The sequence below is a fragment of the Chiloscyllium punctatum genome, chromosome 3 (genome assembly GCF_047496795.1).
Source record: "Chiloscyllium punctatum isolate Juve2018m chromosome 3, sChiPun1.3, whole genome shotgun sequence".
Taxonomy (NCBI): domain Eukaryota; kingdom Metazoa; phylum Chordata; class Chondrichthyes; order Orectolobiformes; family Hemiscylliidae; genus Chiloscyllium; species Chiloscyllium punctatum.
Window position 1 is genome coordinate 34,629,752 of NC_092741.1, and position 72,089 is coordinate 34,701,840.

At 43.2% G+C, this 72,089-nt stretch overlaps 1 long non-coding RNA gene across 1 annotated transcript; it reads right to left on the reverse strand.

Annotated features, from left to right (window-relative positions):
- Positions 1-18,644: 18,644 nt before the first annotated feature.
- On the reverse strand, positions 18,645-23,603 carry LOC140457491 (uncharacterized). The gene is made up of 3 exons (XR_011953357.1): positions 23,517-23,603; positions 22,420-22,588; positions 18,645-18,794 (listed from the first exon to the last, which is right to left on the reverse strand). It is a non-coding gene; the product is annotated as an uncharacterized lncRNA (long non-coding RNA).
- Positions 23,604-72,089: the final 48,486 nt, after the last annotated feature.

A 72,089-nucleotide genomic window follows, 5' to 3' on the forward strand; every position in this document is an offset into this window, starting at 1 on the left:
AGTTTGAAATCATTCCTGTGGCATGAAGAAACAATATTAGAGTCTGCGAGTCAAGCAGCAATGAATTAGGCCTTTTGGCCTGCCTTGTCTGTGCCAACAAACAAACACCAAACTATATTCCCATTCACTTCCACTTGTCCAAAGCCTATTATGCCAGCGCATTTTAAGTGCTCGTCCAGATATTGTGAAAGTACTTGCCTCTATCATATTCTCAGGCAGCACTTTCTATACTTAAACAATCCTGTTTGAAAGAATTTCTTTCTCAAATCTCTGTGTTATAGTCAAGGGCAAATATGGAGAAAAACAAATGTTGTGAGCCAAATTGGTTTGTGTAAAACGTAATTGCTATGAAATTCTTGCATGCTTAATATGAAAATTTTAAAGTAGAAACAGCAATAAAAGGAAGTCTTGGTAGAAAATGAAAATACCTCTTCAAGATACCTTCCCATTTTTATTGGCAGCAAGGTGTGGAGAAAGTTTATATTATTATTTGAGTACTTGTGCTCTACAATACAGGTAAATGAGCTCATGGATTTCAGAAACACAGAATTGTTATGGTGCGAAGGAAGCCATTCAGCCCATCATGTCTGCACTGAGCATTTGAACTGAGTGCCAATCCTCTGGCTTTTCCCCCAAACCTTGCATATTTCATATTTAAATAATCATCCAATGCTGTCTTGAATGCATCCAATAAACCTACTGCACCTTTAAGTATGGCATTCCAGATCCTAACTACTCACTGTGTGAATATGGTTTTTGCTTCTTCTGAATTATTTTTTTGAAATCTGTCCTGATCAATTTAGAGCAGGAACAGTTTCAACCTACCTATCCTGTCCATACCACTCATGATTTTGAAAACTTCTATGAAATCTCTACTTAGCCTTGACCTCACCAAGAAAAGCAGTCCAGACTTCTCCAATCTTTCTGCATCATCACTGCAACCAATGGAGTTAGGCCACAGATTAACCATGATCCCATTGAATGATGGAACAGTCTCAATGAGCTGAACAGCCTACTCCTGGTTCTATTTTCCTATGCTCCTCAACGTCAACTGCACTCTCTCAAATGCCTTCAAATCCTTCCTATAATGTAGCACCCAGAAGTGTACACAATTCTCCAGCTGAGATCTAACCAATATCTTATATAAAAGTTCATTATAACTTCCCTGATCTTGTAGGCAGAAGTGGGTACTGCAGATGCTGGAGATGAGAGTCAAGCTTAGAGTGGTGCTGGAAAAAACACAGCAGGTCAGGCAGCATCTGAGGAGCAGGAAAATCAATGTTTCGGGCAAAAGCCCTTCAACAGGAATCATCTCATTCCTGATGAAGGACTTTTGCCCAAAACATCAATTTTCCTGATCCTTGGATGCTGCCTGACCTGCTGTGCTTTCCCAGCACCACTCTAATCTTGACTTTTCCCTGCTCTTGTACTCTATGCCCTTATTTATGAAACCTAGATTATTGCATGTTTTATTAACAGCTCTATCAGCTTGTCCTTTTATCTTTAATGACTTAAATGCAGGGACACCCAGATCTTTCTGCTCTTGCACACCCTATAGAATATCAGGAGAACAAGATGGTGGCACTGGCATAGTAGGGAGCATTAGGGGTCCAGAACCCACATGCTGCACACTAGCCATGTTCTTCTCTCTCTCTCTCTCTCTCTCCTTTTCCTTTATCTTTTTCTTTGTCTTTTCTTTCATCTTCTGATGCAATGGGAAGCCGGAGCTGTGTTGGAGAATCAAAGTCAGCAGCAGTGGCAGTGCCCAAATCAAGGACTCTTGGCTTTGGTAGGCCCAAAGCCTGGACTCAGGGACTCAGTGAGCCACTGGCTATGGCAAAGCATGGTGCCTGAAGCAAGGTACAGTGGGCCCACAGCGGTAGTATTTAACGCCCAGCACATTGTCTGTGATGGAGTCTGGTGCCCGGATTAGGGCTGAATCCTTTGTGCAGTATAAGGTTGAGTTTAGCATGAACTGGAGGTGAGGTCCCACCACAGACTGGAGGTGAGGCCTGGCGTGGTCTGCTTGAAGGACTGTGACGCTTAGCTTTTTATTTCTTTTATTTTTCTAAGTTATTTCTAAGACTTTGCACCTAGATACCTTACACCTAAGATGACCCGAAGGACTGCAATACAGACATTTTTATTTCTTTATTTCTGTAATTTACTCCGAAGAAACTATACCTAGGTACCTTTCTACCCGATGGCACTGTAAATGGTGATTTTCTAAACTTTTCACTACATTCAAGTGAGTACATGTGACAATAAATCTAATTAATTCTAATTCCGATTCTAAAAGCAAGAAACCAATGCAATACTGGGGTGCACCACTTTAAACTTTCTTCCACTGTGAAAAATACTATCCCACAACCAATTTTGTACCCATGTTGCTACTGTCCCTTTTATTCCACAATTTATAACTTTGATCGAATCTGCTGTATGGCACTGTATCTAATGCCTTTAGGATATCCATGCAAACCGTATCAACAGTCTTCCTCTCTTTCCCCATTACCTCTTCAAAATCTCCAGCAAGTTAAGTAGATGCAATTTTCCCTTTTTGCCTCTTCCTAATCAATCCACATTTTTCCAGCTTCTCATTAATTATATCCTGAATAATTTGAGTATTCTTGTGGCGAAATGGCCATGTCCCTAACCATGGACCAAGAGACCCAGGTTCAAGGCTCACCAACTCCAGAGCTGTGCAAATAACATCTCTGAACAGGTTGATTAGATAAATAGGTTAAAGCTGAGAAAACATGAGGAGTTGTATCTCATATAAGAACTGAAAAGGTTCTCTTGTGGTGTAGTGGTAGTGTCTTTACCACTGGACCAAGGAGACACAGATTCATGTCCCACCTCTTCCAAATATATAAATGATATCCCTGATCACATTGATTAGAGGGGAAAAATTCTGAATAATTTCTTCTTGTTGCTTCCCCATCACCAAAGTTAATCTGTCTAGTTTCTAATTGTTGGGACAATACTCACAACCTTTTCTGAGCAAGGGTGTAATGTTTGATGCTCTCCAATCATTTGACACTGTTAGGGCTGCCCATATTTGAAAGATAATGGCTGACAAGGGGGTAAACCAAATTAAAAACCTGCTCCAGCATTTAAACACAAATGGTGGGGAAGGGGAGAGGGGGATGGGGAAGGGGAGAGGGGGGATGGGGATGGGGATGGGGATGGGGGTGGGGGTGGGGAAGGGGGGAGAGAGAGGGGGTGGGGTCGGGAGAAAAGGGGGGAGGGGGAGAGAGGGGGGTGGGGTGGGGAGAAAAGGGGGGAGGGGGCGTGTGGAGGGGGAGAGGGGGAGAGGGGGAGAGGGGGCGTGGGGAGGATGGTGAGGGGGGGACAGGGAGTGGGGAGGGTTGGAGTGGGGAGGGGGGAGGGTTGGAGTGGGGAGGGGGGAGAGTTGGGGTGGGGAGGAGTGAGGGTTGGGGTGGGGAGGGGGGAGGGTTGGGGTGGGGAGGGGGGAGGGTTGGGGTGGGGAGGGGGAGTGGGGAGGGTTGGGGAGAGGGGGAGAGGGGGGTGGGGCGAAGGGGAGAGGGGGGTGGGGAGAGGGAGAGAGGGGGGAGAGGGAGAGGGGAGAGAGGGGGGTGGGGAGAGGGGGGAGGGGAGAGGGGGGACATGGGGGGAGGGGGGGAGAGGGGGTGGGGAGAGGGGGGAAGGGGGGTGGGGGAGGGGGGAGAGAGGGGGGTGGGAGATGGAGAGGGAGAGGAGGGGGTGGGGAGGGAGGAGAGGGGGGGTGGGGGAGGGGGGAGAGAGGGGGTGGGGGAGAGAAGGGGGTGGGGAAGGGGAAGAAGGGTTGGGGAGGGGGGAGAGAGGGGGTATGGGAGGGGAGAGAAGGGGGTGGGGGAAGAGAGGTGGGAGAGGGGTGGTGGCAAGGTGTGAGGGGGGGCAGAGAGGGGAGGGGGGTGAGAGAGGGGATGGGGGGGAGAGAGGGGGGTGGGGGAGGGGGAGAAGGGGGGTGGGGGTGGGGGTGGGGGTGGGGGGAGGAGGGAGAGAGGGGGTGGGGGTGGGGGGAGAGAGGGGGGCTGGGGGAGGAGGGAGAGGGGGTGGGGAGAGGGGGGAGAGGGGGTTGGGAAGAGGGGGGAGGGAAGAGGTGGGGGATTGGAGAGGAGGGAGAGAGGGGGGTGGGGGAGGGGGGAGGAGGGAGAGAGGGGGTGGGGGAGGAGGGAGAGAGGGAGTGGGGGAGAGAGGGGGTGGGGGAGAGAAGGGGGTGGGGAAGGGGAAGAAGGGGGGTTGGGGAGGGGGGAGAGAGGGGGTATGGGAGGGGAGAGAAGGGGGTGGGGGGAGAGAGGTGGGAGAGGGGTGGTGGCAAGGTGTGAGGGGGGGAAGAGAGGGGAGGGGAGGGGAGGGGGGTGAGAGGGGGTGGGGGGAGAGAGGGGGTGGGGGAGGTGTGGGGGTGTGGGAGAGAGGGGGGTGGTGGAGGGGAAGAAGGGGGGTGGGGGAAAGGGGAGGAGGGAGAGAGGGGGTGGGGGAGGAGGGAGAGAGGGGGTGGGGGAGGGGGGAGAGAGGGGGGTGCGGGAGAGGGGAGAGAGGGGATGGGAGAGGGTGGAGAGAAGGGGGTGGGGAAGGGGAAGAAGTGGGGTGGGGGAGGGGAGAGAAGGGGGGTGGGGGGGAGAGAGGGGGTTGGGAGAGGAGGGAGAGAGGGGGTAGGGGGTGGGGGGGTGGTGGGGAGGTGTGAGGGAGGGGGTAGAGGTGGAGAGAGGGGGTGGGGGAGGGGGAGAGAGAGGAGGGTGGGGGAGGGGAAGAGAGAGGGGGGTGGGGGAGGGGGGAGAAGGGGGTGGGGTAGGGTGGTGAAGGGAGTTTGGGGAGGGGGGAGAGAGGGGGGTGGGGGAGGGGAGAGAAGGGGGGTGGAGGTGGGGCTGTTGGGAGAGAGGTGGGAGGGGGTGGTGGCAAGGTGTGAGAGAGGGGAGAGGGGAGGGGGGAGAGAGAGGGTGGGGGGAGAGGGGGGTGGGGGAGGGGGAGAGAGAGGGGGGTGTGGGAGGGGGGAGAAGGGGGGTGGGGGAGGGCAGTGAAGGGGGTTTGGGGAGGGGGGAGAGGGGGTGGGGAGGGGTGAGAGAGCGGGAGGGGGATGAGGGGTGGGGAGTGGGGAGAGCGGGGGTGGGGGTGGGGGAGGGGGAGGGGTTGAGGAACGGGGAGAGAGGAGGGAGGGGGGAGTGGGGGTGGGGAGGTGTGAGAGAGGGGGAGAGGGGTGGGGAGGGGTGGGGAGGTGTGAGAGTGGAGAGAGGGGGAGAGAGGGGGTGGGGGAGAGGGGGGAGGGGGAGAGTGGGTGGGGGAGGGGGGAGAGGGGGAGTGGGGATGGGTGAGAGAGGCGAGAGGGGAGAGGGGGGAGTGGGGGGGAGGGGCGGTGGGGAGAGTGGAGGGGTGGGGTGGGGTGGGGAGGGATGGGGGAGTGGGGGGGCAAGTGGGGGGAGTGGGTGGGTTGGGGGAGAGTGGGGGGAATTGGGGGTGTGGAGGGGAGAGTGGGGGGAATGGGGGGAGAGTGGGGAGAGTGGGGGGTGGGGGGAGAGTGGGGTGGGGGTGAGGGGGGAAGAGTGGGGGGAGAGTGGGGGGAGTGGGGGGAGTGGGGGGGAGGTTGGGGTGGAGTGGGAGGGAGTGGGGGCGTGGGGGGCGAGAGTGGGGGGGTAGAGTTGGGGTGGGGTAGGGGGAGAGTGGGGGGTGGAGGGGAGGTGTGAGAGAGGGGGATGGGGGGAGAGAGGGGAGTAGGGGAGGGGGAGAGAGGGGGGTGGAGGGAGAGTGGGTTTTGGGGGGTGTGGGGGGAGTGGCGGGTGTGGGGGACGTGGGGGTGGGGGTGGGAGGGTGTGGGGTGGGAGGGGTTTTTGGGGGGTGGGGGGTGGTGTGGGGTGTGGGGTGGGGGGTGTGAGGTGTGGGGGTGTGTGGGGTGGGGGGTGTGGTGTGGGGGGTGTGGGGGGCTGTGATGTGTGGAGGGAGTGGTGGGGTGGGGGAGTGGGGTTAGGGGAGTGGAGGGTGTGGGTGTGGGGGGTTGGGGGGAGTGGGGATAGGAGGGAGTGGGGGGTGTGGGGGGTTTGACGGTGTGGGAGGTATGGGGTGGGGGGTGTAGGGGTCGGGGGGAGTAGGGAAGGATGGGGGGAGTAGGGGTATGGGGAGTGGGGGGTGGGGGGATGGGTGGTGGGAGGGTGGGGGAGTGGGGGTTGGGGGAGGTGGGGGGTGTGGGGGTGGAGAGGGTGGGGGGAATGTGGGGTGGAGAGGGTGGGCGGAAGGTGGGGGGGAGTGGGGTGTTGTGGGGGGGTATGGGGGGTAGGGGGTTGTGGCGGTGGTGGGGGTGTGGGGGGGTGGGGGCTGGGCTGTTGACGTGTGGAGGGAGTTCGGGTGTTTGGGGGTGGGTGCGTGGGGGTTGGGGTTGGGGGATGTGGGGTTGTGTGTGGGGGGAGTGGGGGGTGTGGGGTGTGGGGGGAGTGGGGGTTGGGGTTTTCGGGATGTGTGGGGGGTGGGGGGAGTGGGGTGGGTGGAATGGGGTGGGGGGAAATGGGGTTGTGGAGTGGTGGGGTGAGTGGGGTGGGGGGTAGTGGGGGTGAGGGGAGGGGGTTGGGGGGTTAAGGGAGAGGAATGGGGGGTGGTGGGGCTGGGGGGAGGAGATGGTGGGGGTGTGGGCAGTGGGGTGGGGGGTGGTGGGGAGAGCGGGGGGAGTGGGGGGTGGGGAGAGCGGGGGGAGTAGGGGGTGGGGAGAGCGGGGGAAGTGGAGAGTCGGGTTGGGGGGGGGGGGGGGTCTTTGGCCCTCTCCCTGAATGCTCCAGTGACTGCTTGAATAAGAACAAAGACTTCCACGTTCCTGAATTTTGCCTGCTCCTGAGTCTTTGTCCCCGGTAATGGGCATTTACTCCTACAAACACCAATCCTCCAAATCCAAGGAGAATTGAAAGATTTTCAGTACTATGAAGGTGACTTGTTCCCTTAATTTAAATATAGTGGTTTTAAAAGCAAGTCAGATCCTGGGAACTCTGTATTAATCAATTCCCCTCTGGATCCTCCTAAACCTGCGCCCCATCTCCAAACCATAAGGCAGCAGTCTAATTGTTTACTCTCTGTTGGTCCAGATGGAAGCAACTCCAACACTCAAAAAGCCTGATATCATTCAGAACAAAGTAGCTCACTTGACCAACAACCCATCCGTAACATAAGCATCCACTACCTCCAAAATCAGTGTATAATGACAACATTGTACATTATCTATAATATACACTGCAGTAACCTGCCCCATGGTCCCTTCAAAACAACCGTCCAAATTTATAACCTCTACCAACTAGAAGAACGAGGGCAACAGATACGTAGGAATGTCACATTTATAAGTTTCCCTCAGAACTACACATCATTTTGAATTGAAACTCTATCACCATTCCACATTGACATTGGGAATCATGGAACACCCTGCCTAATGGTATCATGTTTGACACTGACACTATATGGAGTACAGCCGAAGAACAAATTATAATAAAAATAAACAACTCTAAGCCCTTAATCTGACTACTACCTGAGGCTGACAATACTGGTTGCAAACTTGGTGTTGCGTTTGGCCCCAAGATATGCTTCTAACCATATAGGTTCATTCACCATCCCTGCACACACTTCATCCAAAGTCCTGTTAATCGATAAGTTAAATAAAAACTGCTAATGCTGAAGAAACTCAGCAGGTGTAACAGCATCTTTGAAGAACAGAAACAGGGTTAACATTTCAAAAATGATTCGGATGTGAGCGTAAGAAGTGTAGTTAGTAAGTTTGCAGATGACACCAAAATTGGAGGCGTAGTGGACAGCGAAGAAGGTTACCTCAGATTACAACGAGATCTTGACTAAATGGGCCAATGGTCTGAGAAATGACAGATGGAGTTTAATTTAGATAAATGTGAGGTGCTGCATTTTGGGAAAGCAAATCTTAGCAGGACTTATACACATAATGGTAAGGTCCTAGGGAGTGTTGCTGAACAAAGAGACCTTGGAGTGCAGGTTCAAGGGAAAGTGGTGTCATAGGTAGATAGGATAATGAAGAAGGCATTTGGTATGCTTTCCTTTACTGGTCAGAGTATTGACTACAGGAGTTGGGAGGTAAAAACAATGACTGCAGATGCTGGAAACCAGATTCTGGATTAGTGGTGCTGGAAGAGCACAGCAGTTCAGGCAGCATCCAAGTAGCTTCGAAATCGACGTTTCGGGCAAAAGCCCTTCATCAGGAAGAAAGGCAGTGAGCCTGAAGCGTGGAGAGATAAGCTAGAGGAGGGTGGGGGTGGGGAGAAAGTAGCATAGAGTACAATGGGTGAGTGGGGGAGGGGATGAAGGTGATAGGTCAAGGAGGAGAGGGTGGAGTGGATAGGTGGAAAAGGAGATAGGCAGGTAGGACAAGTTTGGACAAGTCATGGGGACAGTTACTGAGCTGGAAGTTTAGAACTAGGGTGAGGTGGGGGAAGGGGGAAATGAGGAAACTGTTGAAGTCCACATTGATGCCCTGGGGTTGAAGTGTTCCGAGGCGGAAGATGAGGCGTTCTTCCTCCAGGCGTCGGGTGGTGAGAGAGCGGCTGTGAAGGAGGCCCAGGACCTCCATGTCCTCGGCAGAGTGGGAGGGGGAGTTGAAATGTTGAGCCACGGGGCGGTGTGGTTGATTGGTACGGGTGTCCCGGAGATGTTCCCTAAAGCGCTCTGCTAGGAGGCGCCCAGTCTCCCCAATGTAGAGGAGACCGCATCGGGAGCAACGGATAAAATAAATTATATTAGTGGATGTGCAAGTAAAACTTTGGTGGATGTGGAAGGCTCCTTTAGGGCCTTGGATAGAGGTGAGGGAGGAGGTGTAGGCGCAGGTTTTACAGTTCCTGCGGTGGCAGGGGAAAGTGCCAGGATGGGAGGGTGGGTTGTTTGGGGGCGTGGACCTGACCAGGTAGTCGCGGAGGGAACGGTCTTTGCGGAAGGCGGAAAGGGGTGGGGAGGGAAATATATCCCTGGTAGTGGGGTCTGTTTGGAGGTGGCGGAAATGTCGGCAGATGATTTGGTTTATGCAAAGGTTGGTAGGGTGGAAGGTGAGCACCAGGGGCGTTCTGTCCTTGTTACGGTTGGAGGGGTGGGGTCTGAGGGCGGAGGTGCGGGATGTAGACGAGATGCATTGGAGGGCATCTTTAACCACGTGGGAAGGGAAATTGCGGTCTCTAAAGAAGGAGGCCATCTGGTGTGTTCTGTGGTGGAACTGGTCCTCCTGGGAGCAGATCCGGCGGAGGCGGAGGAATTGGGAATACGGGATGGCATTTTTTGCAAGAGGTAGGGTGGGAAGAGGTGTAATCCAGGTAGCTGTGGGAGTCGGTGGGTTTGTAAAAAATGTCAGTGTCAAGTCGGTCGTCATTAATGGAGATGGAGAGGTCCAGGAAGGGGAGGGAGGTGTCAGAGATGGTCCAGGTAAATTTAAGGTCAGGGTGGAATGTGTTGGTGAAGTTGATGAATTGCTCAACCTCCTCACGGGAGCACGAGGTGGCACCAATGCAGTCATCAATGTAGCGGAGGAAGAGGTGGGGAGTGGTGCCGGTGTAATTATGGAAGATCAACTGCTCTACGTAGCCAACAAAGAGACAGGCATAGCTGGGGCCCATACGTGTGCCCATGGCTACCCCTTTGGTCTGGAGGAAGTGGGAGGATTCAAAGGAGAAATTGTTAAGGATGAGGACCAGTTCGGCCAAACGAATGAGAGTGTTGGTGGAAGGGTACTGTTGGGGACGTCTGGAGAGGAAAAAATGTTGTGGCTGTACAGAACATTCATTAGGCCAGTGTTGGAATACTGCCTGCAGTTCTGGTCTCCTTCCTATTGGGACGATGTTGTGAAACTTGAAAGGGTTCAAAAAAGATTTACAAGGATGTTGCCAGGGTTAGAGGATTTGAGTTATCGGGAGAGGTTGAATAGGCTGGGGCTGTTTTCCCTGGTGCATCGGAGGCTGAGGGGTGACCTCATAGAGGTTTATAAAATCATGAGGGGCATGGATAGGGTAAATAGACAGAGTCTATTCCCTGGGGTGTGGGAGTCCAGAACTAGAGGGCATAGGTTTAGGGAAAGGGGAAAGATATAAAAGAGACCTAAGGGACAACTTTTTCAAACAGAGGGTGGTACATGTATGGAATGAGCTGCCAGAGGAAGTGGTGGAGGCTAATATAATTGCAACATTTAAAAAGTATCTGGATGGGTACATGAATAAGTAGGGTTTGGAGGGATATGGGCCGGGTACTGGCAGGTGGGACTAGATTGGGTTGGGATATCTGGTCGGCATGGACAAGTTGGACCGAAGGGTCTGTTTCTGTGTTGTACATCTCTATGACCAGTATGTCTCAGCTTTGAAAGCAATTACTTAATTTTAAATTCCCTTCCTTGCTTCTGAATGTTTCCATGACCTCACCCCCTTTCAATCCCTATGGCCTTCCCTAATCCGTAAATGGCTGATATATCTGTCCTCCTCCAATTCTGGTATCTTGCAAATCCTTGACTTTAATTTCCAACTTTGACAACTGAAAACCTAAGATCTAAAATTCATTCTCTTACCATTTCCAACTCTCCAACCCACCTTCCTCCTTTAAGACAGACAATAAAGCATAACTTTTTTACCCAGCTATGTATTATCTGTCATGTTATATCCTTATATCCTCAGAGTCAAATTTTATTTGATAATATTTCTGTGATGTGCCAAGGGATATTTCACTGCACTAATGGAGGTGAATGCAACTGGTAAATCTATTTCATCTGGATAGGGGAGTGAGTCTGCTTAAAGATGGTGAAGGATGGGTAAATTGGAATTAAATTAGGTAATTTGATGTGGCAAAACTTGAATAATCTGGAGGGCAGAGAGCAGATAAAAAAGGATATGTAGAAGTGATGTGTATAGATGATGGAAACATTGGTAAATATCAGAAGCAATGAGTTGGTAGACATAGAGAAGAAAGATTTTGATGACAAAAGTATCTTTTCGTTGTGATTGATAATAAATGGGTTTGAAGTTCAGCTCAGAATTGAACCAAATGTGGAGAATAATGTAGAGCTTCATTCAATCTGAATCAGGGAGAGGAATGGAGAGTGCCAAGTTAAAGACCACAGTTTTCATCTTCTCAATGCTTAATTTCAGGAAGCTTCGGTATTTCCATGACTACTACTAGACCAGAAGTCTGATAACATGAACCATCACTGGATTGAGGGAAATCGTAGCAAGGTGAGTTAGGTGACCTCTGTGTATTTATGGATGTTAATGCCATGCCTGCAGACAATGCCTCTGAGGGGAACATGTAAATGAGGAGAGGTGTGGGTGTTGCAGAAGAGAAATGGCAGGATATACTTGGGAGCATGAAAGATACAAGTGAAAGACCTATCCTCGTGGCTGCATTGGGACTTTTAGGAATTTCAGCTTTGAAAGCCACTTCCAGAGATTGATCACGAAGAAGATGCAGTTGGAGAGAATGATGTGACTGGACATATTGAAAGTTGCAGATAGGTTTAGGACATGGCAGTATATTGGTAATGTCATTCACCTCAAAACCCCAAGGTCCAGACTAATGCTCTGAGAACACAAATTCAAATCCCACTGTGGTGGCTGGTGGAATTTAGATGAATAATTCTGGATGTGAAAACAGCTGTCATCAATGAAGTCATCATTGATTCTTATAAAAATCTATCTGGTTCCTTAGTGCCGTTTGGAGAAGGATATTTACAAGCCTTAATCTGATCTGGTCCACGTGAGACTTCAGATCCACAATAATTTGGTTAACTCTTTGACTGCCCCATCATGCAATTCAAGGGCAATTAGGGGTGGGTAACAAATGATGGTAATGTTGAGATCCCATGGAAGAACACAATCAAAGGGAACTCGATGGTCCCAAGCATAAAGAATGTCATTGGTTTTGGTAGGCCACAAACTGGACTGATGGAAGAAGAAATGAGAAAACTGAATGAAAAATCTAAACTTGTTCCTTCTGTTGTGTTTACTAATCCCTATAGACCCCTCAATAACTCAGCTGCTGATCACCTCCTGTATCAATTTGCTGATTTTTGTTTTCTCTCTAGGCTGTAAAATTATGGTTCTTGAATAAGATTTGATTTTATGATCAAGATACGCATCTCGGCGCAGGGTGAATGAGTGCTTCAATGTTGGAGCTTTCATTTTTTGGAGGAAACAATGAGTGGAGACCTGGAACCCATTCCAGATGGACTTGACACGAGTCAAGAAAGTAGGGGTGCTCCCCCAGTCTCCTGTCAACATTTCTCACTCAATCAAGAACACTATTAAGGCGACAAGTAGTTATAAGTTATTGCATTATTTCACTGTTGTTGTGGGAAGCTGTCACATTTGCTTATATAAAAATGCTCTAGAAAGGAACTATTGTGCAAAATGCTTCAAAACATTTTAATGACCTGACAAAGTATTCTGAGTTTTAGTACAGGAATGGTATAAATTGCTGCAAATGCAGTCAAGAGAACAACTTCCTTAACAATATCCATAAGTACCACAAAATAATACAGTTCTCACATGTGTCAGTTATAAAACAGAAGGAAAAATAAAGTCAAATTGCAGTGATTTATGAATGTTCGGCAGGAAGGAACATTGCTTTAAGCAATAGCATATCTAAGCAATCTGTTCCTCAGAAGCAGGAAATGGTCCTTAATATGCAATTACCTGGATTACTTCATAAACTTGTCCAGTCTGCGTGCTGTGAAGGGCAAAGCAAACTAGTATATGTGGAAACAAAGTCCCAGCCTCAACCCAAGTGGCTAACACATTATTAAGTGATCAGCTTTGTAGCTCCTAGTTCATTACAAGAAAAGGAGATACTCAGGTTTCAGCATATTAATTTTCTGTACCACCAGCTTATTATGTCTCTATTCACTGTGTTGTTGTGAAATGTAAACACTATCAGGGTGATTTACATAGTGGCTTCAAACGAGGGGAGGTAAATTTGTTTCTTGCAAAGATTTCTAAAATGGTTTCTGAAAGACTTTAGCCATATTACTCAGGAGATTTTATAAACTTCTTACTCTTCCTATGTGACTAACCATAGCAGGAGCAAGTCAATCAGTTGGAATTTATAAATCAGTTTAATCCCTCTAATAAAAGTAAAGTACAGCAGATGCTGGGAATCTGAAATAAAAACAGAGAAGGCTGGAGAAACTAACAGGTCTGGCAGCAAATGGGAAACAGAGTCCAGTACAACCCTTCTGGGTTTTGAAATCAAGTTCAATCCCTGGTCTGTGTTGAGCTGGCTAATCTTAGGCAAGGTGGTGGGCGATGTGGAAAGATTTGTTTCAACATAGAATGACATAGCACAAACAGATTTCATTCAGCCCCTGCCAAGCCTTTACTAAATTAGTGAAGGTTTCAGCTCCAAAGAACTATCTAGTGCATTCTGCTTAAACTTGCATGAAATCTGAATTTCCTTCAAGTCATTGCTAAGTGATTATGAAAAAAGTAGAAATCCTGCTCAGAGGTGAAAGTAATATTATTGTCTGTCACTTTAAGACTCAGGTCCGAAAAGTCAAGCACAGTGACAATGGGAATGAAATTTTAAAGGAGTAATGGTTTCTTGGGGGCCTTTCTCAGGAAGCAGAGGAGCTGGAGACCTGAAGGGTCATTGCTGGGGTCTTTTGACATTCAAGCAGCTAGTGCCATCTTTAAATCCCAGCTTTAAAACCAAATTTAAAGAATCAGAGCAAATGAACTTGAGTGTCTCTCTGATATGATGCTTAAAAAGTGAGCCCTTATCTGCCTACAAAGGCAGATGCAAAAAATCCGGTGACACTATTTGAAGAAGAGGAGGATATTATCGATGGTCCTAGCCAACTTTTATCCTTCAGTCAACATTTCAAATATCTGCCACTATTACATTGTTATGAGAATTTGCTGAGTTTTCTACATTACATTGAGTAATGACACTCAGTGTTTCCCTCTAAGCTATGTAGGTACACAGCCACCCAGTGGGGTTCTCATATGGGGATCAGCATGCTGACACATTCACTTCCAGTTCAAAAAGCTCTTACCGTACACCTCAGAAGTCCACACAACTGGAGAAATTAGAGGGAACTTGGATGACATGTACCTTATTGGCCATTAAGTGCTTTGAGATATCAGATGGTCATGAGAAGCAACGTATAAATGCAATCCTTCCTCCATTTATCTTCATTTTTCTAGAACACTCAACACTGCTGAATTTCACATAACGCTTTACTGGGCCTCCATTTATTCTGCTCAGAGGATAGAAGAACATCTGATGAGGGCAAGAGCTTGTCAATCTGCACTTTCATTGCTAAACACATTTTTTGCCTATAAGAATTACAGTGATGCAATGGGATTAATCATGCATCAACGCAGTGAAGAGAAAAGAAGGTTAGGGAGAATGGACACAGAATTTCATAGGGCGTTGGATGGAGAGCTTCCAACAGTCACAAATGATATCCTGTGTGACTTTCACAGTGAGACTATCCCTCCTCATTCTTCATGTCTGCAACTTTTGACATGTGCAACCACACTATCTGCCTTGGTCACTTCTTCACTGTCAGTCAGTAAGCTGTGACTGTTCTCACCTTGGTCCATTCTGATCTATCCAATCAGAGCCCATGTATCTCTTGCCACAGGGTTTCTTTCCCTCTTCCCACTCCCAGACCAGCACCTCGGAATACTTCCCAAGATCTATTCTCGCCCTCTTTTTTTAAATTCTTAGTTACATGGTGCCACTCAGCAACTTCATCCAAAAGCAAATCATTCATTTTCAAAGATATGCTGATGACTCCCAGCTCTACCTCAGCATCACTTCTCTCAATTCCCACGTAGCTGCAAAACTATTCGACTGTTCAAGTGGTATCCAATGTTACATGAGCAAAATATTCTTCATTTACACATTGGGAGAACTGAAGTTATTGTTTCCAGTTCCTGCTCCCAACCCCATTCCCTAACCCTCAACAAGCTCCTACCGTCTACAGGCTCCAGATTCTCCAAAACTCATCTATCTGTGTGCTAACTCTCACCTGGATCTTTTCATCCATCAGCTTTGCACTTAGAGTCATAGAGATGTACAGCATGGAAACAGATCCTTCTGTCCAACCTGTCTATGCCGATCAGATATCCCAACCCAATCTAGTCCCACCTGCCAGCACCCGGCCCATACCCCTCCAAACCCTTCCTATTCAGATACCCATCCAAATGCCTTCGTAGATATTTTCCAAACAAACCTGTTGAGAGATGTTATAACACACTTTTGGAGCAGGTAGGATTTTGAATCCAGGAGTCCTGGTGCAGAAATGGGGCCATCACCATGGGACCACCCTTAGCTTTGTATCTGTATACTTGCATTGGCTTCCTGTCAAGCAAAGTCTTGACTTTCATATTCTCACTTTTCATTCCTCCAAACCCTTCCAGGGTATTATGCCTCTAATTCTGCGAGATTTCCTCCAACCCCACAATCCTCTGAGTTTTCACACTCTCGGCTTATTTCTCGTCTCTTGTGCATCTATAATTCGAACCATTTTACTGAAATTGCAAGTGCATAAACTCTGGAACATTCTCCCCATGTCGGTCCATGGAATTTTGACCGAATACCTTATGTGGGTCAGTGTCATTTCACAACTGCTCCTATGGACTAATGTAACTTTTAGGTGTCGTGTCGAGGAAGCAGATCGGGAGACTCAGCTGATTTCTACTTGACCTTCATGTAACTGAAATGATCATGTTAAGCTGAACGAGGGAGTCAGAAAGGGACGAAATGTTGTTGAATAGGCTGGCGCTGACGGCTAAGGGAAGTCAAAATGGAGTGAGACATAGCCAAAGCTCACCGTGTACCAGGTGAATTACTCACTGCTCTAAACTTCCTGTTTTCCAGCTGTTTACCATGTCTGGGACAAATTATGTGGTATTATACAGTTACATAACAGGAATCTGAACCCGTGGGAGATCCATGACAGAACAGGGATCTGAAACTGTAGGAGTCTGTGAACAAAAAGTCTGCAGTATTTGACTGATGACGGACTCTGTTAACTGCCTGTAGCTGTGGGTGAGGATTTGCCTATTAACATTCGCTCAATAAGTGAAGTGCTTTCAGATGTCGTGCGGCCGTGTTATAAATCACAGTTTGATTTATTACGTCTCTCGGTAATTTATTTCTCCCTCTCAACATCGCTGTTTTCAGCATCAAAAACGGGACGGCGCTAGTCAAGAGTATTTTGTGTCACTGGTTAGCACCAAGTACCGCTCCCTCAATGTCTAAAACATTGAGCTTTTTCACCCTGCCTTGCAGGGGGGTGTCTGTAATGCTCTGGGCTGAGGGATTATCCGGTATGTAGTACTCACGAAGGGGGACCCTAGCTGTCAAAACAAAACAAAGAAAAAGCTATAACTGGAAGAGCTTCAGGAAGACTAATGTCCTCAAAAGAATGCCTGCCTTTATGGAATTTGGTGGGAAATTTCTTCACCAGTTTGCATATCAATACTTTAAAGGAATTTTTGTCCCTTGCAAGGAGAGTTGTCTGGTAACGTCCACGCAGTCTCCAAGTGTTGTATGTGGTTGCTCGGGTGAATTGAACAGAGTCAGTGAGATTCAATGAGGCTCCTGAAAATCACGTGATCGGTCCCTCCTAATGGTAACTAACTCCAGCACCTTCCCCAATAATGTCCTCCCCCGAAACAAGGGGAGCTGAAATACCAACCACGGGAACTTGTCAACGTTTCTGAAATGATCTGGGCTCACATTAAACGAACATCTGGGGATAATGTGTTCTTCCTCCCTGGGTACCAACCCGCCCAATTAAAGCACTGCGGCTCATCTTCCACAAGCTGCTGTGACTACCAGCGACACACCAAGATAAAATGAGCTCGACCCAATGGGGTTCTCAACACTTTTACAGCTTTTCACTTTCATAGCAGCGGCATTTAATTCAAGCCTCCTCTCAGTTTAAAGAGCCTCCCCGCGTCGAAAACTCCTTTATTTGACCCAGCATGAGTGTGTGGGTGCAGTATGGATGATGTAAATTGCATAAAGACGTTGGGTACAATGACTCTCCTTGATTCGTTTCTTTTTTAAAGATTGAATTGTTCCTGTCTGATGATCACAGCAAGGATGTGCTCTTCAGTACCTCAAACCCGCTTCATCATTCACTTTATTTCAACCCCATTTCCTTACATTAGCTTCATTTCTCCTTATAAGTGCATTTGCCAAATATAACTTTGAAGTCAGCAAATCTTTAAATTTAAAAAGAAACATTGGAAATACTCAAAAGATCTGACAGCATATATGGAGAAAGAATGTTAATGTTTCAGATCAATGGTCTTTATCAGGACGGGATAAAAGGTAAAAACCTAATGGAGCTACATAGTCCAAATTAGGTTAAAGAACAGAGGGGAATGTCTGTGATAGATCGATAGGCAGAAAAAAGTCTTGATCTTTCTACCATCAAAGGATTAATACAATATATTTGCGCCAATCTGCTAGGTCACTTACCCACCTATTCAAGCATTGTAGATGCTGCCTTTTTTATCTCCCAGTTGCCTTATTGTTACAACTCCCTTGGAAACTGTGCTGACACTTGAGCCCTAAGTTGTCATAAAATCCCCGTCGAAGTACTGACCACCCTTAATCAGCTACAATGGGCTGGCCATGTTGTCTGCATGAACAACACGAGATTCCCCAAGCAGGTGCTTTACTCCCAGTTTCAAAATGGCAGGTCATCCCCAGGTGGAGGGAGGAAGCCCTTCAACGATATCCTAAGGCCTCACTGGCAAAGTGGGGCATTCCCATAGACACCTGGGAATCACTGGCCCAAGAGCCATCCAAAGTGGAGGAGGAGCACCCTAGAAGGCAGCGAGCACCTCGAGACCTGCCATCAGGGAAAAGCAAAAGCCAGGCAAAAATAGCAGAAGTAGCACACTGCCACACTGGTGCCCCACCCTTTCCCGTATCAGAGCCTGTGGTGGCTTCATTGGTCTGTACAGCTATCTGCAGGCTCACCCTGAGAGCACAAGTAGTCATCTGTGAGGGACCACCAATGAATGAATGTCACAAAATTTAAAGATTTAATCAAAATACACATAGACCCTAATGTACCTATCTGATGGACTCAGGTTAATAGGAAACACTGACCAGTTTTCTATACTCAATGTGAACTATTATTTATTACAAATAAGTATATTCTAACCACAAGTTAACAGCAATAAATGATCAACTATCCATTAGTTAAAAATCCAAATGCTCTTTTAAAACCCTACTCACATATACAGATAGACAAAAATTGTTATGGTTGGAGGATAGAACTACTGGGGAATTACAGTTCATAGCACATATTTCTGTTATCTAACCAACAACTTCTGTTCTCCGAAATTCTTCCTTCCTGATTCACAGTTCGTTTCCAAAGACATTACACATTACTTGTTCGGTTTCATAGTCACTTTTTCAGTAAACTGCTCACAGCTATGATGGGAGAGAAGAATCAATTGTCTCCAAGGTTGAGTTTCTTTGCTACAGAGAGATTACAGACATATACCATACTTCTTCCAGTCTGGAAAACTTTCTGACCCACCAATGCTCACATACACAAGCTGTTAAGCTGCACAGGAACCAGTCAGAAAGTCGGTGACCTTTGCCTTTCACAACTGGGTACAATTGCACAACCAACCAGCTATACATTACTGGCTGCATCTCACTTTGTACACACTTCCCCTACTACTAATAAAGCATTAAAGTAAATATAACTCACCATCAGTCAGCTGTGAGGCTACATTGAAGAAGTTGGGACTGTTTTTCTCTAAAGGAGACCCAATTAACATTTTCAAAATCACGAGTGGCTGAAAAGTGCAGAAAGAGAGGTTTATTCTGTTTGTAAAAGAAACAAGAATAAAGGGACATAAATTTAAATTGAGGAGAAATGATGCCAAGATGATGTGAAATAAAACTCTTTTAGTTGTTAGGGTATGGAATGCACTACCTGGAAATGTGATGGAGGTAAGTTCAAATGAGCCATTCAAGAGGACATTGGCTGTTTTCTTTTGGACAATAATGGTGTGCAGGTATAGAGAAGGAGCAGGAAAAGGCCATACCTTCAAATATCGTAATGCAGCAGGCAAGAACATTATGCACTCAGGAACCCACACAAGCTCATGGACCAGGCCAAACTGAATCTCTGGGCTCTCCACTTGCTGTCACAGTGCTCACACATTCTGAGTTAACCTTGTTTGCAGCATTCCTGTCTTGTGCTGCCTTGCTTTGAATGTTTGCACATTTCCCTCAGCCAGAGACTTCAAACTAATATTACTTTGTGTTGCTCTGCCATTCAGCACAGGTACAAGGCCAGGAAGCTTGTCATAATCATCGTGAGGAATCAGTCTGTTCGAGGGGGATAACCTTCACTCAGGGATCCTGGCACAGTAAGTTTGGGCAGCTTCTGATACCAATCCAGGACCTGCTCCAAGTGATTAGAATCAGGATTCTCTCCTCAGAACTGACATAGAGATGAATGACAGGGAGTACACCACTCATTTTGACTCTGTCTTATTGTGGGCTGTTTTGTTCCTGGAATGAGTGAGAGACAGGTACTACAGAAGGTGCCAGTTGGTAGCATGGTTACTATTTCTGTTGGTGCTTTTCCAAGCAATTGAGTCGACAGCACCAAGGGCATGCAGGAGACAGTAAATGGTGCCATAGGTTGTGATAGATGAGAACAAACGTGGAAGGTGCACACTTAGTTAGAGTGGTAGAGCATGAACCTTTTGAAGATGGTATAGTGGCAGAGATAGTATGAAGTATCAGAGTGAAGATGGTGGCACTTACACTGGCACAGTGAAAAGGATTTGGAGATGCTGGTGTTGGTCTGGGGTGTACATAGTTACAAATCACACAACACCAGGTTATAGTCCAACAGGCTTAATTGGAAGCACTAGCTTTCAGAGCACCGCTCCTTCATCAGGTGGTTGTGGAGGACACAGTTGTAAGACACAGAATTTATAGCAAAAGTTTACAGTGTGATGTAACTGAAATTATACATTGAAAAATACTTTGATTGTTTGTTAAGTCTCTCATCTGTTAGAATGACCATGATCGTTTCACTTCTTTCATATGTAAATCACAAAACTTTTCAAAAAAAGTAATGTAAGACCCTGTTAACTCACTTTTTAGATTAGAATCAGTCTAAACATCATGGCACAGACAGGGAACACAGGGGGGCTAACACCTTCAATATCTCAACATCTTATCTGCGCTGACACCAATTGTTACAGTTATCCTGAGAATGTAACTTTTAAAAAAAGTTTTGATTATTAGAAGTGGCATTGAGTACAAGGATAAGCAAGTTATGCTGCAGCTTTATAGAACGATAGTTAGGCCACACTTGGAATATTGCATACACTTCTGGTCACCACACTACCTGAAGGGTGTGGATGCTTTGGAGAGGGTACAGAAAAGGTTTACAGGATGTTGCCTGGTATGGGGGAATTTTACCAATGAAGAAAGGTTTGCCAGGCTCGGTTTGTTTTCACTGGAATGCAGGAGGTTGAGGGGTGAGGGGATAGAAGTTTATAAGATTGTGAATGGCGTGGATGCAGTGGAAAGTATGAGGCTTTTTTCCGAGGGTGGAGGGGGCAATTACTAGGGGACACAGGTTCAAGGTGCAAGGAGGGAAGGTTAAAAAAGATGTGCGAGGCAGGTTTTTCATACAAAGGGTGGTGAGTGCCTGGAACACATTGCCAGAGGTGGTGGTGGAAGCAGACACAATAGCAGCATTCAAGAAGCACCTGGATGAACACATGAATACGAAGGAAATAAAGGGGTATGGATCCTGTAAGTGAAGACAGTTTTAGTATGGAAGGGCAAAATGTGGCAGCGCAGCCTTGGAGGGCTGAAGGGCCTGTTCCTGTGCCGTACTGTTCTTTGTTCTTTGAGAGAGTGGAATTGAAGGAAATCAGTCTCAATAGGAAAAAGCTGCTGGGGAAATCAATGGAGTGAAAGGCTAACAAATCATCAGAATTTGCAGTGCTTGGGTCAGGGTGAGGGAATCATGTGCTGACAACTCAAAACGGGGCAGGATTGTGAATTGCGAGGAGGAGGGAAGAAGACTACAGGGCGATTGAGACTGAGAAGTGTTAACAAATAGAAAGATCTGGGGATGCAGGTACATAGTTCCTTGAAACTGGTGTCACAGGTAGACTGGGTGGTGAAGAAGGCATTTGGCATGCTTGCCTTCATTAATCAGGATGTGGAGGTGCTGGTGTTGGACTGGGGTGGACAAAGTTAAAAATCACACAATACCAGGTTGTAGTCCAACAGGTTTATTTGGGAGTACAAGCTTTTGGAGTGCTGCTCCTTTGTCAGGTAGCTACTGGGGTAGGATCCTGCCCCACTGGCTAGCTGATGAAGAAGCAGCACTCCAAAAGCTTGTATTTCCAAATAAAATTGTTGGACTATAACCTGGTGTTGTGCAATTTTTAACTTCATTAGTCAGAGCGCTGAGTGCAGGAATTGGGATGTCATGTTACGGCTATACAAGATAATGGTAAGGCCACGTTTAGAGTACTGCATACAATTCTGGTCTCCCTGCTATAGGAAAGATGTTATTAAAGTGAAAAGGGTGCAACAAGATGTACAAGCATGTTACCGAAACTGGAAGGCTCCACTTATAAGGAGAGGTTGGATAGACTGGGACTTTTCCCCCTGGAGCAGAGGAGGCTGAGGGGTGACCTTATAGAAGTTTATAAAGTCATGAGGGACATGGATAACAAAGGTCCTTTTCCCAGAATAGGGGAGTCTAAAACTAGAGGACAAAGGTTTAATGTGAGAGGGGAAAGATTTAAAAGGGATATGAGGTGTAACATTTCCACAGAGTCGGTGGTCCACGTATGGAACAAACTGCCAAAGGAAGTGGTAGAAGTGAGTACATTTTCAACATTTAAAAGGCATTTGGACAGGAACATGAATAGGAAAGGTTTTGAGGGATATGGATCAAGTGTAGACTAATGAGATTGGTTTAGTTTGGGAAACCTGGTCAGCATGAACAAGTTGGGTTAAAGGGCCTGTTTCCGTGCTCCATGAAAGACTCTATTGGCAGCTTTTACAGTGCAGCACAGCAAGGAGATGGAGCACAGGAACCAGAGAAATCAAACCATGTCCTCTGCCAAGTTACAGCGAGATTTACTTATGATCTCTGTTCAAGAAAGTGGCTCTCCATCATTTTCTCAAAGGCAGTTAGAAGTGAGGGGAAGGGCAACAAATGATGGTCTAGTCCTTGATGCTCACATTCCATGAAAGAACTTTTTAAAAAGGAATGACAAGAAGCATACAGTGGGTCTATGCATGTCAGCGTCCATGCCCATTCAGTATTCTTCTGTTGCTGTTCCTTCTAGATCTTCATCTGAATGTGTTCAGCTAGGTTTGACCAGCCATCTCACCCTTTTCCACTTTTACCCAGCCAGGATGACTCACCAGGTGCTGACTTCAGCTTCATATGAGCCTTCATCATGTGCACGGTGCCAGTATCTGAACTACGGTCAGATCAAGTGGTGAAACCTCATTAATGGTGCTGAGCTTTTGCTTTCTCTGTCTTCTTCCTCCTGGGGCTCTCATAACTGGGAAGATGACAGCCCTTGGAAGTCTGAAAATAGGAATTCAGAAAGAGAAGGTTGGTGACAGGGAATTGGCTAGAAGAGGAAGGCTGGGATTCATGACACTACACCTCAGGAAAACAATGAGGAGGAAGTCGAAATAAAACATAAAGCTATCATCCTGCACACTGGGAATTACACACACACACACAAAATCCATGCCCCTCATGATTTTATCAACCTCCTTAAGGTCACCCCTCAGACTTCAATGCTCCAGGCCAATAGCCTTGGCCTATTCAGTCTCTCTAGCTCCAGCACTATAACCCTGGCAACATCCTTGTGGATCTTTTCTAAACTGTTTCAAATTTAACAAAGCCTTTCCTGTAGCTGGGAGACCAGAGTTGAACACAGTATTCCAAAAGTGGCCTCACCAATGTTCTGTATAGCCACAACATGGCATCCTACCTCCTATACTCAATGCACTGACCAATAAAGGCGAGTGTACCAAACGCCTTCTTCACTACATTGTCTGCTTGCAACTCCACTTTCAAGGAACTATGAACCTGTACCCCTAGGTTTCTTTGTTGGATAACACTCCCCAGGACCCTACCATTAATTGCATTAGTCCTGCCCTGTTTTGCCTTAGCAAAGTGCAACGTTTATCTAAATTAAACTCCGTCTGCCTTTCCTTGGCCTATCAGCCCATCTGATCAAGGTCTCATTGTCTCTGAGATGACCTTCTTCACTATTCAATTTTAGTGTCATGTGCAAAGTTACAAACCATTCCTCCTACATTCACATCCAAATCATTTCTATAAATGACAAAAAGCAGTGGACCAACCACCAAGCATTGGGAAACATGGCTGGTCGCAGACCTCCAGTCTGAAAAACAACCCTCCTCTGTCTCCTACCTTCAAGCCAATTTTGTATCCAAATGGCTAGCTATTCCTGGATTCCATGTGATCTAACCTTGCTTACCAGTTTATCATGCAGAACATTGTCAAATGTCTTGTTGAAGCCATAAAGACAACATCCACCACTCTGCCTTCAACAATCTTCTTTGCTGCAAGAGAGAGAGAGAGAGCGAGGATTGAGTTCCACTGATAGAAATAGAAATGTCTCCAAATACTCAGCTGGAAAGTATATCAAGGATTGTGTGGCACTGTACTTGGATATAGTGCCTGCCATTGCTGAGTAGCTGGACTTGTATGGCGGCAGGGAGAAATTGGTTTGATGTTTGCAAAAGACTGACGTGGATGTGGTAATTTGTGTGAAAGTTAGGTATGACTCTTGAGTGCCATGAAGTGCTGTTGGGTTATTCTATTGCACTGAGTAGAGTGAGATGTGTTGTTTGTAAAATAGGTGTGAAATATGTTGTGAGGATGCATTCACTCACCTTGATTGTTAGGTGTCATTATATTTTCCTGCTGCCTCATCTACGATGCCAGATTTCATGCATTCAGATCCTGGGTGACGTGTTCCCAGTTGCTCTTCAGGTCTTATCTAAGGGCTTCTTTCCAACTCCCTTCTGGAGTCAATGTTGGTGACCAAAGCCTGTGATGCAGTAATACTAAAGCAGGAATTGAGCTCCCTACTCTGTTGACACAATTTCCAGGCAAGTGTTTCTCTGTGCATATCCTTGCTTTCACAGTCAAATAGCTTTTAAGATGATCAGGCTGTCTGGATTACAAGATTGATAAGCAATGCTACCAAGGCCTCTTGCTGTTCACAGAGACTACAAACAGCTTGAAAGACTGAGAATCAGGACCTGAACTGCTCGGCAGATGATGTTACTCAGAAATTGCATGGAACCTATGTCAATCTGCACAAGTGTGATATGTCCCAAGTTGCAATCCCTGCACCAAAATCAGCTTCAAACTACAAAACAGCTTGAATCATTGAGGCACGTTGTTTGATCTTCAGTGTTCACATTGTTCCAAATCAGAAGTGTCTTTTGGGTTTCAATGTCAAAGCTTGAAGATGATCTGAATTAGAAATGACAAACACATTTACACATAATATTCATAACTACAAAATTGGTTCAAAATCAGTAAAATGCACAGATTAGTGCATAATGGATGAACAATGAATGGAATAAATTAAACTTTTTGAAGAGCCTTTCCAGAGTCTGAGCCTCATTAATTACCCATGAGACTGAAAGGTGAAAAAGTGAAACTGTTCCTTTCAATAATACTGGCATCCTAAGAAACAGAGGCAAAATTGAAGTCAATCAATCAAATAATTGGTTAATTCAAAAACAAAATGAAAATCTTTGAAAATCAAACAAAAGAAAAAGATTTATGAAATAAGAATAGAATGCATTTAAATTATAATATTTTAATATATCTTCATAATCTAGGTAGAAAAAATGTACTGGGGTCTGGAAATTCTGCATGAATATCTCTAGCTCAGTTTCAGTGTAATTCTGTCAGGATTTAGAATGTGGACACATCTGTTCTCATAGCCAGGGTTTCCTGTAAAGAGTGATGTTATCGAACAGAACATTTGATATGTATTTTCTTTTGCAGATTGATTTTTTGCACTTAGAACAAGCTTTCCACATAAATCTATAATTCCCAATTGATCTTCAATAGGCTGGATCCAAAAGAACTTTTCATCAATTGAGTACTTTCTGAAATGTGGTCACTGCTGTAATGTAGAAAAATAATCAATGGCTTATCTCTATTAAGTTGTGACTTATAAGGTACTGATAAATGAATCTAACAGTAAATAGCTATATAAGAAAAACATCCTGCATTATCCATTGTTATGGAAGTCTTGAGTTTGACTCAAACTAAAGCATTGACCTCCTTTGAGTGAATGTTTAATGTTCATGTTGAATCTTTATATATTTATGGGATATTGCTAGCGAGGTCAGTATTTGTTGTCCATCCCTGGTAGCCCTTGAACCGAGTGGCTTGCTAGGCCATTTCACAGGGTAGTTAAGTGCTGTGGATTTAGATACTGGATTAGTGGTGCTGGAAGAGCACAGCAGTTCAGGCAGCATCCAACGAGCAGCGAAATCGACGTTTCGGGCAAAAGCCCTTCATCAGGAACAAAGGCAGTGAGCCTGAAGCATGGAGAGATAAGCTAGAGGAGGGTGGGGGTGGGGAGAGAGTAGCATAGAGTACAATGGGTGAGTGGGGGAGGAGATGAAGGTGATAGGTCAAGGAGGAGAGGGTGGAGTGGATAGGTGGAAAAGAAGATAGGCAGGTCGGACAAGTCAAGGAGACAGTAACTGAGCTGGAAGTTTGAAACTAGGATGAGGTGGGGGAAGGGGAAATGAGGAAGCTGTTGAAGTCCACATTGATGCCCTGGGCTTGAAGTGTTCCGAGGTGGAAGATGAGGCGTTCTTCCTCCAGGCGTCTGGTGGTGAGGGAGCGGCGGTGAAGGAGGCCCAGGACCTCCATGTCCTCGGCAGAGTGGGAGGGGGAGTTGAAATGTTGGGCCACGGGGCGGTTTGGTTGATTGGTGCAGGTGTCTCGGAGATGTTCCCTAAAGCGCTCTGCTAGGAGGCGCCCAGTCTCCCCAATGTAGAGGAGACCACATCGGGAGCAACGGATACAATAAATGATATTGGTGGATGTGCAGGTGAAACTTTGATGGATGTGGAAGGCTCCTTTAGGGCCATGGATAGAGGTGAGGGAGGAGGTGTGGGCACAGGTTTTACAGTTCCTGCGGTGGCAGGGGAAAGTGCCAGAATGGGAGGGTGGGTCGTAGGGGGGTGTGGACCTGACCAGGTAGTCACGGAGGGAACGGTCTTTGCGGAAGGCGGAAAGGGGTGGGGAGGGAAATATATCCCTGGTGGTGGGGTCTTTTTGGAGGTGGCGGAAATGTCGGTGGATGATTTGGTTGATGCGAAGGTTTGTAGGGTGGAAGGTGAGCACCAGGGGCGTTCTGTCCTTGTTACGGTTGGAGGGGTGGGGTCTGAGGGCGGAGGTGCGGGATGTGGACGAGATGCGTTGGAGGGCATCTTTAACCACGTGGGAAGGGAAATTGCGGTCTCTAAAGAAGGAGGCCATCTGGTGTGTCCTATGGTGGAACTGGTCCTCCTGAGAGCAGATACGGCGGAGGCGGAGAAATTGGGAACACGGGATGGCATTTTTGCAAGAGATAGGGTGGGAAGAAGTGTAATCCAGGTAGCTATGGGAGTCGGTGGGAGCCTTCCACATCCATCAAAGTTTCACCTGCACATCCACCAATATCATTTATCCTTGACCTATCACCTTCATCTCCTCCCCCACTCACCCATTGTACTCTATGCTACTCTCTCCCCACCCCCACCCTCCTCTAGCTTATCTCTCCATGCTTCAGGCTCACTGCCTTTATTCCTGATGAAGGGCTTTTGCCCGAAACGTCGATTTCGCTGCTCGTTGGATGCTGCCTGAACTGCTGTGCTCTTCCAGCACCACTAATCCAGTATTTGGTTTTCAGCATCTGCAGTCATTGTTTTTACGCTGTGGATTTAGAGTCATGTTTCAGCCAGAACAAGTAAGTATGTCAGATCTCATTCCCTAAAGGGCGTTAGATTTAGATTTAGGTTTTATTATCACATGTACTCAAGTACAAGGACTAGAGTACAATGAAAAGTGTACAGTTTTGACACACACCTTAGATATAAATTACCTCGGTGCAAAATCTTAGTTTTTTTATTCCTCTACGTACCTCGGTCATGGAAGCAGCAGCTGGGGAACTTTGATGGTCGGCCACGAGGTGACTGGTCGCAGTTGGCAGCATCGCTGTTTCATCGATGTCTAGAGTGATAGCAGAGTGGGTCTCTGCAACGAGGCGGCTACTGTGGCAATGGAGTGTGGCAGCAGCAGCATAAGTTTGGACAATTGATTATAGTTTCATGGTTACTATTGCTGAATCAAGCTTTTGATTGCACATTTTATGAACTGAATTCACATTGCACTATCAGCTGTAACGGGTTTTGAACTTGTCTTTCAGAGCGTTAACCTAGGCCTTTGATTTAGTAAGCCAGTGATTATTACCACCGAATTAGCACTGTACCATCTTGCCCACATTTCTTTCACAAGTATTGTCATGTTTGCTTCTCTGAGAATTCCTTGGTACCTCAAAAGAATTATTTTATGCATAAAATTAATTAATTTGTTTGTAATGAGCATATGCCAAATCTGAAAGTAGCTTTTGTCAATAACTGGTTAGTTGTGGTTTGTGCAAGGGAAGAGTTAGAATGATGAGCATAGTCATTCACAGAACAAATAAGTCGCAATTATCTTCTTTAAACATTCGTTCAGTAAAACGTCTCATAAAGAATTCTCACAACTTTTTTAACTAACTTCAGAAATCCTAAAATATTTGGAATTAGAGCTAATTAAATAAAACTAAACTGAATTCACATTGACTATCATAACATTAAAATATTATTGCAAATTATTTGAAATTTAAGAAGCATTATTTAATTAAAAATGGGAAGGAGAGACCAGGTAATGACATTCCTGCCAGTTTAATATAAATTGTCAGGGAATTACTGGAATCTATCATCAGAGACAGAGAGCAGAATTATAACTTGGCAGGTGAGGGCGATGTGGTGGTTGGTGTTTGTATGCATCATGAGGTGGGGGAGAGTTTTAAACAGCAGAGGATGCCTACATATTGGAAATTCACAATGGCTTCGCTCACCTCTACATGGGAAAGCTGGGTTTTTAAATTGTAAAGGTCCCCAAGCAGGGATGGCAAGTCTTTAAATTAAATGTACAAAAGGTAATTGCTAACAATTTTAATCCTACTTTCTGGCAACACGTGGTTTCCCAAAATCTCTGAAATCTGCCAGAGTGAACAAGTCAAAATTAACAGTGCTGTAAAACTGGAATGCTGCAATGTGCCTAAATACTGAAACATGATCACTGATTCCTGACTAAATGAAAATCTTTGTTCACGTGACATTTTCTGGTAGTGTGCTTTCACATCTGAGTGATAATATCCTATATTTTGGAGATAATTTCAGTGATCTACTAATTCTTTTGAATTTGATCGTCATAGCTTTCTTTTGCTTCAACTTCAGTTATTTCAGCATCATCAACTCATAGCCATATTTTGTCTACGTTTATCTGGATGGCACAAGCTAAATCAGGAAAGAGCTGCTGAACTGATAGTCCCGACAATGAACATTTTCAATGGAAAGAATCTAAAAATGAGTTTGGAAATTTCAGTTGAGGGGATTCACTATGCAGCTCTACTTTGGACCTATGATGAGGAACACAAGGAGCAGACACTAACACAGCAGTCAACTTCTCCTTAGGCATCTACCGCTCCACAACATTGAGGGGAAGTAGGTAGAGATCCAGTTCAAAGGAGGCAATACCCATTGGGGATGGCCATACACATCCAGCCAGCAACAGTATTGTGTGCCATCTACAAAATGCACTGCAGAAGTTCACCAAGACTCCTAAGACAGCACCTTCCAAACTCACAATCAGTACTATCGAGAAGGATAAAGGCAATAAATATATGAGAACCACCACCACCTGCAAGTTCCCCTCCAAGACACTCACCATCCTGATTTGGAAATATGTCGTCATTCCTTCACCGCTGCTGGGTCAAAATCCTGAAACTTATTCTTAACAGCATTGTGGATATACTTGCATTAAATAGACTGCAGAAGTTTGGGAAGGCAGTTCACTGCCACCTTCTCAAGTGATAGGTGATAAATGCTAATTTGCCAGCAAAGTCCACATTTCCTGAATGAATTTGAAGAAAGAGAATCAGCTTTCTCAACCTATCGGAGCCTCCGGAGACTCAAATGTTCACAGTAGGTTATTGCTAACATTTGCAATTTCCTGGAACAAGACTTCCGTCCAAGAAGACCAGGTGGTCATATATTTCAAGTGAGTTTCATGATTGTCACAGTGGAATTATTTTGCCTCCTTCCAGGGATCTGCAGGTCTTCACAACTGACTGGGCAGAAGTACATCGCTTAAATGACTTATGATATGTTGGCCAATGCCGCTAATTAGGTCCACATTGCAATTGGTAAGGCTGGTTAGATGCAGGAGTGTTCTCAGATTTGCTGCAATCACTGATTCCCAAATCTATGAAAAGGTTTTGTTGACACAAATATGGCAACCAAAATTCCCAAAGATCATCAGATTATGAATCAATCGAAATAGATTCAACACAATTACAGGAGAGAACACAGCAATTATTCTCCAGGTTTGTAATTCTTCATTGATTGCATTAGACTACTCATTTATGTTCAGCCGGCATGTGATGACTTGAAGAGTTTTGTACATGTTTGTGCAAGTTATCCTGGAAATTGTTGTGATACCTTCATGATGCTTATTACCTCTCCCACAAATCTTCGCTCTTCCAAAGTTGTTTGGTGGTTTTTTTTGAAGACAAGAGCTTCCCTCTCAGGATTTGGCTCAGTACCCTTGAAAGAGGTCGACTACTAGTGCAGAGGAAATGTATAATCTGAACCACAAGATCATAGGGCAAACCGTTAGGTTGCTGAAGATGCGATTTCAGTGCCTGGGCATATCTGGGAGCAAAGATATCCAGAATACTGGGGTTTTTTTTATCAGTCTTTATGAGATGCAAGCATTTTGGTTCAGACAGTATTTATTGCCATCCCTAATTGCCCAGAGGGCATACAAGAGTCAACTGCTGTATGGATTGTTGTGGATCTATGTGAGCCAGACCACGTAGAGATGGCATATTATCTTTCCTAAAGGACACTAGTGAACCAGATGGATTTTTATGACAACAACAGAGGTTCATGGTTGCCATTAGGCTAGCTTTTTACTTCCAGGTTTTATTGAATTCAAATTTCATTATCTGACATGACAAACCATGCTAGGATTTAAATCCATGTCTCCAGAGCTTTAACTTGGGATTCCAAATTAATAGTCGAATGATATTACATGACAGCCTCCCCACTGGCTTTTACATCAAAGGAGATGGAGTATAAACATAGGTAAGTCTTGCTAAAACTATGAAAGGCACTAATTAGGCAACACCTAGAAGACTGAACAGTTTTGGTCCCCTTATCTAAGGAAGGATATAATGACATTGGAACATTCTATGTTGGCTCTAGGTTCACTTGGTTAATTCCCAGAATAGGGTGATTTTATTGAAGAGAGGTTGAGTAGGTTGGGCATGTACTCATTGGAATTTAGAAGATTGAAAGGTGACCTCATTGAAACATATAAGATTCTTAGAGTCTTGCCAGGCTCGAAACAAGAAATTGTTTCCCCTTCTGAGAGAGATTAGGACTACATGGGAGAATCTCAAAGAATGGGTTGCCCATTTCAGACAGCTGGTTGTGAATCTGTGGAATTTCTTAAGCACAGAGGGCTGAAGAGGCTGGCTCATTATATATATATTCAATGCTGAGATAGAGTTTTAAGCTATAACAGAATCAACGCTTACAAAAAAAAGGCAGGAAAGTGGAGTTGAGGATTATCAGATCAGCCACAGTTTCTTTAAAAGGAAGAACAGACTCAGTGGGCTGAGTAGCCTGCTTTTATTCTCCTGCATTCTATGGCCTTACATTCCAGGACACATCATCTTTGCAGAATCCAGTACCTTCAGTTGTTTCTTGAAATCACACAAAATAAATTGAATTGACTGAAGACTAGCATCTGTATTACTAGGGACTTCACAATGAGCCTGATTTGGATTGTCTACTCAACACTTCTGGTTGAAGATGTTTTAAAATGTTTCAGCTTTAGATTTTATAATTAGATCTACTCTCTTTCTTCTTAATTCCAATGAATATAAGCACAACCATCCTAACGTCTCCTCACACAAAGATCCCTCCATACCTGATATCAGCCTAGTGAGTCTTCTCTGAACTGTCTTCAATGTCACTACATGTTTCCTTACATATGGGGATGAGGAACCATTCGCAGTATTCCAGAAGATATTCAGCAGATTTGGCAGCATCTGTGGCAAGAAAGCAAAGTTAACATTTCAAGCCCTTTCTTGAGAACACAGAAGAATCACCAGAATCAAAATATTACCCTGCTTTCTCTCCACAGCTGCTGCCAGACCTGCTGAGTTTCTTCAGCAATTTCTATTCTTGTTACAGATCTTTGCGTCCATAATGCTTTGTTTTAGATTATCACAGTATTCCAAGTTTGATCTAAGTAGTGTCTTGTATATTTTTCACAAGACATTCCTATTTTTATACTCAATTCCTCTGAAATAAAAGCCAATATTCAATTTGCCTTCCCTATTACCTATTGAATTTATAAGCTAACCTTTTTTGATCCATGCGTGAGGAATCTCAAATCTGTCTATGCTGTAGCTTTGTGCAATCTTTCCCATTTGAAAAATATTTGGCTCTTCTTGCCTTCTTGTCAAAATGAGTGACCTCACCTTTCCGATATTAGACTCTTAATTCCAGATTTTTTTATCATTGAATTCCAATTCCACTGTCTCACCATAGTGAGATTCAAAGCCTGATAACTAGAACATTACCTGAGTCACTAGGTTAATAAACTAGCATAAACACCCCTACACAGACTATCACCTCCACACTCAGATCCAGTCTCTTATAAGTTCTGACTTTAAGTAACCACAGTTTCATCATGTCCACTAGCCTCAATTATAATATTATTAAATTATTATATTGTTATACTTTTGTATATATCCATCTTCCACCAAGTCTTGACTGTGTTCAGGTGGTGTGAGGCAATTTTAATAAATTTAGATTTAGATGCGTACACTGACATTGCCCATCACGACATATACTCTGGAGTGGTGTAAAGGGTGTAGCTGCCACTTCTTTGTTTACACCTCGTCTCAAACTTTGTTACTATAGACTCTCTTCAATTTTGATATCATTGACAAAACCATTTGGCAGTTGTCTTTAAACTATAACAAATCTGACAAGGACTCCAGTAATTTTTTTAAAAATTTACTCACCGGGTATGGAAATTGCTGACTAAGTCAGCATTTATTGCCCATTCCTAATTAATCTGAGGGCAGTGAAGAGTCAGTGGCACAAGGCTCTGGGTCTCTTGGACCAAACCAAGTCAGGTCAGTAGTTTCTTTCCCTGAAAAATATTAGTGAACCAGATGCCTTTTTTTCTAGCCCCAACAATGGTTTCATCATTTTTTGCAGTTTTTTTTTTATTTGAATTCAAATTCCACCATCTACCACAGCAGGATTTGAACCTGGACCCCATAACATCATCTGGATCACTGAATTAATGGTCTGGCAATAACACCAGGCCATTACCTCCCTATCAGGATATGGCCCGTTAAGAATTCTGACTTTAAGTTGCCATAAATGCATCATAAACACTAGCCAGTTGTGATCATTAAGAACATCACCCATGGATTAACCTGAATGCAGCACTGTTTTATCAAATCCTGTCCTTTCAAGAATTTTACAAGTTCTACAGTTGAAATAGTCATCAAATGCTTTTAACATATCTTCAAATGTGGCTGATATATCATTTATCGCTTGCTGAGCAATAACATCAACTACAATATTCCGAACAGTGTATGAAAGTGTCCTCTATTAGAGGAACAAGAAATGGGAAAATCTCTCTGAAAGCCATGAATGATGGATAAAACTCCTCTAGAGCTGAAAATGGTGAGAAACCCAAAAGTGTTTCATTTTGTCTTAATACGTCAATTTGGAAGCTATTCTTCACCTTAAGGATTGTCTTCTCCAGGTGACCACTTTGTGTTCTATTGAATCTTTCTCGCAACACCATTTCTGATATCTTAGCTTCCTAATGTGATTAGCTATTTTACCTACTTTAAAGATTTTTAAATGATGGCACTGCTGTGTTTTGTTGCATTACTGGAGGATGTTACCACTGTTTGCTGCTAGAGTGGAGGTTTTCCCACCGTTCATAGTGAAAAAAATGTTTTCCCAACTATTTACAGCTCACGATAGAAGCTTTCTTACACATTGCTCCTGCAATAGAGGTGTTCCTACTTCTTATTTGGTTTGTAACAGAGCTTTTCTGCTATTCACAGCTGTAATGGTGATTTTATTTTCCTGCCACTCAAGGCTATAAGGGAGGTTTTCCCAAATTTTGTTCCTGTAATAGAGATTTTCATGGTCATAATGAAGACTTTCCCACTACTTATGGCTATAATGATGGTTTTCCCACGTTTTGTTCCTGTAATGAAGGCTTTCTCATCATTTGCGGCTGTTACGGTGGTTTTACTGAAATTTGCTGCAGTGGAGTTTTGCTGTGCATCAGAGTTTCTCTGTGACACCTTACGCTCGCCTTATATCTCAAAGATTTTCCATGTTATACCAGAATCTTGTACTTATTTACATTACCTAGTGCCTACCTGCTTCAAGACACTTGCTTAGCAATTTTTCTGGTTCTCCATGACTGAAAATTACAAGTTTTCTTTCACAACCCTCTTAGTTTCGCTTTTCTAGACCTGTCTCATATCTGTACACTATGGCATTGTGCCCAATTGAGGCTGCAATCTTTTAAAAATTACGCCCCTTTTGGTCTGAACTGCTGTGTTGTTTGTCAGACTTCTATCAAGTCTGAAATACTTTGTCTGTAACATGAAATAAAATGTGTCATTCTCATAAGTATTCTTCTGTGATGAATGTTGCAGTATGTGGATGTACCTACGAGAGAAAGTGCAAAACCTGACCTACTCTTGGGAAATAAGGCGGGGCAGGTGACTGAGGTGTCAGTGGGGGACTCTCTCAGGCCAGCGACCATAATTCTATTCGTTTTAAAATAGTGATGGAAAAGGATCGGCCAGATTTAAGAGTTGAAATTGGAGGAAAGGCTAATTTTGACAGTATTAGGCAAGAACTTTCAAAAGCTGATTGGGGGCAGATGTTCATAGGTAAAGGGACAGCTGGAAAATGTGAAGCCTTCAGAAATGAGATAACGAGAGTTCAGAGACAGTATATTCCTGTTAGGGTAAAAGGGAAGGCTGGTAGGTGTAGGGGTGACTAAAGAAATTGAGGGTTTGGTTAAGAAAAAAGAAGGAAGCATATGTCAGGTATAGACAGGATCGATCAAGTGAATCCTTAGAAGAGTATAAAGGAAGTAGGAGTATACTTAAGAGGGAAATCAGGAGGGCAAAATGGGGACATGAGATAGTGTTGGCAAATAGAGTTAAGAAGAATCCAAATGATATTTACAAGGACACAAGGGTAACTAGGGAGAGAATAGGGCACCCCAATTATCAGCAAGGCGGCCTTTGTGTGAAGCTGGAGGAGATGGGGGAGATACTAAATGGGTATTTTGCATCAGTATTTACTGTGGAGGAGGACATGGAAGATATAGAATGTAGGGAAATAAATGGTGACATCTTGAAAAATGTCCATATTACAGAGGAGGAAGTGCTGGATGTCTTGAGATGCATAAAGGTGGATAAATCCCCAGGGCCTGATCAGGTGTACCCTAAAACGCTGTGAGAAGCTCGGGAAGTGATTGCTGGGCCCCTTGCTAAGATAGTTGTATCATCGATGGCCACAGATGAGGTGCCAGAAGACTGGAGGTTGGCTAATGTAGTGCCGCTGTTTAGGAGAGGTGGTAAGGACAAGCCAGGGAACTATTGACTGATGAGTCTGACGTCGATGGTGGACAGGTTATTGGAGGGACTGGATTTACATGTATTTGGAAAGGCAAGGACTGATTAGGGATAGTCAACATGGCTTTGTGCGAGGGAAATCATGTCTCACAAACTTGATTGAGTTTTTTGAAAAAGTAACAAAGAGGATTGATGAGGGCAGAGTAAATGTGATCTATAAGGACTTCAGTAAGGCATTTGACAAGGTTCCTATTGGGAGACTGGTTAACAAGGTTAGATCTCATGGAATACAGTGAGAACTAACCATTTGGATACAGAACTGGCTCAAAGGTAGAAGAAAGAGGGTGGTGGTGGATGGTTGCTTTTCAGACTGGAGGTCTATGACCAATGAAGTGCCACAAGGATCTGTGCTGGGTCCACTACTTTTCATCATTTATATAAATGATTTTGATGTACACATAAGAGGTATTGTTAGTAAGTTTGCAGATGACACCAAAATTGCAAGTGCAGTTGATAGCAAAGAAGGTTACCTCAGATTACAACAGGATCTTGATCAGATGGGCCAATCAGCTGAGAAGTGGCAGATGGAAATAATTTAGATAAATGTGAGGTGCTGCATTTTGGGAAAGCAAATCTTAGCAGGACTTTTACATGTAATGGTAAGGTCCTTGGGAATGTTTCTGAACAAAGAGACTTTGCAGTGCAGGTTTATAGCTCCTTGCAAAGTAGAGTCACAGGTAGATAAGATAGTGAAGAAGGTGTTTGGTATGCTTTCCTTTATTGGTCAGCGTATTGAGTACAAGAGCTGGGAGGTCATCTTGTGGCTGTACAGGACATTGGTTAGGCCACTGTTGGAATATTGCATGCAGTTTTGGTCCCCTTCTATGTTATGAAACTTGAAAGGATTTAGAAAAGATTTACAAGGAGGTTGCCAAGGTTGGAGGATTTGAGCTACAGAGACAGGTGGGATAGGCTGGGACATGGAGCATCAATGTATCCGTGGAGCATCAGAGGCTGCAAGGTGACCTCATACAGGTTTAAAAAATTATGAGGGGCATGGATAGGATAAATAGACAAAGTCTTTTCCCTGGGGTGGGGGTGTCCAGAACTAGAGGGCATAGGTGTAGGGTGAGAGGGGGGAAGATATAAAAGAGGCCTAAGCGCAACTTTTTCATAAGAGGGGTGGTACATGTATGGAATGAGCTGCCAAAGGAAGTGGTGGAGGCTAGTACAATTGCAACATTTAAAAGGCGTATGGATGGGTAAATGAATGGGAAGGGTTTAGAGTGATATGGGCTGGGTGCTGACAGATGGGATTAGATTGGTTTGGATTATCTGGTTGGCATGGACGAGTTGGACCGAAGGGTCTGTTTCCGTGCTATACATCTCTATAACTCTACGACTCTATCGTTTGTTTCTTGATTTCCTGCTGACTATTGGGGGAATATAGTACAACCCCAATAAGATGATCATCCCTTTCTTATTTCTCAGTTCTACCCAAATAACTTCCCTGTACGTACTCCCAGGAATTTACTCCCTAAGCACAGCTGTAATGTTATCCCTTATCAAAAATGCCATTCTCCCTCCTCTCTTGACCCCCTTTTTGTCCTTCTTACACCATTTGTATCCTGAAACAATAAGCTGCCAATCCTATCCATCCCTGAGCCACTTCCCTGTACTGCTAGGATATCCCACTCTCATGTTGCTAACCATGGCCTGAGTTCCTCTGCCTTCCCTGTTAGCTATCTTGCATTGAAATAAATGCAGTTTACTTTATCAGTCCTACCTTGTTAGAGTCAGGGAGTCATAGAGATGTACAGCACGGAAACAGACTTTTCAGTCCAACTATCCATGCTGACCAGATACCCCAACCTAATCTAGTCCCATTTGTCAGCACTTGGCCAATATCTCTCTAAACACTTCCCATTCATATACCCATCCAGATGTCTTTTAAATTGTACTAGACTCCATCACTTCCTCTAGCAGCTCATTCCGTACATGCACCACCCTCTGTGTGAAAAGTTGCCCCTTAGGTTCCTTTTATATCTTTCCTCTCTCACCCTAAACCTATGTCCCCCCACCCTAGGGAAAAGGGTCTATTTATCCTATCCATGCACCTCATGACTTTATAAACCTGTATGAGGTCACCCCTCAGCCTTCAACGCTCCAGGGAAAACAGTCCCAGCCTATTCAGCCTGTCCCTGTAGCTCAAATCCTCCAAAGCTGGCAACATCCTTGTAAATCTTTTCTGAATTCTTTCAAGTTTCACAACATCTTTCTGATAAGAAGGAGACCAGAATTGCATGCAATATTCCAAAAGTGGCCTAACCAACATCCTGTACAGCTGAAACATGACCTCCCAACTCCTGTACTCAATGCTCTGACCAATAAAGGAAAGCATACCAAACGCCTTCTTCACTATCCTATCTATCTGTGACTCCATTTTCAAGGAGCTATGAACCTGCACTCCAAGGTCACTTTGTTCAACAACACTCCCTAGGACCTTACCATTAAGTATATACGTCCTGTTAAGATTTTCTTACCCAAAACACAGCACCTCGCATTTACCTAAATTAACTCCATCTGCCACTTCTCAGCCGATTGGCCCATCTGATCAAGATTCCGTGGTAATTTGAGGTAACCTACTTTGCTGTCCACTACACCTCCAATTTTGCTGTCATCTGCAAACTTACTAACTATACTTCTTATGCTGACATCCAAATCATTTATATAAATGATGGAAAGTATTGGACTCAACACCGACCCTTGTGGCATTTCACTGGTCACAGGTTTCCAGTGTGAGAAAACCCTCTACCATCACCCTTTGTCTTCTACCTTTGAGCCAGTTCTGTATCCCTGTATTCCATGAGATCTATCCTTGCTAACCAGTCTCCCATGGGGAACCTTGTCAAACGCCTTACTGAAGTCCATATAGATCACGACCACCGCTCAGCCCTCATAAATCCACTTTGTCACTTTTTCAAAAAACTCAATCAACTTCGTAAGACATGATTTCCCAGCACAAAGCCATGTTGACTATCTCTAATCAGTCCTTACATTTCCAAATACATGTAAATCCTGTCCCTCAGGAGTCCCACCAAAACCTGCCCATGACCGACGTCAGGCTCACTGGTCTATAGTTCCCTGGCTTGTCCTTACCACCTTTCTTAAATAATGGTACCACGTTAGCCAACCTCCAGCCTTCTGGCACTTCACCTGTGACCACTGATGATACAAATATCTCAGCAAAGGGCCCAGCAATCACTTCCCTAGTTTCCCACAGAGTTCTAGGCTACATCTGATCAGGTCCTGGGGATTTATCCACCTTTGTGCATTTCAGGACATCCAGCACTTCCTCCTCTGTAATATGGACATATTTCAAGATGTCACCATCCATTTCCCACATTCTATATCTTCCATGTCCTTCTCCACAGTAAACACTGATGCAAAATACTCATTTAGTATTGCCCACATCTCCTGCAGATCCACACAAAAGCTGCCTTGCTGATCTTTGAGGGGCCCTATTCTCTCCCTAGTTACCCTTTTGTCCTTAATATATTTGCAAAAACGCTCTGGATTCTCCTTAACCCTATTTGCCAAAGCTATCTCATGTGTCCTTTTTGTCCTCCTGATTTCTTTGCTTGGTTCCTGTCTGCCCTGACTGTTTGACTCCCTACATTTCTCAACTGGACCAGTCTCAGACTGTTCTCTTTCCTCACTATCTCCCTTGGCTCCACCACCCCAACCCCTCCCCCCAAACTTACTTTTTTTAATCCTCCCAAGCAGGTCAAGCAAATCTACCTGCCAGTATATTGGACCCTTTCCAATTCAGATCACTTCTACCCCAGAAGAGATTCCAATGATCCAAAAATGTGAACCCTTCTCCCTTACACCAGCTCCTCAGCCATGTATTCATCTACTCTATCCTCTGATTCCTACCCTCACTAGCTCATAGCACCGGGAGTAATCCAGATATTACTACCCCCCGAGGACCTCCTGTTTAAACTCCTGCCTAACTTTCTATATTCTCCCTTCAGAATCTCATCCTTTTCTCTTCCTATATCGTTAGTTCCAATATGTGCAACGACCTCCTGCAGGTCCCCCTCCCCTTTGAGAATAATCTGCACTTTCTCTGAGATAAGCTCGATCCTGGCACCAGGGAGACAACACACCATTCTGATTTCTTGCCGTCAGCCACAGAAATGATGCTAGCTCTTTTATTGGTATAATTGCAATGGTTTATAAAATAGGTGTGGATCAGGTGAGCATTAAAGCTACTGCTTCGGGTGAAAGACCTCGACTATTTCTTTCGTTTCTTCAAAGTCAGGAGCAGGGACCTCAAAGCAAAGGTTCAGACAAGTTGTCTCAGTAAACATCCAATTATGGAAAACCCATGAAACACCTTAGGAATAGCTGACAAATCAACGACAGCATTAACGTTTCCCAAGACTAGATAAATGACTTAAATGTTCCAATTAGCCAAATTTCACAATAGCTCCGTTTCAAATTTGCGTAATTAGTGTATCCTTCAACAAGTCCTTTTCCGTAACATAGAATTATTGAGCTTATTACCTTCTTGCACAATGACTGCACCTTGCTCCCAGGCTGAAAATGATCAACTTAATTACACATCGGGACACTGTTGGCAGCAACAATTGAACACACATTCTAAGCAACATCAACCCAAAGCATGACCCAACTCCACCACAAATAAGTGCACACCAAATATCAAGATGAGCATTTTAACCATGTTGGAGAGGAAAAGTATTGGCATTTGAAGAGTTGATTTAGAAGCAAAAATAATTGTTGTGGTAAACCTGATCACTCTTCAAATATCAATAGATGCTAGTACAGCTCATCTTGTTGAATATAACATGAAAACAAAATCAATAAAGGGAAAGTAGAACATAGAACATAGAACAATACAGCACAGAACAGGCCCTTCAGCCCTCGATGTTGCACCGATCTGTGAACTATTCTCAGCTCGTGCCCCTACACTATCCCAAAATCATCTACGTGCTTATCCAAGGATTGTTTAAATCTCCCTAATGTGGCTGAGTTGACTATATTAGTCAACTCTGTGTAAAGAACCTGCCTCTGACATCTGTCTTAAATCTATCACCCCTCAATTTGTAGTATGCCCCCTCGTACAAGCTGATGTCATCATCCTAGGAAAAAGACTTTCACTGTCTACCCTATCTAATCCTCTGATCATCTTGTATGTCTATATCAAATCCCCTCTTAGCCTTCATCTTTCCAATGAGAACAGACCCAAGTCTCTCAGCCTTTCCTCATAAGACCTTCCCTCCAGACCAGACAACATCCTGGTAAATCTCCTCCGCACCTTTTCCAATGCTTCCACATCCTTCCCGAAATATGGGAACCAGAACTATACACAATATTCCATGTGTGGCCGTACCAGTGTTTTGTATAGTTGCAGTATGATATTGCGGCTCTGGAACTCAATCCCTCTATGAATGAAACCTAACCCACCGTATGCCTTCTTAACAGCACTATCAACCTGGGTGGCAAGTATTTTTATAAACTCCACTGAAGAAAGGTAACCTACTCCTAAGAATGAAAATTTTTCTACTTTATTTTGGATCCAGAAATCATTTGAATTTCATGTCATTCTATGACTAAATAAAGCCTGGGATCATGTCTCCCTCCTTCTGGGAATCACTTCCCTGCATGGAAAATAAATATTGGCATACTTGCTTCTTTTTCCTGAACTACTTTGTGAATGAAATGATCCCTTGTTGAATTGTAAAACATGAGCGAGGCAGTTTGGTACATTGAGAGTTAACAGTTTGTTATTAAAGTTTTCAGAATGTGAGAGGAAGGTATTTTACTCTTGCTTCCCACAAGCAGATTGTTTCTGCATTCACCAGAATGTTGAATGTTACAACTCTCAGAATCATTTGCCTGGAGATATAACCATGAGTCAAAATGATTCACTCATAACTGGAATGCAGCAGATACATTGCAAGTCTTTCAAATTCTCCTGCATTCTGACATTAGAAAGGTACTGAGAAAGACATTTATTCATTCTTCTATGCAATGCTTCAAACCTGGCATCGAGTACATATCCCATTTGCATCGCTCCACCACTAGCCATTGTGCTTTCAGCCACTATGCCCTAAATTCTGGAATTGCCATCCTAAAATCTTCTACCTTTAAGCACTCTTTGAATCCAATTCTTTGACTGATTCTTTGCTCACCAGTCCTAATATCTCTTTAAAAGGGTTTGTGTCAAATTTTGTTTGCTGACTCTCCTGTAAAATGCCATGGGACATTTTTTCAACATTGCAGGTATTACATAAATGCAAATGTTTGGAAAGAACGCTGTGGATTTACAGTGCTGTGTTCTGCTGATTCTGTGTTATTGCTATCCATTGCTAGTGACACAGGAAAGTCTCCTTTGAGCAAACTCCAAAAGACGTACGTGGTCAATGTGAAACTTAAAGGAACAGTGCAATTGGTGATCAATATTCATGCTAATTATCCAATCCTGCATTATTTCAATGAACAAATTCCTGATCCCTGACTAGCAGCAACACCTCTTTAAAGTGAGTAGAAAAGATAAACGTTCTCATCATTTCTCTTACGGAAGTTTGAGTTGGATAGTAAAGTTAGCCTGAGAGGGCTTTCTGTGTGGCAAGTTGTTGACATCCAGTAGTGGGAATGATTCCATATATATGGTGAAAACCCAACTCTGAAATAGCATTAGACAGAACATACAGCAGAAAGATAGGCAGATATACCTGGTCTAGATATTTTTAGTCAACTTGTTCAGCAATGTTGCAACAACATAACCCAATACTGGAGCAGGTAGAACTTGAACCCAAGTTTGCTAGCCCAGAAGCAGGGACACTACCACTGTTCCACAATAACCCTTTTACCTACTCCTCTCTGTTGTACTTATGCTTCACATGAACCTCCTCTGACCCTGTATTATCATCCTCTCAGCATAACACTCCAGTCCTTGCACTGGTTTACTTGTTTAGATTCCCTGATAACACTGACAGGTTAAAACACATTTAAAATTGAACTGGCATAATTTAAAATGTCAATTACTTTCCTAAACAGACATAGTACAGAGTTAAGAAGAGGTGAAATTAATTTTGAGGTCATTAACTACTACTTTAGTAATTATGACATATGAGACACTTCAGAAACTAGAGTCTGCAGGCTCCAGATCTCAAAACTGAATTATCTTCTCAAACGTTTCACTTCAAAAGGTAGGATATTAATCTTTTAACCTGACCTGCATCTGGAAACTGTTTTAAATTATTTTGCAAATAAGATGGCATTAGTCTGCAATAAATGTTGTTGTATACTGAGCACCATGCTACAGTGGTGCAAATAGTGCGCAGGGCAGTTTCAAGTAATCATGCAAGCATTCAGCAGAGGGAGCCTCATTCAAGAAAAAAAGTCCCATCTTTAATTTGGTTAGTTCAATAGTAGGGAGAAGGCCTTTTGTGGTGTAATGGTAGTGTTCCTCCCTCTGAGCCAGAAGACCTAGATTCTTATCCCACCAGCTGCAGAGGTGTGTCTTAAAATGTCTGATCAGTTTGATGAAAATAATACTTAACATTGGGTGATTGGATAGCTGGTTTGCAGTGTGGAATGACACCAACAGTATGGGTTGTAATTCCCACACTGTCTGAGGTTACCATGAAGGACCCTCAAGCAAGGGGAAGTGACCCTTAGGTTAAACTACTATCAGTCATCACTCTCTCTCTCGCTCTCTCTCTGTAATGAGAGAGTAGCCTATGGCCTGATAGGACTATGGTAACTTTATCTAACATTCTTTGATAAAAAATGTTTACAGAGTCTGCTGAGGTAAGGAACACATTAAATTTGTTTGAGATTCATTTTACTGTGCTTGAACTTGGCATGAAGCTGCAAGAGAGAGCAGGATAGAGTGATATTCCATGCCAAATAGGAGGCATAGAATTGAGATAAGGAAACAATTTCAGGACACAACCTGTAACTAGTGGAAGATTGACAGGTGGGACAGGTCACAAGGACGGTGCTGAGCTGGAAGGTTGGAACCAGGGAGGGGGGAAATGAGGAAACTGGTGAAGTCCACAATGATGCCATGGGGTTGAAGGGTCACGAGGTGGAAGAGGAGGCGTTCTTCCTCCAGGCATCGGGTGGTAAGGGAGTGGCGAAGGAAGAGGCCCAGGACCTGTATGTCCTCGGCAGAGTGGGTTGAGTGGTGTGGGTGTTCTGGAGATGTTCTCTGAAGCGCTCTGCGAGCAGACGTCCGGTCTCCCCAATGTAGAGGAGACCGTATCGGGAGCAACAGATGCAGTAAATGATAGATGTGGAAGTGCAGGTTAAACTTTGATGGATGTGGAAGGCTCCTTTCTGGCCTTAGACAGGGGTGAGGAGGGAGGTGTGGGCACAGGTTTTGTAATTCCTGCAGTGGCAGGGAAAGGTGCCAGGAGGGGAAAGTGAGTTGTTAGAGGGTGTGGACCTGACCAGGTAGTTGCGAAAGGAACGGTCTTTACAGAAAGTGGATAGTGGTGGGGAGGGAAATATATCTTTGGTGGTAGGGTCTATTTGTAGGTGGCAGAAATGGTGGAGGATGATGCAATGTATATGGAGGTCAATGAGGTGGAAGGTGAGGACCGGGGGGGGGGTTTTGTCCTTGTTACGGTTGGAGGGCGGGGTTCGAGGGCAGAGGTGCGGACCATGGATGAGATGCACCGGAGGGCATCATCAACCACGTGGGAGGGAAAATTGTGGTCTTTTAAAAAGTAGGCCATCTGGTGTGTTCTGTGGTGGAACTGGTTCTCCTGGGAGCATATGCAGCGGAGGCGGAGGAATGGGGAATAAGGGATAGCATTTTTGCAGGAGGCAGAGTGGGAGGCGATGTAATCCAGGTAGCTATGGGAGTGAACTAGTTGAACTGGCCCTCCCCCCCACCCCCAGTTCTCACCTTCCACCCCCACCAACCTCCGTATACAATGCATCATTCCACCTACAAACGGACCGCACCACCAGAGATATATTTCCCTCCCCACCCCTATCCACTTTCCGTAAATACCGTTCCCTCCATGACTATCAGGTCAGGTCCACACCCCCTAACAATTCACCCTCCTCTCCTGGCACCTTCCCCTGACACCGCAGGAATTACAAAAGCAGGAAGTATAGATGGAATCAATAGATGGAAGGCTGGTTTGTGTAAGAGACTGGGCTGTGTTCACAACTCTCTGTAGTTTCTTGGTTCCCTTGTGAGAGAGTTGAGGATCAGACAGCAACCTCTCCGAATAAGGGGTCACCCAGTTAATATAAAGAAGAGGAGGAATTTCTTCTCTCAGAGGATAGTGATTCTGTAGAACTATTCATTTGTTGGTAGTTAAATATATTCAAGGCTGAGATAGACAAAGTTTTAATTAATAAAGGATCAAGGGTTGTTGGGAAAAGGCAGGAAAGTCCAGTTGAGAATTAGCAGATCAGCCATAATCTCATTGACTGAGCAGATTCAGTGGGCCGAATGGTTAACCTCTGCTACTTCATGCTTTGGTCTCTTTGTTCAGACCTTGGCACAGAAGTATGGGACATCCACTGTAATAGAGTCATTGAGTCATATGAGGAGAAAGTGAGGACTGCAGATGCTGGAGATCAGAGCTGAAAATGTGTTGCTGGAAAAGCGCAGCAGGTCAGGCAGCATCAAAGGAACAGGAGAATCGACGTTTCGGGCATCAGGTTCCTTCGGATTCCTGAAAAAGGGCTGATGCCCGAAATGTCGATTCTCCTGTTTCTTTGATGCTGCCTGACCTGCTGCGCTTTTCCAGCAACACATTTTCAGCTCATTGAGTCATATAGCATGGAAACAGACCCTTCAGTCCAACCAGTCAGTACCGACTAAATTCCAAAGTAAACTAATCCCATCTGCCTGCATTTAAGACCATAAGAAATAGAGTGGAAGTAAGGCCATTCGGCCCATCGAGTCCACTCCATCATTCAATCATGGCTGACGGGCATTTCAACGCCACTTACTCGGACTCCGTATCCCTTAATTCCTTGCGAGATTAAGAATTTATCAATGTCTGCCTTGAAGACATTTAACGTCATGACCTCCAGTCCGCACCGTAGCAATGAATTCCACAAACCCACCACTCTCTGGCTGAAGAAATGTCTACTACCCATATCCGTCCTATATTGATACCCTCTAATTCCAAGGCTGTGTCCAAGGGTCCTAATATCCCTGCCTGACGGAAACAATGTCCCAGCGTCCACCCTTTCTAAGCCATGAATTATCTTGTAAGTTTCTATTAGATCTCCCCTCAATCTTCTAAATTCTAATGAATACAATCCCAGGATCCTCAGCCGATCATTGTATGTTAGGCCTACCATTCCAGGGATTATCCGTGTGAATCTCCACAGGACATGCTCCAGTGCCAGTATGTCCTTCCTGAGGTGTGGAGCCCAAAACTGGACACAGTATTCTAAATGGGGCCTAAGTCAGAGCTTTATAAAGTCTCAGTAGCACATCGCTGCTTTTACATTCCAACCCTCTTGAGATAAATGACAACATTACATTTGCTTTCTTAATGGTGGACTCACCCTGCAAGTCAACTTTTAGAGAATCCTGGAATAGCACTCCCAGATCCCTTTGTACTTTGGCTTTATGAATTTTCTCACCATTTAGAAAATAGTTCTTGCCTCTGTTCTTTTTTCCAAAGTGCAAGATCTCACATTTGCTCACATTGAATTTCATCAGCCATTTCTTGGACCATTCTCCTAAACTGTCTAAATCTTTCAGCAGGAGAAAGTGATGTCTGCAGATGCTGGAGATCAGAGCTGAAAAATATGTTGCTGGAAAAGCACAGCAGGTCAGGCAGCATCCAAGGAGCAGGAGAATCGACGTTTCGGGCATAAGCCCTTCTTCAGGAAAGGCTTATGCCCGAAACATTGATTCTCCTGCTCCTTGGATGCTGCATGACCTGCTAAATCTTTCTGCAGCCTCCCCACTTCCTCAGAACTACCTGCCTAACTTTATATCATCGGCAAACTTCGCCAGAATGCCCCCAGTCCCTTCATCCAGATCATTAAGATATAAAGTGAACAGCTGCAGCCCCAACACTGAACCCTGAGGGACACCACTTGTCACCGGCTGCCATTCCGAAAAAGAATCTTTTATCCCAACTCTCTGCTTTCTGTCAGACAGCCAATCCTCAATCCATGCCAGTAGCTCACCTCAAACACCACGGGCCCTCACTTTACTCAGCAGCCTCCTGTGAGGCACCTTATCAAAGGCCTTTTGAAAGTCTAGATAGATAACATCCACTGGCTTTCCCTGGTCTAACCTACTTGTTATCTCTTCAAAGAATTCTAACAGGTTTGTCAGGCACAACCCTCCCTTACGAAATCCATGCTGACTTGTCTAATCTGACCCTGCGCTTCCAAGAATTTAGAAATCTCATCCTTAATGATGGATTTTAGAATTTTACCTACAATTGAGGTTAGGCTAATCGGTCTATAATTTTCCATCTTTTGTCTTAACCTTTTTTTGAACAAGGCGATTACAACAGCAATTTTCCAGTCAGCTGGGATTTTCCCTGACTCCAATGATTTTTGAAAGATTACAACCAACACCTCCACTATTTTTTCAACCACCTCCCTCAGAACTCTAGGATATACCCCATCTGGGCCAGGAGATTTATCAATTTTTAGACCTTTTAGCTTTTCAAATATTTTCTCTTTTGTAGTGGCTACCATACTCAACTCTGCCCCTTGACTCTCCTTAATTGTTGGGATATTACTCATGTCTTCCACTGTGAAGACTGACACAAAGTATTTATTAAGTTCTTCAGCTATTTCCTTATCTCCCATCACTGGCCTTCCTGCATCAATTTGGAATGGCCAATCTCTAGTTTTGTCTCTCATTTGTTTCTTATGTGTTGAAAGAAACTTTTACTATCATTTCTAATATGATTGACTAGCTTACCTTCATATTTGATCCTCTTCTTCCTTATTTCTCTTTTTGTTATCCTCTGTTTGTTTTTGTCATCTTCCCAATCTTCTGATTTCCCAGTGCTCTTGGCCACTTTATAGGCTCTTTCTTTTTCTATGATACATTTCCTAACTTCCTTTGTCAGCTATGGCTGTCTATCCCCACCCCCTGGGTAATCTTTCTTTTCTTTGGAATGAACCTCTGTACGATGTCCTCAATAACACCCAGAAACTCCTGCCGTTGTTGCTCTACTGTCTTCCCCATTAGGTTCTGCTTCCAGTTGATTTTCGTCAGTTCCTTTCTCATGCTCCTGCCTTTATTTAACTGTAACACGATTACACCCGATTTTGCCTTCTATCTTTTAAACTGCAGACTGAACTCTACCATATTATGATCGCTGCCTCCTAAGTGCTCCCTGACTTTAAGATCTTTTGTAAAGTCTGGCTTGTTACATCGCATTAAGTCCAGAATAGCTGGCTGCTTTATGGGCTCCATCACAAGTTGTTCCAAAAAGCCATCCTGCAAGCATTCCATTAATTCGCTTTGTTTGGATCCACTGGCAACATTATTCACCCAGTTCATTTGCATATTGAAGTCCCCCGTGATCACCGTGACCTTACCTTTCTGACATGCCCTATTTCCTGGTACATATTGCGCCCCTGGTCCTGACCACTGCTGAGAGGTCTGTACATAACTCCCATTATTTTCTTTTGCCTTTGTGGTTCCTCAACTCCACCCACACAGACTCCACATCATCTGACCCTATGTCATTCAGTGCCATAGATTTAATTTCATTCTTAACTAACAAGGCAACCCCGCCCCCTCTGCCTACCTCCCTGTCTTTTCAATAAGTTGTAAATCCTTGGATGTTTAACTACCAGTCTTGAACCCTCTACAACCATGTCTTTGTGATGCCTCCCACATCTTAATACTTTACAACGATTTGTGCTGTTAATTCATCTACTTTGTTCAGAAAACTATGAGCATCCAAGTAAAGTACCTTAATGCTAATTTTCTTATCCTCATGATTTCCACCATCTTTAGTAATATGTCCTAAGTTATCCTGCCTTTTTGTTTCATTCCTAGTCTGCCTTGAACTCAAACCCTGCACACATGCTAACCTGCTGCTTATCTTTCTACTTGACTCCATACTCCCTGTTGGTTTCACTGTTCCTCCCTCCTGACTCACAAGTTTAAAGTCCTAGTAACCACCCTATTTATCCTTTTTGCCAGAACACTGGTTCCAGATTGGTTCAGGTGGAGACTGTCCCATATTCCTCCAAATGTTTCCTATTTGTGTACTTATCTAAATATTTTTAAAATCTTGTAACTGTAGCCTCATCCACCACTTCCTCTGAAAGATCATTCCACACATGAATCTCTCTCTGTCTAAAAAAAATTCTCGTGTATTTTTCGAATCTTTCTCCTCTCACCCTCAAATATGCCCATGGGTTTGAAATCCCCAACCCTACAGGAAAGACACGTGCCATCCACCTTAACTATACCGTTCATTGTTTTGTGAACTTCTATAGGGTAACCTCTGAACCTGCCATGCTCCAGTGAAAAAGCCGTAGCTTATCCAGCCTCTCCTTATAACTCAAACCCTCCATTCCTAGCAACACCCTGATAAATCTCTTCTTGAAGCCTTTCCAGCTTAATAATATCCTTCAGATAACAGGGAGACCAGACCTGGACACAGTACTCCAGTAGAAGAAGCCTCACCAATGTTCTGCACAACCTCAATATAACATCCCAACTCCTATATTCAAACTTCCGAGCAATGACGGCAAGCATGCTAAATGGCTTCTTAACCACCTTATCTATATGTGATGCAAACTTGAAAGAATTATGTACCTGAACCCCTAGGTCTCTCTGTTCTAGAACACTTCCCAAGGCCCTACTTTTAATTGTATAAACCTTTTCTTTGTTTTATCAAAATGCAATATCTCGCATTTGTCCAAACTAAACTCAATTTGCCACTCTTCTGCCAATTGACTGTTTATTTTTTTTTCCTGGAACATGCTTTGCGTTTATACCAAGCATCACCATTCTCAATTTGAATCACTGTACTCTTGAACACATTTTTGCTAACTTTTTAGAATAAAGAGTGTTGTTAAGGGTTTCATTTACAGGATGTAGATGTTGCTAACCCATACCTAACTGCATGTAAGCTGGACCAGCACATTTCTATTCCTAAAAGGCATTAATTGAACAAGATGGGTTTGTCATCATGGTCACTGCTACTGCAAACAGCTTTATGAACATAATTCAAATCTCACTAGCTGCCTTGGGGCAATTTGAAACCACCTCCCTAGTGTATTATCCTAAACTTCTCCGATTACTAATCTCATGACGTCACCACTGTACCACCAACTCCTTATCTAGTCTGTCCATATCTTAAAATGAAGACCAAAAACATAATCTGCAAATTTTCATAAGGCATATAGTCGCTAGTGCTAGAATCCCTAGCAAGACTGGAGTCAGTAGAGTCAATAGATACTCTCTGCTAGTTAGAGAAATACACAAAGGAAGATAGTTATGGTTATTGGGGGCCAGTCATCTCAGCTCCAGGGCATCTCTGCAGGAAGGGTAAGTGCAAGCCCATGTGGAGCATATGTGTTAGAATGGATTCATTTGGTTAATTGATTGGTTTATCAGCTGTAAATATTTTGTAGTACTTCATAATAAGCATTTCTTCTTAAAAGTACCAAATAAAGTTGGTAATTTTACATTCTAGAGTTTCAAGAGTTTTAAAAAATCATGCAAGAAGATTTTTGGTATTTTGAATCCACTGGAAAAATAGTTATTTGTTCTGTTTTCTGGAGGGTGTGCCTTGATCAGAAATGGAAATGATGGAATTTTTGAAGTACATGGAGAGGCCAGTGTGCCTGTGCGAGCACTCTGAAAGAGCTATCCGATAACCTCCATTCGACATCCTGTCTGAAATTCTCATCTGTTAAAGGTATTTATCCACTTCCTTTTTAAATATGCTGCTGCCACTGTTCTTTCTGCAGACATATTTCATATCATAATGTTTCTTGAGTTAAAAAATGAACATAACCCTTTGCAATATAGTTTTACTGATCTTAGATATGCACCTACCCTTCAACAATCGGTAGAATAGCTTTTACCTGTTTAGCTTATCAAACTCATCATTATCTATTTTTGTTTCCATTTACTGACAAGGAAAAAATGAATGATGGGCAGTTTCTAATGAAAAATATTTAGTATTTGTAGCTTAACGATATAATGTGAAAATTTATTAATGTTACTGTACTTATAGATAGAACAAAATCTCTGCAATTTACAGTCATGCTTGAAATCTAAAGAAATATTTAAATCTACTGTTTTTTATTTGTATAATCACAAGAAGAAATTTGCACACATTAGAATGATTCTCAAGAAATTTGAGTATTCATTTTATAAAACAGCACCAAACAGAAGTTCAGAATGACAGAAAAATCTTAAATTGATTGGGCTGACCTTTCAGTGCATGTGTTTTTCAAGGGAATAGACAGCACTACACTCTTGGTCTGTGTCACATGCCTGAAAACGTTGGAGTGACTGAGAAGAAAAAAAGAAAGAAGTAGCTCATAGGATGATTCTCAATCCACTGAAGATTTTGATAAATTAAAAACCTCTGCTTAATGCCTAAAATTACTAAGGTTGAAATCAATAAAGATTTCACTGATGTGAAATTTCACCTGGATATTTGATGTGACATAAGTGGACTAGAGGTTTCAGTAATAGGAAGATGCTGAATAGGTTGGGGCTTTTTTCCCTAGAGCATTAAGGCTGAGGGATGACTTTAAAGAGGGGCATGGATAGGGTGAATAGCCAAGGGTAGGGGTGTTCAAAATCAGAGGCCATAGGTTTAAGGTGAAAGGGGAAAGACTTAAAAGGACCTGAGGGGTAATATTTTTACGCAAAGGTGATGTGTGTATAGACTGAACTACAAGAGGAAGTGAGGGAGGCAGACACAATTACAACTTTAAAAGACTTCTGGATGAGTATATGAACAGGAAGGGTTCAGAGAGATTTGGGCCAAATGCTGGCAAAAGGGACTAGGTCAAATTGAGGTGTCTGGTCGGTGCAGATGAGTTGGACCAAATGGTCTGTTTCTGTGTTGTATGACTCGATGGCTCTATGACTGGATTTCCTGCTGGCCTAATTATAATGGACACTTTTGGAATAAGCTCCACTCAGCACAGAGATGGACAATCAGGATCATAAAAATGTTTGCCATGGGTAAGCCAGTAAGAGTCTTCTCTCTGAATCACAGGTGATTGATTTAAACCCCATTCTGATGATTGAATATGGCATCTAAGTTGAAATTCCAGAGCAGATGTAAGAAAGCACTGCACTCTCAGGGTGCCAATTTTTAAATGAGGCATTAAACCAAGGTCTTAATTATACCCTAAAAAAGTACCATGATGCAACTGTGAAGGACTTGTAACTTCTACAGTGTCCTGATAATAATGATTCTATAACCAACACCAGTATAAGAGATTATCTTGACTTTTTAACATTACTCTTTGAAGGCATTGCTGTGTGGAAATTGGCTACTGTATTTCCAACAATAAAGAATGACTACAATTCAGAAATTATTAAATTAACTACAAAGTATTTTGGAATGTGCTCTAGGCAGTGAAATGCACTGTATTATTTCAAATCTCTCTTTCTTTTAAAGGCAGTAGTTTCTTTAAAAAGGTACACTCAAAGACTTATGAGAGAGCCAGAAGGTCTTTGCTGAATTATATTGAACACAGCTCCTAGCAATAAACTTAAAACAATGAACTTATATGAGGTGGTAGCTGATGTATTCATGATCTGCCACTATCACACTGTAATACTTATGTTAATTTCCATAACATGAGTATTTGCTTAATGCCTCTGTTTCCGTCTCTAATTTCTTCGTTTAACAAATTGTGAAAGCTTTTAAAGTTTATTAAAAAAAATCTTTCTTGCCAGTTTACTCCACTTTCTCACTCTTAGGTAAGTAAAGAAACCAAATCGAAGAAAATTGGAAAACTCTAGTATCTTAGGGGAACAGGTGTTATATATTTTTTGTGCGGATGACATTACTTTATATAAGTGGATTCTTTCATTCTGAAGTGCAAGCTCTGTGGCAGGTAGGGAAGTGAATGTCACTTCCACCTGTTAGTTGTCGCTTGTATGATCATGAGGTTGACACCTGCAGCTAAAAATGCTGACCTTCCACTCTTCCTTGAACCCTATGCTTCCCTCACCCAAACAAACTTCCACATGTGGTCATTTCTTCATCCATACCCACAATGCTCCTGCAGCAGGCAGTACCTTTGCTGCATCTGGGAGTGAAAAACAAGGCAGTGGGGAACTTAATTTGGCGAAAGACCAAAAACTTCAGATTCACAAAGGAGGAATGAAATTTTGCAAATAGCTTCTTAGAACCTTAAGGCAGGTTGAGTTTCCTGTCAGCCATTGGAAGACAGATTCACCGGAATTGAGATCCCCTTCCTAACTAAGTACTATACAAGTAAGCAACACATGCTTCATATTCATAACTGCATAGAAATGGTGTACAACAAGTGAGGAGTCACCTTCCTTGAAGTTGGAATGAATACCAGTTGCTTTGTCTTCTTTGAGGAAAGTCCATCTATGACACACCATGATTAAGATTGGGTGGCAGTAGACTGTGCATGGGGCATGGAGAATGATTGAGTGAAATTGGTGGAGTGTAATGGATAAAGGCCAAGGAGGTTGATGAAAGGTGGCAGTCTGTCTGGAGAAAAGAGGCAGGGTGACTAGTAATGGGCAGACGAGCCAGAGGTTTAGCTGCAGGCCTCTACTATGATGGCCCAAGAGGTAAAAGGAATAAATGCTTTTCAGCTGTCCCTTAAAAATGACACCAGGAACTTTGACCACATAAGGTAACAGCACAGACAACAGCTTCTGGCCCATTCCAGCCACAAAATGTGCTGTGTTCCTCAAACATGCACATGTAATGAACTAATTACTGCATAATTACTGCATAATCTTGAATAAGAGGGCATAGATATAGAGTGGGAGGAGGTCGGTTCAAAACTGAGGTGAGGAGAAACTACTTCCCTCAGAGGGTTGTGAATCTGTGGGACTCACTGCCCCAGAGTGCAGTGGAGGCAGAATCAACCAACAGATTCATGAAAGAAATAGGTACATTTTTGATGGAAAAGCAGCATAAAGGGCTATGGGGAATAGGCTGGAAAGTGTGGTTGAGACCAGGTTCAGATCAATCATGATCATGTTAAATGGCAGAATGGGCTTGAAGAAGGGCTGAATTGTCTACTCCCACTCCTAATTCCTATGTTCCTATAACTGTGCCCCCAACACCCTGAGTGGAAGTGACATTCACTTCCACCTTGCTGCTGAACTTGTATTCCAGAATGCAATATTCTGCCTAGTGGCTTAAAATGCCTACACCATATTGTAGCTTTAGCTTACGAATCTCTGGACAGTTTATTTTTTCACTGAATCTACACCCAAGCTTAACTAATCATCAATAAACAGATATACATAATTTATCAGAGTTGGAAGCCTGGGTCAGAGGAAGCCCAGGTATATTTTTGTGCATCAAGAGAAACATTGCTGTTTGTGGCTCACAATTGCCTGTGTCTCCAGTGGCCAGGACCCTACTTGAGATTTGAGACTTTAAAGTCCTCAGTCAAACTCTCATTTAAAATGACATACGTCCTAATGACATTGCCAGACCATGACGTACCATCTAAGTTTGGACTGTTCTGTGTGAGGCCTGAGAAAATCAAACAAATTAACATGTCAATGAAGGAGTTTGTCGATTGTAGCACAAGTTTCTCTGCTCACATTGATCCATCCAAGCTGCATTGGGAAGTTAAAATCAAATTATATTGTTGCTTCTAGATGTGAACCAGGATAGTACTTTCACCTTATTTTATATGAGTGGCAATTGACAGCTAAACCACAAAAGTTCCCCATACTCCATTCCTAAATTTTAAAAAAAATCAACTCTGTTTCTAGCCTCAAATTGCTTGAATGTGTTGAAGAAGTAAGCAATAAATACCCAGTGACAATGAAAGGTTATTGCAAACTTAACTGACGTCCTTTGTGTTGTTTTGCCATTCCTGAGCCACCGTCTGATTTTATGTTTGAGATGTCCCTGCAATTACTGAGAAGGTTTGTCTCAAGTTTTACAATACTTTTTTTATTACATTGTCAATGGCCATAATTAAATTGCTTAACATTTAATCTGCTTTCAGACATTCATTACAGCAGGTATTCTGTGTCACTCTGTGAAGCAATGGGTGCACTTCGGTGGGTCGGTGTGGTCTTGTTGGGCCGAAGGGCTTGTTTCCACATTGTAAGTAATCTAATCTAATCTAATCTAAAAAAGAGAAAAAGATCATTCCTGCATTAAGAAAGTTCAGAAAGGGACAGGAGGGATGATACTCCTGGTACTCAAACCATTAGATTAAGAGATGAATTTCAGATGTGTTTTATTTGATTAAAGATTGAGTGGAAATATAATATACGTCTCAAAAACATCCAGAGGCATGCAGTAATATTGGTGCACACGGGCTCTTTAACTTGAATTGTGATCAGAGGGGAAACTCAATAAGCCTCACACAAGATGTTACCAGATGTGAGAAGTTATGTTCCCCACTGAACAAAAGGTGAAAGAAGCCACATCAGATATGATAATGCCTTGAGTTTAAAATTTTCTTTTTTTCAAATCTCTCTATATCTTATCCCTGGATCCTCCTCCAGTGCTACGTCTTCTGATTTCTGCATTCTTCTAAATTTGGACTTTTACTCATATCCAGTTTTAATCACACCAACATTGGATGCTATGGCTTCAGTTGCTTTGTCCCTAAGCTGTAGAGTCTGTCTAAACCTTCACACCCTCCCCCCCTCCACCCCAACCTCCCCTCCCCCCCACCCCTTTCCATCTTTAAATTATTCCTATAAACATACCTCTATGACCAAGTTTTTATTCATTGCGCTAATTTTCCTGACATGACTGTCAACATTTTTGATAATTGTTCCAAATTGCCTTGAGAGGTTTTGTTATATCAGTGAAAGTTATTGTAGTTGGTGAATGAATCAGATGGTCCTTTTTCATTTCATCAGTTAACATTATTGCTCAAAAAACCTTTATCAAACAATACCTCTTTCTCCTCAACCAATGGCTACATGTGAGGACAGTGTGATTGTCCTTAACATGAAGGGTGCTTTTGATTTAACAATGCATCAAGAATTACAAATAAAGTTGAAGTCAATGGGGGTCAGTGACAGAGACTCTCCAATGATTGAATTCCTAGGTCCATGGAAAATGGTTATGGTTGTTGGAGACCTATCAATGTGGCCATAAGGACATCACTGCAGCAGTTCTTCAACCACGTTCTTCAACCAATGACCTTCTCTCCATCAGAAGTTTGGTTTCATTTGCAACTCCTTAGACAACGAAACTGCTGGTGTCGGGATGCAGAAAGACAACATTGGCCAACATTTAGGATTGGGCTGATAAGTGGAACAGACCATTGACACAACATTAGTGCTAGGCAATGGCCATCTCCAAGAAAGAGAGAGAATCTAATTCCTTTCCTTGATGTCTTAATGATATTACCATAACTGAATATTCACTGTCATCCTGACTCACCAAAACATTTATACCTTAACAAGGCATTAGTCAGACGTATGGTGGAATACTCTCCACTTGCAAGGATAAGTGCATAAATTCAGAAAGTTCAACATCACACAGAATAATCTGGCTCTCTTAATAATCATTCCATCCATCACCAACTTAAACATTCACTCCCCTCCACATGTGATGCACAATAGCAGCAGTGTCAACCGTCTATAGAACTCACAGCAGCAACTCTCCAAGTCTCCTTTGACAACATCTTCAAAACACATGGCTTCTATCATCCAAACAAATGATGGTGGCAGATGCTTGGGGACACCACCACTTGCAAGTTTTCTTCCAAGTCACAAACCATTCTGACAGAAAATATTATATTATCTACCACCAATGGATCAAAATCATGGATCTTCCTTCTTGACAGTACTGTGACCTGTGGCAATTCACTTTCACATTTTGGAGAAGACTGCATCTCATTGCCGTGGAAACATAGTCGAATAGGTAATCAACACTATCCAAATAGGAGAGAAAATGTATAAGCCTTCTTAGCATTTTCACCATTCTGATTGGAAACTAATGCAAACCTTAAACCATGGTATCATGGATTTGCAAAGTTTCCATCACCAACACAGGATACAAGTCAATACCTGCCAGAACTAAGGTATTTTCTCACCAACAGTCTAGACCTTTGAGGAATCTCATGGAATTGGACAATGCATTTTAATTCAACTTTATTCTCATTATCTTTCAATTGATTTATTCATCTATAAATACTGACAAAGCTATTTTGATCATTCATTTTTTTCTTTTTGACTATTTCCCATTCCTTTATTTCCTAACCCTGTTAGCATAGAGTCACTGAGTCACAGGGATGTACAGCACAGAAACATACCCTTCGGTCCAACTCGTTCATGCTAACCAGCTATCCCAAACTAATCTAGTCCCATTTGCCAGCACTTGGCCCATATCCCTCTAAACCCTTCCTATTCATATACCTATCCAGATGCCTTTTAAATGTTGCAATTGTACTAGCCTCCACTTGATTAAATGGTCAATACATGGGCGGAGGCATTGACAAAAAGTCTCAAGAGAATATTTAACCACCGGAAAGCACAGGAAATTCAGACAAGCCCAGTCTTGTCCAACAGACATGGACTCTGAAGGGGGAGGTCCCCTCCATTGTGAAGCTTTCAGGAAATCAGGCAGCGTCTTTGAAAAGAGGGCTAATATTTCAGATCATTTGGCTTACAATTGCCATCATTTTCTGTTCCACATTGTATGGTATCAATCAAATAGAATATGGGGTTAGGGATTGAATCCAGAACTGCCTTGGGCTGGGCTACTGAAAGACCTAGGACTGTTGAAAACGTGGACTACAAAGAGTTGTTCTCTTACCTCACCTCTTCCATAGGTACAAAATCTTTCTCTTGGTATAAATCTCGAATTGTGGTAGTGCTGTATTTGTTTTCCCACAGCAAAGTTCCATCTTGGTCATTGAAATGATTACTTGCTCATATCTAGATGTCATGGCGGAGGGTTGGAGCACAATTTAAATGGTACGTAATTTCCTGGAAACATTGCATATTACTTTAAGTATTGGGTTAGATGTTGCTGAAGTAATGTTCAGAATCACTTAGTAATGTTGCACTCAATTAGTTAAATTAGTTACCACTTAAAAGACACATTTTCCTAGAAAATGAGTCATAAAAGAAGGAACAATATTTAGTATCCATTCTTTGAATGTAGGCGTTGCTGGCATGGCAACATATAAGTCTAATGATTAAAATAGAGATTGCTGGATAAACTCAGCAGATCTGACAGCATCTATGGAGTGAAATCAGAGTTAACGCTTTGGGTCAAGTGACTCTTCCTCAGAACATCACACATTTTTGTCTTTGATTTACAGCATTCGCATTCTTTCATTTTTTTTATTATTCATGACTAGTTGTCCTTGCACAGATAATAGTGAGACTTCTCCTTGAATACTGCGGTCCATAGAGAGAAACTGTTCTGAATTTTAATTTTATTTTAGGTAAATGCGAGTTGCGTCATGTTTTTGTAGATTTTTCGCCCTGCGGCCTGATGAGTTTTCTCACAGTATCTGAACAAATTGTCTCATTAATTGTATACCCCTCTTTATGGCACGCCTCTCAGCCAATCTTAGCCCCATCTTGGCAAGCTCTATTCCTGAGACAACACACCACTCACCAGATATCCCAGGATTGACTGGCATCCCTGGCACAGGTGCCAATTTTAAAAGTCCATTGTGTACTTGGACAATCACAATCAGTCTGGAGCTATCCTGCACAGTTCCTGGCATTTGCTCTCGGCATAGAAGACAAGGGAAAACTAGTCTGCCACTTTGCAGGCAAGGAGCTGGGGGTCCTGCTGGGTAGGGTGATGTGGAGTCCTCTTCCTCCAGGTCGATAGAGAGGGCACGACATTAGACTAGACAATCTTTGTATGAGGTTACTACTTGGTCTCAGCAGTCTGGAGGAATCCTTATCACCATAGGAACAAGTTTATTTACCTTCTTCATTCTGCCAGTGTAAATGGCACCAAGTCCTCTCTCATCTGCAAATTCACCCTATTTGCTGCTACTGTTCCCACCTCTAACCAAGGATCAAGCACTCTCCTTTGCTACACCTTCCCTCACCTGCTCTCGCCCATCAACCCACGACACTACTAACCTTACCTGCTGTCTGCACCACCAACTCACTCACTCATGGCACCTCCTTAATTGCAGCAAAAATAACTTTCATCATCTCCTGTAATATTTCCTAATCAGAAGTGGGGATGTTCCTCAATGATCACAAAATGTTCAGCACTATTAATGGCTCCTTGATACTGAAGTAGTCTATGTTCAAATGCAACAAGATTTGGACAATTGTTACTATCAGCAAATTTTGATTTTTCCCACATAAATTTAACTTTTTTCCACAACTAAATCATTTTTATAGATTGAGAGTAGGCTTGGATCGAGCACCAATCAGAGCAGTACCCCACTATGAATAGCTGCCATCCTGAAAACGAGCTGTTTATTCCAACACTTCACTTTTTGTCTGTTAACCAATTCTCGATCCACATTAGAATATAATCCACCATGTGCATTGTGTATAGGAGTTAGGAGGTTATGTTGTGGCTGTACAGCACATTGGTTAGGCCAGTTTTGAATACTGTATTCAGTTCTGGTTTCCCTGCTGTAAGAAAGATGTTGTTAAACTTGAAAGGGTTCAGAAAAGATTGAAAAGAATGTTGCTAGAGATGGAGTGTTTGAGTTATAGGGTCAGGATAAATAGGCCGGGGCTAGTTTCCCTGGGACATTGGAGACTGAGGGACAACCTTATAGAGGTTAATGGAATCATAAGGGGCGTGGATAAGGTAAATAGCCAAGGGTAGGGGAATACAAAACTAGAGGGCATAGGTTTAGGTTGAGAGGGAAAGATTTAAAACGGACTTAAGGGCAAATTTTTCACACAGAGGGTGATGCATGTATGGAATGAGCTACCAGTGGAAATGGCAGAGGCTGGTAAAATTACAATACTTAAAAGGCATCTGGATGGGTAAATGAAAGAAAAGATTGAGACGGATGTGGGCCAAATGCTGGCAAATGAGACGAGATTTATTTAGGATATCTGGTCAACATGGATAAGTTGGACCGAAGATTCTGTTTCTGTGCTGTAAATCTTTATGACTCTATGACTAATTCCATGTCATCAAATTTTATTTACTAACCTTCTGTGTGAGACAGTGCCCAAAAGCATTCTAAAAATCCAAATAAGCGACACGCACTGGTTCTCCTTTATCAATGCTATTCTCAAAAAGTTCCAGAAGTTTGTCAAATATGATTTCTATTTTATAAATCCATATTGGCTCTGACCACTTTTACAATATTTTTTTCTAAATTCTCCTTTACTACATGATTTAAAAATATTTAAACTTTTTCCTTATTACTGACGCATGACCCCCTCCTGAAAAAGTAGGATGAGATTTGCTACATCTGAATCTGCAGGATGGTTCCAGAGTCCATCAAAGCTTGTGAGATAATCACCAATGCATCAACACTCTTTATAGTCACCTGCTTCAACAATCCAGGATGGTGATTATCCAGGTCCTAGGAATTTATCAATTTATCAACCTGAGGGGGTCATTTCAGAACAGAAATGCGGAGACATTTCTTCAGCCAGAGAGTGGTGGGCCTGTGGAATTCATTGCCGCAGAGTGCAGTGGAAGCCAGGACGCTAAATGTCTTCAAGGCCGAGATTGATAGATTCTTGTTGTCTAGAGGAATTAAGGGCTACGGGGAGAACGCTGGTAAGTGGAGCTGAAATGCGCATCAGCCATGATTGAATGGCGGAGTGGACTCGATGGGCCGAATGGCCTTACTTCCACTCCTATGTCTTATGGTCTTATGGTCTTATGGTCTTATGGATACAAAACTGGATTGTCTTTTTATGTACAAATGTCATTGTTGCTGTCTTGTCATGCTTGAAACTGGTATTTGGGGTTTGTCCTCATTTCTCTGTAAACTGGTTGAATGGTAGGGTTTAGGGCCTGGCTTTGCTGCTCCTCTCCCTTGTAAAATTGCTGTCTCTTGTATACAGCTGTAAATGTTAACTGTTTTTGTAAACTGTTTTTTAATTGTTTAACAAAATAATAAAAAAAGATAAACAGGAGTGTTAGACATCCTGACACTTTGAGAGGTAGCTCTGAGGGAGCTGGATCAGTGTTAAGGACTTTCCATGTGTATATAGAAGGTGACTTGTGATGGCTTCTGGAGTTATTTCACACTCAAAACTTGGTTTTATTTCTCCTGTCTTCTAGTCCCCCCAGCAGCTGCTCAACCTCCTGTTACTAATTTTACTTCCTTCCAATTTGGGTTAGCCCTGAGGTAGCCATCCCTCTAACAAGTAAGTTTCATCCACCCCAACATCACTAGCAAATCTCACAGTTGTGGGTTTCAGTTTCAGTCCCATTAAGGTGTAACCCATCCAGCTTCTACAGGTCCCATCTGCCTCACTTCTGGTCTTAGTTCCTCAGAAGGTGCTGTACATAGTTCTTTGAAAGTTGCATCACGGGTAGACAGGGTGGTTAAGAAAATGTTCAGCACACTTGCCTTCATGGCTCAGACCATATCATGTTGAGGTTGTACAGCATGTTGGTGAGGCCACTTTTGGAGTACTGTGTATAATTCTGGTCACCTTGCTATAGGAAGGATATTATTAATTTGGAGAGGGTTCAGAAAAGATTAACCGGGATGTTGCTGGAACTGGAGGTTTTGAGTTAAAAAAGAGAGGCTGGATAGGTGGGAAATTTTTAACTGGAGGTTGAAGGGTGGCGTTATAGAGGTTTACAAAATCATGAGGGCACAGATAAGGTGAGTAGCAAAGGTCCTTTCTCTAAGGTGGGGCAGTTTAAACCCAGAGGGCATAATTTAAAGATGACAGGAGAAAAATTTAAAAGGGATCTGAGGGGCAACATTTTCACACGGGGCTGGTGTGTATATAGAATGAACTGCCAGAGAAAACGGTAGATGTAGGTACAGATACAACATTTAAAAAATGTTTGCACAAGTACATGAATAGGAAATGTTTAGAAGGATATGGGACTAGTTTCATTTGGGAAACTAGATCAGTGTGGACAAGTTGGATCAAAGAGTCTATTTCTTTGCTGTGTTACTCTATGACTCTATGCCTTACCTCCTGCACCAGTTCTTTAGCCACGTATTCAATCACTCAATTTTCCTGTTCTTATGCTCACTAGCATACGGCACTAGAAGTACTCCTGAGATCGCTCTTGAGATCCTGCTTCTTCACTTCCATCCAAAACCAGCCTTCAAGGTTCGATCCCTCTTCCTATCTGCGACACTGGTATCAATGTGGCCCTCTACTTCGGACTGATTCACCTCCCCCAGAACGATGTCCTGCAGCAATGTCATGTCGTCCTTGATCCTGCCACCAGCGAGGCAGCACACCATCCTGGAGACATATTTACTACCATAGAGACAGCTATCTGAAGCCCTGAAAATGGAATTCCTGATAACTATTGCTATTCCACTCTTCTTCCTTACCCTACTGTACAGCTGAGTCACCCTTGTGAAACTGCATTCCCAGGAGAACCATTACCCTCACCAGTTTCCAAAACGGAATAATGATTTGAAAGCACAATAGACTCAAGGGGCTCCTGTACTAATTGGCTGGTTCACTTAACTGCCTGGTCGTCATCTATTCCTTGCCTGCCTTTATGATTCTAAACTGCAGTGTGACCACCTCTCTGAACCTGCTCTCCATGTAATCCTGTGCTTCGTGTATGTACAGCAGTAAGCCCAGTCGCTGATCAAGTTCCAAACCCTGGGGCTCAAGCTTGTGCAACAATGACACGTCCAGCAGATGTGTTTGGCTCATAAGGCATGCAATGGCTTCACACAGACTTCGGGACATACACTGCTCTTGGCTCTTCTGACACCTGCCATACCTTCATTCAAAAAAATATTTATTAGACTTGGAATAAGTATGGACTTACTATTCAAATTTAACAAGCTATTTCTCCCAAAAAGAATAAAGTTTAGAGACTTAGACACAAACCAAGTATCGGTCTGTTTCCACACTGTAGGGATTCCATGATTCTATAATGATCTCGCTTTCACTTTAAAGATCAGAAATATTGACCAAACTTCCTCACCAATAAGCTGCTTTCCCTGCACTCATGACATCACGCTGTCATTGATCTCAGTACAAGTAGGCTTCTTGATCGATGTCTCATTTCATCTCCTGCTCACTGCTTACTCTGGAGACTTCATTTCATGAAATAGACCTTAATTTAAACACTCTTTTTCTGTCTGCCACAAATTCCCAATTTGACCCAAATTCAGTTACTCATGCTGTGACAATTTCACTTCAGTAAAGTCTCCCTCACTCTAATTATAAGGCTTACTCTAGTCTTCACTTGGTATCTATGATTAATTGAAAATCACCATAAATAATTCTGAACTTGAAACAGAGACACATCAGTCAACTGGTTAAAATAGAGAGAGCGAGACTTCATTGGTCAACTACATGATCATGACTTAAGTTTCACTAGTAAGCTACCTCTGAGTAGAGTATTGATTTGTATTATGATTATGATTCTTCTACTGCAAGAATATCAAAACTTACAACACATTTTATTCCCTGGATTCACTCCCATTCCTTAAATGCCAGATTGGCATCAATTCAAAGTATTGGGATGTTTGTAGAAGGTGTCTCTTTGATGCATGTGTTAATGACATGTTAAATAGTGACAGCTTATTGAAAATTTATAGTTGATTAACATGGTATTGTACAAATTTGTTATGAGATCAACTAACCACATCTTACCTTCCAGAATACCTGAGAAAAAAACTTCTTTCATTCAAGGAACAATGACGGTTGCGATGTTATTTCATCATGAATGAGATGCTTTTAGCAATAAAATGTATCTGAGTTTCAGAATAAAGGTAGGCACAGGACCCGTTAGTTTTCAAGTGTGTCCGTGTGTGCAACATTCCTGTTTCTGATAGTTGTAGGTTCAAGTCCCATTCCAGAAATGTGTAAATGAAATAAAAGCTGGGCTGAAATTCCAGTGCAGTATAAAGGGTGAGCTGCATGGTCAGCAGTGCTATTTTTTGGATGTGATGTCAAACAAAGTCCTTTCTGTCAACATCATACACTCAGCTGGATGAAAATGATTCCACGGCATTAGAGGAATTCTCCCCAGTGTGATATTCAATATTTGTGCCTTAACCAAAAGCAAATAACAAATGATTTGCTCATTATACCTTGCTAATTTTTGGATTTAGCTGTGTGTAAATTATATACCATGTTTCTCTACATTGCAGGGGACCCAAAGTCTCCATTCTGCCAAGTGGCTGCATCTTGTGGAGGTGTCATGCTGATGGCAAGTGCCAAGTGTCCATTCAGAGAGCTGGCAGATTAGCAACCTCAGAAGTGCCAATCCAAACCATGGTGAAAGCTAAGGCTGCAGCTCTGGGATGAACACATCTCAATAGCAACATGATTTGGAGATACCGGTGTTGGACTGGGGTGTACAAAGTTAAAAATCACACAACACCAGGTTGTAGTCCAAAAGGTTTAATTGGAAGCACACTAGCTTTCGGAGCAACGCTCCTTCATCAGGTTGCACCGGAAGCTAGTGTGCTTCCAATTAAACCTGTTGGACTATAACCTGGTGTTGTGTGATTTTTAACAATGGCAACATGTCCTCAAAGACCAGGTAAGTATTTCTGGGAAAGTGGGAGCCAGACCGTTAAGTTTCAGCAATTGAAAATGCATCACTATGTCAAGGTGACAGGAAGACGTCACTCCCTCCCCCAATGTCTTCCCCCACCAGATTACCAGCATGCTTCAATCGGCCAGGAAAATTCAGCCCTATAATTCTACAATAAAAAAGAAGAGTATCCTAAGGCCATGATAGGCCCTCTGTAAACAAAGTTTTATTTTTTCATCTGTATGGAACCATTCAAGTTTTGTACCTAACTTCACAACTATGCCTTACAAGAACTTCATAAGAACATCAAGTGGATCACTAGGATATATTTAATGGATCAGTACACTTTAGAGGAGTTTAGAAAAGTGAAAGGTAACATTACTGTCACATATAAGATACTTAGGGGCTTGACAGGGTAGTTCTTCTTGTGGGAGGGTCTAGGCCAGACAGCATAATCTCAGATGAGGGTTAGCTCATTTAAGACAGAGATGAAGAAGAATTTCTCCTTTGACAGTAATTAATCTGTGGAATCTCTTACCACAAAGTGCTGTTGAACCTGGTCATTAAATATATATTTAAGGCTGAAAGTGATGGATATTTAATTAATAAGGAAATCAAGGGTTACGTGGAAAAGGCAGGAAAGTGGAGCTGTGGATTATCAGATCAGCCACCACGGAGAAATCGTTTTGCTATGAATGGCCTACTTCAGCTCCAATGTTTTATGATTTTATGGGCTAGCACAGTAAGTTGTTTCAGGATGGCACAGACACTGCACTGAGGTCATGCTGGAAGATGTCAAGAAAGTAGGACTATATTCTGTACGTGCAGTGGGGAACCAATCCACCTTACTCTCATGTCCCACTCTCCTGCAGCAGTTGGTATTGTTCTGCCCATTCTCATATATTCCTTCCATTCCTCTGACTGAAAGAACGGTCCTTAGCAAGATGTCAGTAATCAAACATTCCACTTCTCCTGGTAATTCCTACAAGTTACCAAGTACAGTAACACAGCACTGACTCTTTTCAAAGGAAATAAAGGTGACGGAATAAATATTCAAAGCACGTTGACACAGTCTTGACGAAATGTCTCAGAAAGTCTCCTATATGTTTAGAAAGTTCTCTTCAAATAAACAAAAGCACGTGAACTGTAGAAGATGCTATACATTTAGGTAGCATTTTCAATCTGTCTATCACTGTTAGATCAAGTCCCAAAAATGCCACATAATCTTCTTAACAAACACTCAGTCAATTTAGAAACATAGAAAACAGGAGCAAAAGTAGACCATTCAGCCTGCTCCACCATTCAGCTTGTTCCCATTTTTCCCCTTTAATCCCTTTAGCCTTGAGAACTATATCCTTCTCTTTCTTGAAAACATTCAATGTTTTGGTCTCAACCACCTTCTGTGGCAGAGAATTCCATAGGTTCACCACTCTCAGGGTGAAGAAAATTCTCCTGATCTCAGTCCTAAATGGTCCACCCTATATTCATAGACCGTGATCCCTGATTCTGGACACCCCGGTCGTCAGGATCATCTATGTTGCATTTATCCTGTCCAGTCCTGTTAGAATTTTCAGGTTTCTATGAGAATCCTCTCATGCTTCTAAGAACAAAGAACAAAGAAAATTTACAGCCCAGGAACAGGCCCTTCGGCCCTTTCAGCCTGAGCCGATCCAAATATACTGTCTAAACCTGTCGGTCAATTCCTAAGCATCTGTATCCCTCTGCTCCCCACCTACTCATGCATCTGTCCAGATGCATCTTAAATGAATCTATCATGCCTGCCTCTACCACCTCTGCTGGCAACATGTTCCAAACGCCCACCACCCTCTGTGTGAAGTACTTGCCATGTGTATCCCCCTTAAACTTTCCACCTCTCACCTTGAAAGCATGACCTCTGGTTATTGAATCCATCACCCTGGGAAAAAGCTTGTCTCTATTCACCCTGTCTATACCCTCAATGATTTTGTAAACCTCAATCAGGTCCCCCCCTCAATCTCCCTTTTTCTAGTGAAAATAAACCTAACCTACTCAACCTCTCTTCATACCTAGCACCTTCCATACCAGGCAACGTCCTCGTAAACCTTCTCTGCACCCTCTCCAAAGTATCCACGTCCTTTTGGTAATGTGGCGACCAGAACTGTACGCATTCTGAATGTGGCCAAACCAATGTCTTGTACAATTTTAACATGACCTGCCAGCTTTATAGTCAATACCCCACCCAATGAATGCAAGCATGCCATATGACTTCTTGACTACTCTATCCACCTATGCAGAAACCTTCAGGGTACAATGGACCTGCACTCTCAGATCTCTCTGCCCATCAACACTATGGACAATTTAGCATAGCCAATTCACCTAGCCTGCACATCTTTGGATTGTGGGAGGAAACCGGAGCGCCTGGAGAAAACCCACACAGACACAGGGAGAATGTGCAAAATCCACACAGACAGAGGCTCAAATCAAACCTTGGTCCCTGGTGTTGTGAGGCAGCAGGCCGTCCCTGTTTTTAAAAATGGTTTGCCAAAGCATTCCCATCAAATTCATCCACGTTTCAAGATCTGGTCTCATCTGCAGTTGCTTGCAGTCATTCTTATCAAAATCTATCTGTCAATTTTTGGCCTTCCCCTTTGATGTCTTGAAAGTAACCTTTGCCAAACCATATGACACCAGGTTATAGTCCAACAGGTTTAATTGGAAGCACACTAGCTTTCAGAGCATCACTCCTTCATCAGGTGATAGTGGAGGGCTCAATCCTTACACACAGAATTTATAGCAAAAATTTACAGTGTGATGTAACTGAAATTATACATTGAAAAATTGATTGTCTGTTAAGTCTTTCATCTGTTTGAATACTATGATAGTTTCACTTCTTTCATGTGGAAATCACAAAACCTTTTTTTAAAAAGTTGCATTCTCAGGTTAGCTGTGAACAATGGTGATAGCTAGACAATATGTTGGAGGTGTTAGCCCCCTGTGTTCTCTGTCTCTGCCATGATGTTTAGATTGATTCTAATCTAAAAAGTGAGATAACTGAGTTTTACATGAATTCATGCAGTTTTTGAGCTCAGAGCTCGACATGAATGTTATTGTTTATGACTGGAAAGGAGCCAGCCGTTTCCATCATATGAAAGTTACATAATCACATTGTTTATTTTTTACATTATAACTAAGATTATACTGCTAAAGTACTTCAGAGGCACCACAATGCCCTGGAACATCCTGAGGTCATAAAGAACTGAAAGACATCGGAAATTTAAACAGGAATCACCAATGTGGTCCCTCCTCTCCAATTCTCTGCACGATTGCGATAGGATCTAAAGGTGCTTAACAAATCAAGTTCTTTCCTTGTGTGTTTCATTATGACTCAGTGCAGTACAGAATGTGTTTTTAAAACAAATTTTATAGCTTTAGAAAAGACTAAAGTATAAAAATGGCAACCTTTAATTTGTCTAGATCATTCTATTATATACAGCTTACAGTACATTTATACAATGAGATGCATTTATGGTGTGCTATTTTCATTGAATCTCCCAGAGAACATCAATCTCTTAACGAGTAACATGAAAAAAAGGCCAGCTAGCGATTCAGCTCCATGTTGCCTCCGCATTCAAATAATTATCCACCACCATTTCAGACAATTCCAGCAGAACTCCATCACTAAACACATCTTCCCCTCACTCATCCATCTGCATTTCTCAGGGACTGTTCCCTCCAGGATACCCTAGTCCATTCCTCGATGACCACCAACACTACCACCCCTGCCTTCACAGTCTACCTTCCCATGTAACCACTGAGGGTACAACAGCTGCCCTTTCACTTTTTCCTTGCTCGCCATTCAAGGGTGTAAACAGGTGAAGCAGCACTTCACCAGTACCACCTCCAATCTGTCAATTGCATTTGCTGCACTTTACCTTGGAGAAACACAGACTGTGTGATCACTTTGCAGAACACCTCTGGTCCATACACCAGCATGACCCTGACCTTCCCATAGTCGGTCATTTAACATGATATCCTGCTCGAATACCCACTTGGCTGTCTTTGGCATGTTACAATGCTCCAGTGAATCACAGCAAACAACTGGAGGAACAACATCTTATCTTCAGGCAGGGCACTTTACAACCTTCTGGACTTAATATTGAGTTAAACACTTTCAAATTATGAATGCACTCCCATTTCTTCCCTCTCCTTTAGCTTTACTTGTTGCATTCTCTCATCATGTTTTCTCTCCCCTCCCCAATTCCAGTGGGACGGTCTTTTTTTTTCCAGTTTGGCAATTGGACCCACTGTTGTTCTGCCATTCTCACATTCTGATCATCTAATCTGCATTAGCAGCACCTTTTCTCCCCCACCACTCCATACCCATACTATTTCATTAATGCTGACACCTCCATAGTCCTGATGATGAGTCATCATATTAGCTTGCTCTTTCTTGTTCTGATATTGAAGGCGTGTACTGTACCTTTAAGAGAGAGTGAATGCTGTTCTGCACTGAGAGCTTACAAACACCTGTGGTATGACTAGAAGAGACGATTCGATGTTGGGGATATAAAAAAGGCAGGCATTTTGAAAATCTGACAGAGTAACTGCCATCAACACAGGTCCAAGAAATTAGGAAACACTCTCTATCAAAGGTACTTTTTCATATGAAACATATTCACAGTAAAAGAAAGAAGATGACCCAGGGAGATCTTCAGCCAGAAGAAGAAAGACATCCAAGATGACAGCCGCTGAGCAGTTTTTGAATTTAAGGTGTTGTAATTTTAGTAAGTGTTTTATTGGAACAGCATATTGTTACAGAGTTGGAGGCAGATAATAAGCAGTTAAGAGAAAGGAGGGTTTTGAGTTGTGAATAGTTGTTGTTTAATGATAACTTTTAGAGTTAAAGAATAAATTGATATTATTTTCTTTAAATAGTGGAATTTGGGCATTTCTCTGTCACTCATACTTTAACAGATTACAAGACAAGGTGAGCTTTTCTGGATGTTTGGTTTAATTAACAGAAACGTTCACCGCCATGTCATAACACTCTCCACAGGTGCTGTCTGACCTGTTGTGATTTCCAGCATTTCTTTTTGTTTTCAGTAATGTTCGGGATATTGGGTTCAAATCCCACCATGGCAGATATTTGAATTTGAATCCAATAAAAATCTAGAATTAAGAGTCCATGAAACCCATGACCATATGAAACCATTGTTGATTATCTGGAAAACCCATTTGGTTCACTAATGTCCTTTAGAGAAGGGAATCTTCCATTTTTACCTATTCTGACCTGGATGTAACTCTGGACTCATAGCAATGTAGCTGACTCGTTACTGTCCTGTGTGCCATTAGGGTTGAGCAATAAATGTTGGCCCAGACAGTGATGCTCGCATCCCATGAATGAATTTAAAATGAATAAAAATTAAAATGTTAGCGATTTTTGAGAAGATTTGTAGTTCAGGTTGATGATAAGTCTGTAAACCTTCTCACTGAGCTGGAAGGTTTGTTTTAAGACATTTCGCCATCATAGTAGGTAACATCATCAGTGAGTGTCTCCGGTGAAGCGCTGGTGGTATGTCCCGCCTCGGTATTTATAGGTCTTGAGGTGGGTGATGTCATTTCTAGTTCTTTTTTTCAAGGGAAGGTAGATAGGATCTAAGTCGATGTATCTATTGATGGAGTTCTGGTTAGAATGCCATGCCTCTAAGAATTCGCATGCATGTCTTTGTTTTGCCAGTCCTAGAATGTGTGTGTTGTCCCAGTCAAAGTGATGTCCTTCTTGTCTGTATGTATGGAAACTAGTGATAGTGGGTCGTGTCTTTTGGTGGCCAGTTGGTGTTGATGTATCGTGGTAGCAAGTGTCCTGCTAGTCTGTCCAATGTCTGAGCCTGACGTCGGTGGTGGGCAGGCCGAGTTTGGAGGGAATCCTGAGGGACAGGATGTAATGTATTTGGAAAGGCAAGGACTGATTAGGGATAGTCAACATGGCTCTGTGCGTGGGAAATCATGTCTCACAAACTTGATTGAGTTTTTTGAAGAAGTAAAAAAGAGGATTGATGAGGGCAGAGCAGTAGATGTGATCTATATAGACTTCAGTAAGGCATTTAACAAGGTTCCCCATGGGAGACTGGTTAGCAAGGTTAGATCTCATGGAATACAGGAAGAACTAGCTATTTGGATACAGAATTGGCTCAATGGTAGAAGACAGAGGGTGGTGGTAGAGGGTTGTTTTTCAGACTGGAGGCCTGTGACCAGTGGAGTGCCACAAGGATCGGTGCTGAGGCCTCTATTTTTTGTCATTTTCATAAATGATTTGGATGCGAGCATAAGAGGTACCGTTAGTAAGTTTGCAGATGACACCAAAATTGGAGGTGTAGTGGACAGTGAAGAGGGTTACCTCAGATTACAATAAGATCTTGACCAGATGGGCCAATGGGCTGAGAAGTGGCAGATGGAGTTTAATTCAGATAAATGTGAGGTGCTGCATTTTGGGAAAGCAAATCTTAGCAGGACTTATACACTTAATGGTAGGGTCCTAGGGAGTGTTCCTGAACAAAGAGACCTTGGAGTACACGTTCATAGCTCCTTGAAAGTGGAGTCACAGGTAGATAGGATAGTGAAGAAGGCGTTTGGTATGCTTTCTTTTATTGGTCAGAGTATTGAGTATAGGAGTTGGGACGTCATGTTGCGCCTGTACAGGACATTGGTTAGGCCACTGTTGGAATATTGTGTGCAATTCTGGTCTCCTTCCAATCGGAAAAATGGTGTGAAACTTGAAAGGCTCAGAAAAGATTTACAAGGATGTTGCCAGGGTTAGAGGATTTGAGCTACAGAGAGGGGCTGAACAGGCTGGGGCTGTTTTTCCTGGATCATCGGAGGCTGAGGGGTGACATTATAGAGGTTTACAAAATTATGAGGGGCATGGATAGGATAAATAGACAAAGTCTTTTCCCTGGGGTGGAGGAGTCCAGAACTAGAGGGCATAGGTTTAGGGTGAGAGGGGAAAGATATAAAAGAAACTTAAGGGGCAACTCTTTCACACAGAGGGTGGTACGAGTATGGAATGAGCTGCCAGAGTAAGCGATGGAGGCTGGTACAATTACAACATTTAAAAGGCATTTGGATGGGTATATGAATAGGAAGGGTTTGGAGGGATATGGGCTGGGTGCTGGCAGGTGGGACTAGATTGGGTTGGGATATCTGGTCGGCATGGATGTGTTGGACCGAAGGGTCTGTTTCCATGCTGTACATCTCTATCACTCTATGACTCTATAATACAGCCATGATCTAATATGCTTGCACTTACTCAAGAGAACAATCACACTTGGGATCCCTGCACATTGGTCACTTCAATATGAGGAGCAGATACGACGTGTCCTTGATATGTATGTACCGATCAGGCAGGAAAGAAATGGTCGTGTGAGGGAGCCTTGGTTGACGAGGGAGGTTGAATGTCTAGTAAAGAGGAAGAAGGAGGCTTACATAAGGTTGAGGAAACAGGGTTCAGACAGAGCAGTGGAGGGATACAGGATAGCCAGAAGGGACCTGAAGAAAGGGATTAGGAGAGCTAAGAGAGGGCATGAAAAATCCTTGGCGGATAGGATCAAGGATAACCCCAAGGCATTCTATGCGTATGTGAGAAACCTGAGAATGACGAGAACGAGGGTAGGTCCGATCAAGGACAGTGGTGGGAGACTGTGTATTGAGTCGGAAGAGATAGGAGAGGTCTTGAACAAGTACTTCTCTTCAGTATTTACGAACGAGAGGGACCGTATTGTTGAAGAGGAGAGTGTGAAACGGACTGATAAGCTAGAAGAGATACCTGTTAGGAAGGAAGATGTGTTGGACATTTTGAACAACTTGAGGATAGACAAGTCCCCCGGGCCTGACGGGATATATCCTAGGATTATGTGGGAAGCAAGAGAGGAAATTGCAGTACCGTTGGCAATGATCTTCTCGTCTTCACTGGCAACGGGGGTGGTACCAGGGGACTGGAGAGTAGCGAATGTTGTGCCCCTGTTCAAAAAAGGGAATAGGGATAACCCCGGGAATTACAGGCCAGTTAGTCTTACTTCTGTGGTGGGCAAAGTAATGGAAAGGGTACTGAGGGATAGGATTTACGAGTATCTGGAAAGACACTGCTTGATTAGGGACAGCCAGCACGGATTTGTGAAGGGTAGGTCTTGCCTTACAAGTCTTATTGAATTCTTCGAGGAGGTGACCA